Source organism: Hakea prostrata, chromosome 8 (assembly GCF_041222555.1).
Source record: "Hakea prostrata isolate BN-2017 chromosome 8, UWA_Hpros_2, whole genome shotgun sequence".
Classification (NCBI taxonomy): Eukaryota; Viridiplantae; Streptophyta; class Magnoliopsida; order Proteales; family Proteaceae; genus Hakea; species Hakea prostrata.
This window is the reverse complement of record NC_142607.1, coordinates 41,805,807-41,864,335: the sequence shown is the minus strand read 5'-3', so window position 1 is coordinate 41,864,335 and position 58,529 is coordinate 41,805,807. Positions and strand designations below refer to the sequence as shown.

Sequence of the window (58,529 nt, the reverse complement as noted above, 5' to 3'; positions counted from 1 at the left end):
TTTCCCCCCCCCCCTTTTTATGATGGGGGGGGATCCCCCGGTTTCCCCCCCTACCCATAAATCTCCAGATTCACATTTTTAGTGTAAAAATGTGAATCTCTAGATTTCATGAATCTAGAGATTCGCACAACCAAACAGGTAAAAATCTCCCATTTGTGAATCCAAAGATTTCAAATCTCTGGATTCGCGTAACCAAACAGGCCCTAAGTCAACTCTCGTGGTTTTAAAATGGAGTGGGTGAAAAACAATGAGATTTATATAATCTTAATAATTAATGACGTCATTAAAGTTTACTACAACTTGTTAATATAATTTAATTCTAGCTTCCCAATTTCCATCGAATGTGAACATTCGACTACGTAAAACAAAGAAAAAAACGTTTGACCAGAAAAACCAAAGAAAAAAGATGGTGAATTCAACTTTTTTTGGTGAATTTAATTAAGGAAAATTTTTCGAATATAGTAGTTTAAAATAATATGCACAATAGTTAGATTCATAAGAAAATATATTTAGTGAGTAAAACTAATCTTATTTATTTTATATTTATTTATTTATTTACGATCTTTTTAGATATGTTGATTGAAGTTTATAATGCTTAGTATCGATCATTTTAGATTCTTCCAACTCTCCCTCTGTGAAAGAATAGTTAATTCAATTAAGGACAATATTTTGAACCTAGTTATTAGATTAAAATAATATGTGTGAAAATTTAAATACAAAAATTAATAAGAAAATATAATATTTTTACCCAAAAAAAAATTAAGCTAGTCTTTTTTTGGTATGAAACTGAAGAGCTTCATTCATAAACTTGAAGGAAACTACAAACACAGCAAAGAAAAGAAAGAAATACAAAAGATAACTGCATGAAACTCAAGATTCGATCTGAACCAAAGGGTGGAAATTGACCAAATGTCATACATGCAATAGACATGGTCATCCTGGCTTAAGGAATGGGTCAAGCTCAAACCCTTAGAAAGGTGGTTGTAACAACCACAATAACATTTAAGCTCAAGGAATACGATATACGTATTCTCTATTACAATTGACACGCCATAAAGACGTACATAGACACGCCACAAGGATGGAGATAACACACCACAAGGGCGGAGAGATAACACGCCACAAGGGCGGAGAGATAACACGCCACAAGGGCGGAGCTAACAGCGACAGCGAAGATACACCGACGGCGACCAGTGATACGAGACTCTTGCAGAATGAAACTTTCAAATCCCTGAGAGACACATCCAGCTCCAGCATAAAATCTTCAGATCTGCAGAATGCATTACTAGACCTCGCATCTTCCTGGATTTTTTTTTTTCCCTCTCTCAAGAAACTGAAACTTTCCACCGATTGGGGAAAAAAAAAGTTAGCAGAGAGAGAACGACAGAGAGAAACAGAGACAATTTTTTTTTTTTTTTTTTTTCTTTCCCTCTCCAAAAAACAGAATCACCGATTGGAAGAAAAGAGATAGCAGAGAGACCGGCAGAGAGAAATAGATGTTTTTTTTTTTCTTTTTTCCTGAACCGGAACTTCACGGGAAGAAAGGGAGGCGAGGGAGCAGGTGGAGCCGTGGAGGTGGTGGGAAAAAAAAATGAACTGAGAGGCGGAGAGAAAGTTAAACTGAAAGGTAGACAGAGGGAGAGAGCAGACGGGGAGCAAAAACAGAGTGGAAAAAGAAAAGCTAAAGGGAGCAGAACAGGGTTGCAAAAGAAAAACCTCAAAGCAAGGTCAAAGGTGGAGAAGGAGGTGGAATGAATGCTCAATCCTATTACTTTTCCGTTCAAAAATAGAAAATTGATGATTTTAAAAAGACGATATTTGAATTCATGAATTTTTTAAATTTATTATTTCTATAAAAAAAAAATTGCTGTTGAATTAGAAACAGGTTCACTTTCACTATATGGTGAATTAAATTATTATTACTATTATTATTTTTAAGTACTCATAAATTAAAGAGGAGTGACGAACACGCGTACCAACTAGGAAAGTACATCAATATTTTTCTATGGTTAAAGGGCGGCAGAAAATCCATTTTTAATGGCTACTCTCTGAAGACTGAGCTTTGATTTCTTTTTCTATTTCTCAACCTCCATGCATAAAAAACTTCCATGCATATGTAAGCGGAACAAGCGAGCAGATCGAGCTGGAGGATTTGAAAATTAATGAACTCTTTAATGATAAATAAATTCTATCAAATTATTGAAGGTGATTTTCATCTAGATCCTCGAGGTTTGGTCCATGTTATTTTTAGTCCAAAAAAATGGGCACTTTGCAACTGCCTCCTCTGAGGTATTCAATAAGATCAATTAAGGATAATTTGGGATTTTTATGACCAAAATACCCTCACATCTATTCTACCGTAAGATTTGCATATTTTCTTTACAATTAAATCTAACGGTAAAAATCAAAAGATTATGATGTTTACTAGAGTTTATTGGATCCGCTCCTGTATTGACACCTTCCCATTACCTCCAGTTGGCCGTTAGATTTTAGACACGTGGATCATTCCAATTCTCGCTCATCTCCTTCATCGTCTCCATCTTCAATCCGTCGCCGACAGCTTTGCTTTTTTCCTCTTCAACTCCGGCGACGGTAATGATGACTCCTGTACAAAGTCCTACCATTAACTCACAGAAAACCTATTATGATCCAACAAACTATGTGAAACTGTAGCCAAAAAAGAAAAAAAGCAATGGTGTAGCAACTCACAATTATAAGTGTGGTAATCGACTCGTTCATCCATCGGTTCTCCTCCAGTAGATGCCCAATCATGATACAAGCACATAAGAGAGCCACAAATATATTCATCAAGCACTATGGAGGTATAATCAGAAGTAGAGACCATCCCAACTTCATCAAAACAAAGCCAACAGGGGAAAGCCATGTTGGCTACCTCAGTCGAGAAAACTAAACCAAGTAAAACCCAGAGGATAACACGTTACAACTCTCCTACACTACACGTAAAGCAATCACACACTGTCTCCGAACTACCCATTCAAAGATGCTTCCTCTTCAGACTCAAAATGTAACTTTGCAACAAAACAACGAACATCAATAATAAGTTCGCTGCTTGGACCAAGATATCAAATTTTCGAACTTGTAGAGATCACAGAATCCCAAATCAAATACACCTTCAGATTTCAACGAGAATGATTCCAAAACATGATCGATTTCTTCGAATTCCCACCCTGAGCTAGAAGGAGAAAACTCTGAATCAAATGCGTGTCTGAACCAATCCAACTCTGTAATTGTAAAAGAAGTAGGATCATATACTTGAAGACAATACTTCTAGTTTCTCCACTAACAGCTGAAGAGAAGAAATGAGGATTGGATCACTGGGAAGACAGAAGCAAAGAGACTCTTACAACTCTGCCTTTGTATTCGTTCACCATACACTCACGAGTATAGATTTGCTTGTTTGTTTACTTTATTAAGCTTATGTGAGGAAAAAAGCAGAGCTGGTGGCGGCAATAGACCGAAGATGGAGAAGATGAAGGAGATGAGAGAAAATTGGGGATTTTTTTTTTTTTTTTTTGGAAAAAAGGTAGTTTTGCATTAAAAATAGATGTGAGGGTATTTTGGTCATAAAAATCACAAATTATCCTTAATTAAACTTACTAATACCTTAAGGGAGGCAGATGCAAAATGTCTATTTTTTTGACTAAAAATGACATGACCAAACCTCAGGGGTCTGGATGAAAATTATCCAATTTTTAATTAATCTATTAGTGGAGAAGTCGTCATTTAAGAAGCGCACGTGAAGAAATCGTCATGTTTAAGAAGCGCACGTGACGATATGTGACGCAGGGCTCATTACGTAACACTGCATCGTCACGTTAGCAAGCCTCGCAGTCTCCGAGATTTTTCACTTGGAGAAAACGTACGGTGCGGATGCTGTTTAGTCTCTTGGTCCCACTATATTATATTGAAATCCTAGCCCTTGTCTTTAATGCAATGGTGGGTTGAACAGTGGAAGAAAGATAGATTTATGTAATCCTAATAATTAAGGGTGCCGTCGACAAACTGCAGCTTACTAATATTAATTATGTCACACAAATCGATAAGATTCGAGTTCACACTTAACTACCTAAAGAAAGACAAAATGGTGAATTCAATCAGGGACAATTTTATTTAAACCCCAAAAAAAATAATAATAAGGAACAATTCTCTAAATGACTATATTACAATAATATACTTATAATAATTAGATACATTGTATAAGAGAGAGTTTTCTCTTTCACAGAGTGGTGAACATGTACCCATATGCTCATGAATATATTCTTACTATAAAAAAATACATCTTGTCATATTGTTTATTTTGAAAGAAGAGATTTTGTGGAATCAAATTCAAATATAGGACAAAAAGTACTTAAGTATAGATATCTTGTTCAAGACCACTCAATTTAGTAAAATATCAAATTCAAGGACTAGAAATAAGAAGATTTGAATTAATCTTATCTAAAATGATCGAATAATTATGCATAGAATACAAATTCTAGTACTATAAATGAAAATATTTAGAGTCACAAACAATTGGAAGAAATTGTGGTAAGGGTTCAAACCAGCATTTCTTATATAGTTCAATGAGGTATTTTTGAGTTCAATAAATCATGAATTCTCCAATCAATTCAGTCACAAAGTTAATAATAGAGTTTTTTTATATGGTACCCACTATTAACTAGTAATCACACACTATTATCTTCCAAATTACATAGCATCCACGGTATAATTATAAATTACACACAGTTAAGATTTTTTGTTTAGTGATGAACAAAATAACCTAGATGCCCTTGCTCCATTTAATTCATTTAAAATGCAAATTATCCAAATACCCTTCCTTTACCCATAATGCCAAAAAGCAGATGAGGATTCTTCTTCAATGCGAGATCATCATCGACTCAAATTGGGGACTCCATGGCTCTTCTCCCCTGCTGTGGGGTTCTCTCTATTTAGTCTATACTCCATTTATAATCACAATTCTCAAAACCCACATATCTTTCCATTCCATTTTGAAGGACACTCAATGATTAATGCTTGACTCAAATTGGGGACTCCATGGCTCTTCTCCCCTGCTGTGGGGTTCTCTCTATTTAGTCTATACTCCATTTATAATCACAATTCTCAAAACCCACATATCTTTCCCTTCCATTTTGAAGGACACTCAATGATTAATGCTTGAGATTGGATTGTGCCAAAAAAACAAATTATGCCTGACAATGTTGTTTTATGACCATCAATTACTATGCTTTCGGTATAGCTAACACTTCAATCTTAATTCCTTTGATTAACTTTACTGCCTTAATTTTTTGTTGCTTTCTTGCTAAGATTATTAGTCGTATTGTTCACAATGCTACAACTAAGCAAGCATTTTCGATTTGAAATTCAATTTATCTTGTAAAAAATCTTCCACATATTGAATCTTTTGTAGCTAGTGCATCGTTGTTCTGAAAAAAATGATCATATATTCAAAGTTCTCCATAACAATCATCGGGGAATTCTCTCAATTATATTCAATCGAATTTCCCCTAAATCGGATTGAGTGATCGACTGTGAGCTTCTGAGTTACTAAGTGGTTTCACCAATATCAGAAACTCCAAATCTCCTAAAATGAGAAAAATATAACACAACACTGGATGAAAGACCCAAAGTTGGAGTGACCAAATCCAAGGAATTGAAACAGGTTCTTGAATGAATTGAACAGCAAAGATCTTACTTGGTAAGAATAGCAAAATCCCAAGAATCTTTATATATATATATATATATATATATATATATATATACGTTGCATCAAATTTGGATTAAAAATTCAATTGAATATGAACTTGCACCTTGTACATTTTCTTTTCTGAATAATTTTAGGATGAAAGTGATTGCATCCTGATCATGAGTGTATGTCATTGTGCCTTCCCTGTGACTCCTCTCTCTGAGCATGGCTTTGCTTCTGTTGTGAAATTGTAATCTATAAATATTTGTTGCTAATGTAAAGAATAAACCTCTGAATTCAAAAATCTTAAAATTCTCAGAAGAGATTGTAGTCTTTATTTTTTATGCGAGAAATTCTTGGTTCTAACTGATCCCAATTGGGAACCTTGATCTTTCCTTCATTTTAGTGGCTAAAAAGCTCGTCATCATAAAATACATCATCGAGATAAACAAAATCTAACAGATCGAAATCCATATCAAAGCTACCGGAAGAGCTGCTGCTATCCCCTGAAGATGGGATGTATTCTTGTTCTTCTTTTGAGTGAAAGGATTTCTCGTTTTCCGCTTCGCTTGAAGGGAAGGCTGAGAAGAGAAGAGGGTCTTGTGACTCTCGTCTGTTTTTGGTGTTTGATTGAAAGTTGATAAGAAAACCCTCTTTGTCTGCAGAATCCATGTCCATGGAGAGCTTGAGGATGTCTTGGCAAGTGTGATGACCTACATATTTAGTCCAGAACAATGGTGTCTCATCTTCAGTTCTCTGAACTTGTTTGGTTGCTTGACAACCTTGATCGAATCTGTTGGTGCACCTGTAGTAGCACCTGTACATCAGAAGAATTTGATTATCAGCTTATAGCAGTTTCATTCGCTTTTAATTATCACAAGTAGAACTCTTGAAACCCTTATTTAAGTACCTTAAATGTTTGGCATTGAGGATATGTTTCTGCCCATATTTTCGCCAACTATAACCGTCTGCAATTGGCTCAGATGTGATCCTGGTCCAGGTTTCTTCTAGTTTTCTACAAATCAAGAAACCATCACCAATCAATCAACAAATGGTATTATAACTCAAGCACAGCAAAAACTTGTGGAACAAAGCAAGATCACCTACCTTCTCTTAGATGGCTTCCCATGTTGATTTCGAGAAGAAGAAGAAGGCGGCGGCGCAGTCGGAGAAACTTTGCCGGAGTGGGTGTAATTCAGTAAAGAAAGAGCCTTACTGAAGGATCTTAATATCGTAGCAACCAGATCCTCAGCCTCCGCGGTGGCTGATGCATCAGGAGTTCCAGTGAGTTGATGATGGAGGACAAGCTTAAGCTGAGCAGCAAATTCTTGGCCCCGAACTAGTTCTTCTCGAGCAGAAGCAGAGATAGAGGATTCCATTTAATTCTTGACTATATGTATGAGGCTCCTCTGTTTTCTGAACCTCTCTGTGTGTTCTGTGTTCTCTCTACCGTTCTCTTCTTATAACTTTAGATAATTGAGCGAGAGATGAGCGAGAGAGAGAGTCAAAAGAAGAGATTAGACCCAGGAAAGCAGGTGGAAGCAGGCGGGGACTAATTTGAGTCGTGATGTTTGGTAAATGCACGTAACGTGATGATGGATAAGGATAAGCTACATGCATGACGTTAGGCCTATTGCGTCAGCCCAGTATTATAAAATTTCAGGTGGACGGTTGAGATATTGTTACTAGGAAAATATACGGTCTAGATACTGTTTGATTTTAGGTCCCAAATATACATAAAGAAGCACAGTATATGGGTGTGCACGTTTTAATAGTAAAAAGGTTGGATTAGTTAAATGATAATGATTAAGGATGCACTGACCGCGTATGGCAACTTGTAAATGTAATTATTACACTAATCGGAGTTTGTTTCACATGCTATGGCTGGCCTTGTATGGTTAATTATCTTGTTTGACTTTTGAGAAAATTAAGTGAGGACTGCGCTATTTCCTACATTAGGGCTGCGTTTGTTTGTTGGAATAAAGGTGGGGTGGGAAAAAAGGGGTGGGAAAATTCTTGAAAAAAGTGTAGATTTGTTACTTTTTCTTTAAATCCTAAAATGGTACATTGTTTGGTTGCTTGGGGTGGAAAAGTGGGAAACAAGTTTCCTTGATTCAAGGAAACTTGTTTGTTGATATGGCAGCCCAACTTTCCCACCTCCATGCTATTTTAAAACCCCACATATTTGGTGGGACTTTGTGGAAAAATTGGGAAAAGTAAAAAGTGAGACCCACCCTTATGCCTTATCACTTTTCCACAAAACTCTTTCCTTTCCTTTCTTTCTCCCTCACCCCACTACACATGGGACCCACATGTTTTTTTTTTTCCCACCCCACCTTTGCAAACAAACGCAGCCCTAGTTGTCACGGGTGGGAAACCCACGTGACGTCAGATTTACTATGTAGCACTTCATTGTCTTTACATGGTGGTGGTCTACCGTCCGTGACTCTGCCTCACTTCCACATCAAGGGAGAACCTTTACGTTTATCTAATTACATATTAAACTGTTTAATTCTACCAATGTGTGTTGTTCAAAATTTGGTACGATACGTACCAAATTTCTTGGGTACGATTCTGGTTTCAAGTACTCATACTGTCGATATATACCGAAACCGTATCAAATTGGTACCATGCTAAATTAAAGGGTATAAATAAAATTTTACAATTAAAACATTTTACCTTTACCATATCCCTAATTCCTTGTTTCAGTTTTTCGTTTTGTCCTTCACTTCTTTTTCTAGATTTACTTGTTTTATCTCTGTTAACATCATATTCTATCGATTCTTTGATTGCAATTTCATTAGTATCTTAATGAACTAATAATAAAAGTGGCATGGGTTCGTTCGTACCAAAATTGTACCGCACTAGATACCGTGTTTAAACCATTTTCTTGCACCGATTTATTAATGAAACCGTATCAAACCTTTTTTGCAAATACCAAAACCATACCATAATGTGTAAATTCGGTACGGACCGTGCGGTAATGATACAGGGAATAAATATTAATGATACAGGCTCCCAACTAATTATAACCTAATTATTTGCCCTTATTTGTTCACAAACAAAGAAGAAAAAAATGAGTTTTTCATCACAAGTTGCACGCTTTAGTGGGGCTTAAACTCTAGGTTGCACACTTTAGTGTTTCAAATTTCAGATTATACACTCTCAAAATTACAAGTTGCACACTCCTAACATTCTATCCAATATTTTACTAAGCCATGAGTAAATGACCATATTACCCTCATTAGAATCAAATGACATTATCCTCATTAAAGTCAAATGAGATAACTACCTCCATTTAAACCCTCTCATACTCACTTATTAGGTGAGTAAAGGGATTCTCCCTTAACACTGTTAGAAACTACCACATTCACTAGAAACTAGTACACCCTTGCCAGAAAATCTCTCCACCCACCGTACCCTCCAAAAAATCCCCCTCTCTCTCCCCCTAGTTTTCATAACGCATTCTATGTCGCTGTTGACAGAGTCTCTCCTTCGATTACCTTGATTTGCATCCGCACAAAGGAGTTGTCTTTGGTTGTCTTTGCAACAAAAAGTATTGTTGTGTAGACACTCTCTGCAAGGTGTGGCTTTAGGAAGGTGTCACTGAAGACGGAACCCTTTAGAGAAACCTATCCGAAAGATAGAAAATAAGATTGAGTTTCTTTCAAGAAGCTCATTGTCCAGATTAATAGTAGAATAAACCTGAAGTAGAAAAATGATTTTACAGAAAAAGCCCACTATGCCACTAGCCGTCGGGTAGCTCATCGTAGGAAAAAAATTTACTGATGCTCAGCAATCTAGAGCTCTCAAAGACTGGAAGAAAGAAAAAACCATAAAAAGGTGGAGAAAAACATCATTTGTCCAGACAAAATGCGACACTTCTACAATATCGATCATGTTCTAGTGAAGCATGTCATATATGTATTTTACACAACTGCTTTTCAAGATGTTTCAGGGAATTTCTTCTGATATATTTCACATTTTTTGTTCTCCCCTATAATTAGATCCAAAACCTCTACTTTGAGTGCAGATTATAAAAGTTCTTCATTTACAAGAGAGTACAATACAGTCAGGGAAGGATTGGGTTGATTATCACTCTATGGTTGTATCAGTTGGAAGGAAATTTGAAAGGAAGAGCATGGCCACAGGAGAGAATAACTGTAAAGGGCATCACAGTTGTTCTGCGTATGAATTCATGAAATTTCGGTCATGAACTTCTATTGTATTATTAGGGTAGTTGATGTCGTTCAGTCGTTGACTTCAACCCAATGTCGATCATTATCATCCTCAGAAAAAAAATTCAGCTAGGTTGTTGAGAGAGAGAGAGAGAAATTTTAGCAGGGGACAGCAGGTGGAGAGATTTTCTGGCAGAGTTGTAGTTGTTGAAGGTGGGCGCGCAGTTTCCTACGTTGAGTAGGTAGAAGATGGATTAAGAGAACATGAGGGTTGGGTATGGGAGGGGTTAAATGAGGTATTTATATTATTTAACTTTAATGAGGGTAAAATGGACATTTCACTCATGACTTAACATAATCGTAGATGGAATGTTAAGAGTGTGTAATTATAATTTTAAAAGTGTGCAATTTGTAAGTTAGGATACTAAAATATGTAACCGAAAGTTTAAAATCCCACTAAAGCTGTAAAAAATTAAAAATTAAATTAAATAAATAAATATTTACCCTCATTTTAAGTTTAAAAGAGAAACACATCATCATAGAGTACATTATTGAGATAAATAGAATCTATCAGATCCATACCGGATTCAAATCATATGCCTCCAACTTGCCCGTGTCCCCATGCTCCCACACTCATATGAGATAGTGGAACATACAATCACGAGTCTACATGTATCAGGTCAAATAGTGTGGGACCTATGTGTAGAAGCACTATTAGTGGCGGTACACTATTTACATGTTGCACGCATGGTACCGGAAACCATAACCATTAAATGGCTACGGTGGAATTGGTGGCGGATATGTGGCACCAATTAATTGGTGGTGGTTTTCAGCACTATTAGTGACAATTGATGATTAGAAAATACGGACTACTTCTTTGGTTGTGGTGTTTGATTCTAAGTTGAGTTGAAAACCCTCTTTGGAAACAGAACCCATATCCATGGAGAGCTTGAGAATATCTTAATCGGCAAATGTTCATGGTCATGACCATGGTCTGTTGCTTGACAACCCTGATGGAATTTATTGGTGCACCTGTAGACTGTAGTAACACCTGTACATCACAAGAAATTGATTAATCAGCATATAGCAGGTTATCTATATCTAATCCTAGTCCTTATTTTTTTTGAGTTTTTCTACAAATCAAATCAAGAAATCATCAATTAATGATCAACCAACGGAAAATCAGAGCAGCAGCGAAGTTACATGTCTGTGGTCCCCTAATTAGATGTTTCTGATTAACTAGTTGGGAGTCATGACTAATTAGCAGATTCTGTATGTTAAAAGAAAAGTAATATATATTGACCTACATTCTCTTAGATCCAGTGGTGGAGCCACATTACTCCAATAATCACTTTCCCACCTTTTTTTTTCCAACAATTTCTCTCACCTTTTCTTTTTTCATGATTTTTAAAAGTTATTTATTTATAATTGTGTTATCTGTATTTTAGTCATTCTATTAATTTATTTAAAATTTTAATGTAGACCTCACGTTTTAATATAATAAAATAATTTAGAAGTGGGATCCACAGTTTGTCCCACATTAACTCACATAATATGTATGATGAAAATATATTAGTACTCGTCCAATAGAGAAGTGATCCATACTCATTATTTGACCCCCAATGTATAATATTTAATTCTCTACAAGATCAAAAGAACTTAATAGTATGAAATGAAAAACTTGGCAAAGACAAATTAAGAAATCATACATATGGCCTTATACATCATTTATTCATGATTCATGAGTATCCTATCTTCTAGACTTGACCAATTAAAAGAAACGGATCCTGATGGCATCAGTAATTAATGTTGTAAATTTTACATTAAAGTTAAAATACTAGATTTTTCTTGGTGGAAATACAAACTACAGGGACTTCATTAATTTTCAGATCTAGTGTGGTTGGGTTGGGAAGTTGTAGAATTTTCTTCTGTACCATTTGGGATTCGATAGCCGAAAATTTAAGTTGTGGGTTCACTGGTTTATTGAATTTGACATAAGCTTAAGACTTAAGAGTACAATCATGGTGGGAAGTGGATGAATTCTTGAATTCTCTTGTATTAGTTAATATGTACTGAGGGTAGTTGGTGAGTTAATATGTAATCAGAGTTTGTTGTAGAGTAGTTGGTGTTAAACAGAGTTATAAATATCTTCTTCTTTTCTAAAGAGTTTGTTGTTGAGTAATTGATGAGTTAATATGTTGTGACAGTTTGTTGTAGGGTAGTTGGTAATAAATATCTTTTTTTTTTTTTTTTTTTTTTTTCCTTGGTAAGGTTCTTTCTTTTCGTAGAGTAAAGGTGGAGGAGGGATGGTAAAGAGCTTCAATGATGCTGTACAATTAATGCACAACATTGAGATGCCTACATCCATTTCAAATGAATGGTCTAGGTCAATCTCAACCACCCGATTCTATTTATTTTCCATCTTTCAGCCATAAAAGAAAATTAAGCTAGCTAGCTAGCTGAGAATAGAAAGAGAGATCAGAGCACTCACACCTCCCTCGAACAGATCTGGTCGATCTGGACCATCTCAATTCTCATGCATCGGATACTCCTGAAGAAAATATGAAGAAATGGCGCTCCCCCTTTGCCAATTCGCAGTTGCAAACATGTCAACAACAGGAATTTCGTGTGCCTACGTTCTCTCTCGGACGTTTTGGAAATCACTCTTTGGAGCGGCTGCCGCTTCAACAGACATGGGAGATCGTCCTCGGAAGAAGCGGACCTGATGCAATTAAGTCATTCACAGATTCGGTGGCAGCAGTAAAGGAACAAGCTCGAAAACATATATAAAGATTCGGTCCTCCCCGACGAACTGTTGATGATCCGCCTTGGCTGCTTCTACCTCCTCTCTGGGTTGTGCTTTAAAGGAGGAGCCTACGTCGAGTCGTACGGGTGGTTGGGAAACGTCTGATGGGCTTAAAATTTACAAGTCCGAATGTTTTGACCACGGTAAGCAGGTTCCCCTTATAGTCCTCAAGGAGTTGATGAAACAGAGCTGCTTCCAGGAGCTATTGAAGTCAAGAAAAAAGTGCAATCGGCCCAAAGACATGATTGGAATGATTTTCTATGATCAATTGGTGGAAACTCGGGTAGAAGGCTCAGGTCACAGAGTGAATTTCTTCACGAATTACCTTGTCAAAAGAAACATGGGCTCTTCAGATCACGAACCCCCTACCCTTCTCCATGCTCTTTGGCTTCATCAGATCGGTCCAGGAGGCCCCATTATCTGCAGCAGCATCGATATTAAAGATAAAGATAAAGATGAAGATGAAGATGTAGAGGATGGCACTCGGTACGTACAGGGTCCACAGTGCGACTGCGTTGCACTAGGTCGGGATTAACTTCAAAAGTAACAAGGGGAAGGGCATCAGGGGAATATTATTCAAAAAGAAAATGATCGATGCAAAGCTCTATCTTCCTCCCATCACATTTGAAAATCATACAAAAGACTTGTTCAGGTACTTGTTCTGGTACGAGACCTCCAATGATTTGAAGAGTCAGGGGCTGGTGTGTTCCTATATAAAGCTGATGCGTGAGCTCATCAGCACACCTGATGATGCCAGACTGCTTGCGATGCAAGAGATTGTGAATGCAGATCCCAAAGGAGTGGAAGATCTATGTGAAATGATACGGGAGCTGAGTACGCTTGTCGGTCCGGATCGGCGAGATAGCCAGCACATGATCCATGTCCGACGTAAGATTTGTACCTATGTGAAGCCAAGCATTTCGGGGAAGGTTTTGAATCTTATCGTCATATCGCTTCTTCTCACATTTGTCCAGACCTTCTACAGCGTGCTTGGCTACCATTATCCTAGAAAGTGATGGAAATTATTAACTCGTTGCAATACAATGGATGATAATTTGCAATTAGCTTCCAAGCAAGATGTCTAGTGAGATCTTCTTGGCTTGATTAGTATTTCAAAGTGTTCAACGAGTCAATATTTGATTGTTCTCAAAGGGTTTGTTAGAGTCAAGTTGTCCGTTACTATTTTTCACGAATTCACATCCTCTGTAATTCCTTTCTCTGCAATTTCCTACAATTCCCTCATAGGATTGTGCCATGTGGCATTTTTCACGGATTCACATCCTCTGTAATTCAAATTTAGTTTAAATTGGGTAACCGTTGGATCACTTAAATGCCACATGGCACAATCCTATGAGGGAATTGCATGGAAAGGAATTACAGAGGATGTGAATCCCTGTAATTCCTTTCCCTATAATTCCCTGTAATTCCCTCATAGGATTGTGCCATGTGGCATTTAAGTAATCCATCGGTTACCCAACAAACTAGAGTTTCAATAAAATTCAAATTTATGGGTGGGTTTAAATACAATTCAAAATTACTTTAAATTGGATAACCATTGGATTACTTAAATGCCACATGGCACAATCCTACGAGGGAATTACAGGGAATTATAGGGAAAGGAATTACAGGGATTCACATCCTCTGTAATTCCTTTCCATGCAATTCCCTACAATTCCCTCATAGGATTGTGCCATGTGGCGTTTAAGTGATCCAACGGTTACCCAATTTAAACTAAATTTGAATTTTATTTAAACTCTAGTTTGTTGGGTAACCGTTGGATTACTTAAATGGCACGTGGCACAGTCTTATGAGGGAATTGTAGGGAATTGCATGGAAATGAATTACAGAGGATGTGGATCCGTTCTAAGACTGCATGGTTTCTACTGAAGTGAAGATCTTATAGAAGGCTTTATGTTTTTAGATGTTGATTAACACTATTATAATGGTTTTGAGTGCTTATGAGAAGATTTAAGTATTTTGGGTGAAGTGAAAATTCCTTAGGATAGTGGATTTCACAGGTCACTACACAAGGATCATCTTGAATGAATTTTTTGGTAGCCATGCAATTGTTTTCTGGGTTCACCTTCAACTGAAAAAATGTATTTCATGAAGTCTTCTTTCCAATGCATTTTTTGGATTGTGATCCCAATATCAAACGGGGATGTTATGATGTTTCTTATGAGAGTGTGCAATATAGAAGAAAATATGGGCAGTGCAGACATCTGATGAAATTTGCTCTGATGTTATCTATATTAAGGGGTTCAAAAATAATTTTTAAATAGTTTGGGGGGTCTTTTTGGAAAAAAGTTTTATATCTCGCGAGGTGTTTGGTTGGCTAAGAGTATACATATATGGTACACTGCGAAGTATAGTAATTAAAATGATCAAGTGTGTTGCATGTTTAAGATAGAATAAAAAAGATTCTATTTGAAATAATCTTGTGAGACCTCATATAATTTAAGACATCTAACGGCTCAAATCCCACCCGTCATTTTAAAGTGGATATCTAACCGTTGTGTGATTAGATTGTCTTTGGGATTCATCCAAACAATAAAATCCAACGGTTCTTATATGTCAACGTTCATCCTCTTTAAAAGCCCAAATTTAAGCGAAACATTAGTGCATTTTTAAGGTTTTTTGACTTTTAGAGACTAAGAAAAACAAGAAGGAGAAGCCAAAAAGCAAGATTGGAGAACAAGCTCGGATGCGTATTTTGGAGAAAACATTGAAGAAGAAGGTGAGTAATCTATTATAATATCTTTCATTTGAAAAGTTTCGATCACCTTTCATGTAGTTGCTTGTAAGGATTGAGTATTTTGAGGTTGTAGCATTATACTTTTGTAGGTGCAAAAGTACATACTGGAGTAGGTGCTCCATGTTTTGAATGTATTGAGAACGGGTGCTCTTTGATCATTGTATTGATCAAGATTTTAGTTATAAAGTATTGAGTAAATACGGAGCTTAATTTATTTAGGGCATTACTCCGTTTGGCTGAACCATATAAATTTGGTGTCTTGTGTCTCTAGTTTATTTTTGCATTGCATATATTGGAGTAGTTTGATTGTAGAGTAGCGGTACACTGTCTGGTAAACCCACCAACATTGTAGTATGTAGTGGACGTGTCCTTATGTAATTGATAACTACAATATTATCTTGATCAACTTTGTCTTGAAATTTATCAAACGTCATATTGAAGAGAATTTTAGAAGACAGTAATCCACTCCTCCTCTTAGTGTCAACCTGGGAATAAAAGTGACCCCTTAACAGGGAGGACTAACTGGCCAAATTCCACTACTTGGTTGTTGGATCTTGTAACTCTGCCACCTTGTCCTTTCCCTGTTCTTTGCAATGAATGTTGGTTTACCAAAAAAAAAAAAAAAGAATTATTTGGCTGCCAGCCTAGATAGAAAGATATATATTTCCTAGAATATGCATGCTGTGACACCCACAACAAAGTGCATTTCTTTTTGTGGTCCACATTGTGCCCTTAAGGTCATTTTACAAAAACAGGATCCAAATTTGGAGGGAAGCTCATCAAACCTGCAATTTTTTTTTTTTGCCCACCACGAAGACACCCTCATATTTAAATACATTCAACTCTTTTTAATCAATGGAAACTAGTCAGATATGTATCCTTAATGGAGATAGCCATTACAAGATATATGCTTCTTTTTTTCTTTCTTTTAAAAGGCATGCGTTGGATTGCGCCGAAATGTATTGAGTAATATGAGACAATACTCGATACAAGATAATGTCTCTAAAATTACCTGATTGATACTCGATACCGATACTTTAAACATTGACCTTTTATTCATGTTGAGAATGTTTTGTGAAATCCATTGCACACTACATAGACAACCTAACCAGCATGCCAGACAGATGAAATTATGAATTAATTGATGACTCCAAGTGATGTTAATAAGAAAACCTTAATTATATAAATCACTACAGTTGCCAACAATTTGGAATCTTATTGTCACAATTGATCTACATTGAAATCCTTTACTACTCTAATTCCAAAGGCAACCAAACATGAGTACAGTTTCAATGCAACTATGTGTCCCTTTTGCTTCTATGGGTACCTTTCTTCATCTTGTAAAGGAATGTGAGTGGAACATGTGTAGGTACGTAACACTAGATAAACGTCTTGTATAACAAAAATGACCAGAATATATATGGTGAAACATCTTACTCATCGTAGAGTAAATGATTGAAGTAAAAAGATTCTATCAACTCCATATCAATGTCGAAGCTACTGGAAGAGCTGGTGAGAGAACTTGAACCGAAATTGCCATGCGAGGTTAACACTGGTGATGTTGCTGTTGTCATGGGTGAGGGGATGTTGATTGAATCTTGTGGTGGAAGATATTCTGAAGAGGATGATGGATTGTACTCTTGTTCTGCTGAGGTAGAGAATTGCTTGGGTTCTTCTCTTGTTGAGTAGAATGATGAAGAGAAAAGTGGTTCTTGTTTGGTTCTGGTGTTTGATGCAAAGTTCAACAGAAGACCCTCTTCATCTGTAGACTCCATGAATGAGGCCTTGAGAAGATCTTGGCATGTGTGGTGGCCTATGTATTTGGTCCAAAACATTGGGGGGTCATCTTTAATTCTTTCGACTCGTTTTGTTGCTTGACAACCTTGATCATCCTTGTTGGCACACTTAAAATAGCACCTACAACAAGAAAATTGATTAATGAAAATTTCCAAAAAGATCACGAAATCTCTCTATATATAGTAATGAGAAAAATTAAACCTTAGATGTTTGGCATTGAGGATCTTTTTTTGCCCATATTTTCGCCAAGCAAAACCATCATCAATGGGCATAGATGTAATTTCCGTCCATGTCTCTAGCACATTTCTACAAATCAATATTAAGTTATTAGTAAACAATCCCTGCTCACAAGTCACAAATGAAAACAATCAACTGAACTTATATATCGCTATCTTATATATATGTGCATTGAAAAATATATAAAACAAGGGTAATTGATGATATCGATTATAATAACAAAATGAAAAGTCATTTTAAAAACCACCTTCTCTCAGATGCTGGCGTTTTGCGGGATTCATTGTTGGTAGAATTTATTCTGTTATCTTCAGAACCCTCACAGGCCCTTGCAGGAACCTCACTAGAATCAATGGAACTAAGTTTTGAAAGAGCCTCAGTGAATGATCTCAGTATCTTTCTCAGCAGATCTTCAGCAGTGATTGACCTATCATGACCTAAACTGTTGAGCTTACGAAGGATAATCTGAAGTTCAGCAGTAGATTTACAACCCTGAATAAGTTTGTCCATCACCTTCTTCTGAACCCCAGCCAGAGGATGAAACTCCATTGCCTCTCACCCTCTGAAGAACCTCTACTATGCCTTGTGTTTCTTATATAACACAAACGATGGCAGAGATCTGTCTTAATACATAAACAGTAAAGAGGAAGATGCATGGACACAGCTTATGGTAGTTGAAGTCTTCCATCAACTCTGGGTCAAGCCCACCTTGACGTCAGACAATTTATTTTCTTATGCTTCAGAGTATTTCGGCGTCAACATTGTTTGGTCATGCATGGATTTCCACAGATAATTCAGGTAATAATGAATCTAATCCATGTCGCTTTGCTACAACTTGCTAAAATTTAATGTCGCCACTAGCTGAAGAGTCTTGTTTATTAGTCTCAATAGAATTCAAAAAACTACCGTGTCTGCCATGAAAGATTCAAAGTCTCCAACAATGGAATAGTGACATGGATAGGCCCAGTGATAGATTTCAAGCTTATCTAATTTGGTTCATTTATTCCAATTGGAGTGATTATTTAATTAAATCTTGAAACGTTCTTCTTAGTTGTAGTTATAATAATAATGATTTACCATTAAAGGTTATCACTAAGGTCGCACTGTTCTCACGTGTAAGTATGAACAGAAGATTTGAATTACTTTCCCCGGTAGTTAAGAAGAATTCCTTTTTGACTCTCGAGTCATCAACATCCTTTTTCCTTCCTTTGAAGATGAAGAAAATCCATCCTTTTTCAAATTTTATTCAATAAAAGAACTATTACATGCAATCAAGGTTTAAAGTATCCCATGATACCAAACAATACTAGTCGATACGCATCCATATTTGACCCCACCGATACGATACATCTTGATATGTGTCTCAATTGAATTACACTAAAGTCATTAGGGGGGGCTACACCTCCAGCACCTTTCTTTCCCCCCCCTTCCAAAAATCCCCCCCCCCCGACCCTCCCCAACGCCTCTTTTTTTTTTTTTCTTCTGCCTTCTCTTTTGCTTTTTTTTGGTCAAGGATTTGACATATTCGAAACTTTCGAAAGCTTCACCAAAAAATCAAACCTGGACAAGAGAATCAATGAAAGAGCTTAGAGTCCCTTAGAATAAAATTAAACACAAGTGATTCAAAAGCATTCTTGAGGTGAAAAATTTTCAAGAAAATTGGCTAAGATGTGAACTCAAAGCAAGTAAAGGAATTAATGAGCTAATGAATAACCTCATTTGAATCAAATTCAACAATAAGAATTTTGAACCGGTGTTCTTTTGGTTTCGAAAAAGAAAAACCCTATCACCAAGTTACAAGAAAGCTTCATTTACAATCATCCATGCCCATATACATGATACAAAAGTTTTTATTTTTGTTATATGTGACCTGGATTCTTGTACCTTCATTGATGATTGATTTGTGTCAACATATTTTATTACACGAGTCAAACGACTCATTTGTGAGATTTGTGATGGAAAAAAAGGGCATTGGGTGATAGTTTTTGTAACAATTTTCTTGCAATTGATTGAGAGATCTCCACATAATGAAAGATCTTCCTTAAGACTTTCTTACGTAATGAAAGTTCTTTTTCTCACTTGACCCAAAAAAAAATGAAAGTTCTTCTTCTCACTTGAGGGCGTAGAATACCACCTTGGTGTGTGAATCACATTAAACCTCTATCTTCTTCAATTTATTTATGTTTATATTCATGGTTTTTTGTGTTCTCTCCTACAATTTAATTATTTATTTCTTTTTGTGGAAGATGTGGAATAGCCTTTTTATTATTGGTTAGGAAAAGGTTTCTGCACAAGCTCCTATGGATCAATTTTCCTACATGGCTTAACTCTTTAGTAAGTTTTTGCTGAAAGATTGTCTTCATATCTTGGCCTTAGGCTGCAACTGTGATCCATCAACTATTTCACATATCTTAATCTTAGTTAATATTAAAGACGATTATTGAGAGAAAAAGATAGTTACATTGGGGAGTCTAACAATTATGGAGCATTTTGTATTTTACCTAAAACAGTTATCGAGCTTTTTGTATTATACATCAATAGGTCAAACAACGTGGAAAAAGGAGATTAAAAATGGTGTTGTAATCCCCAACAAGTAACTCGAAGAAATTTTTACCTTAAAACTAGAAATGTATAAATGCTTATAACCAAAACCGGTCTAGAAAAGATTATTTTTTCAACTAATGGTAGTATACCTCAGAAAATAGAACCATTTCAATTTGTCCAATTGGCTATTGTCTATTGATTGTTGTAATTATGTTTAAAACTTTATATAAATATTTTATTTATTTTAATTGTGTCTTTTATCCATGGTTTTGTTTAGTCTCACATCGGGTTGAGAGGATCTGATTATATGGTTTATATATAGTAAGAGCCCGTATAAGTTCTCAACCCCCTTATTTATGTCTTCATTAATAATTTAAGTTGTTTATGGAACTTAATTGTAAGTTGTAATACGGTCTATATTAGATTTTTTTTCTTTTCTTTTTTATATTATATTTCTTTTAGATTAATGAAGAGAAATTTTTTATTTTTTTGGATTTAAAGAGGGAGAACTTCCTCTTTCAAAGGGAGAACTTCCCCATACAAAATAACTATACCTTCAAAATTTTTTAAATTTAAACTAATACGGGCTCAATATAAACTCCATTATCAGTATGCAGAGGTTTCCTCCTCTTTTTCTCTCTCCCTGGGGGATTCTATTCACAGTGAACACAACTTTACCGATTGTTTCGCTTCAAAAGAAGTCCCTTATGATTACAACAACAATATTGACTAATAAGAAATATCGAGGTGAAATATCGAGGTATAACGTATAAACGCGAGGAATCAAAAAAAAAAAATTCTTTCAATTTTGATATATTTAATGATAAAAAAGCACAAAGAGGGAGAACTTCCTCTTACAAAGGAGAACTTCCCAGTACAAAATAACTATACCTTTAAAATTGTTAAAATTTAAACTAATATACTAGATAGCCCATAATCGAGTATGGAGAGTTTCTTTTTCTTTTTCTTTGAGGGGAGTGGGGGGAAGGGGGGGGCGGTGTGGTTTGAAGATTTGAAAAATATGGTTATGAGTACACCAAAGTCTATTTCATCCAATTCGTAATGAGTTTAGGTTTGGGGCAGCCCAACCAATTGACAAATACTTATAAATAAGGATGTAACAAGGTTGGGTTAGGTTAGACTTTTTCAAACTCTGACCCTAACCCTAAATATCCAAGGTCAGTCTTTGACCTTCTTAAACCTGAAGAGCTTGAATCCCTAACCCTACATGGCCAATATTGGCCTGATCATCCCCAATCAGGTAAAATAAGTTCCACAGGAATAGGACATGTGAGATTTGTTAACCTACCCTATCAAAGTGCAAATGCCTTTAATCTAAAATTGAGGAATTTGGGCATTTACTTGGTATTAATTCTAGTACAATTAAAATTTTCAACTAATTAAACAGATAAGTGTGGCATCCAAATGGAAATCAATCTCTACAGCTTTAGATGGAGTTCAAGTAGAAATAGAAGCTCATAAAAGAAAATATATATAGTTACACTTCAGCTATTATCTGAGAAAAGCGTTTTGCTGGAATGAGAACCCACTGTGGTACAGAATTCTTAATTGAACTGAAAGAGTGAGTAGGAAAAAAAGAGAGAATTTGAGACCATGAGAGACCACAAAGAGGTTGATCTAAAACCATTCTTCATCATAGAATGCATTATTGAAACATACAGAGTTCACCAAATCTATATCCGTGTCAAAGCTGCTGCTACTGCTACTGCTACTGCTACTCCATGAAACAAGATCTTCAGGTCCTGACTTCGAAGTTGAAGGTAACATCGATGGAGGACTCATTGAAGATTTGAATTTGGTATTAAGATTCTGTGTTGGTGGAAAACATTCAGGTGATAAGATTGGTTTGTATCCTTCTTCTCCTATTGAGGGAATAATGGATTTCTTGTAGTGCTCTACACTGGGTGAAGGCAAGGATGATGAGAAGGAAGGTGAAAAGATTGGTTTGTATCCTTCTTCTCCTATTGAGGGAAAAATGGAGTTCTTGTAGAGCTCTTCACTAGATGGTGGCAAGGATGATGAGAAGGAAGGTGAAAATATTGGTTTGTATCCTTCTTCTCCTTGTTTGGTTGTAGTGTTTAATTTAAAACTGAGCAGAACACCCTCTTCAGCAGTAGAATCCATCCCCAATGTGGCCTTGAGAATATCTTGGCAAGTGTGGTGACCAACGTATTTGGTACAAAACATCGGTGGCTCATCTTCTGTTCTTTGAACTTGTTTTCTTGCTAGACAACCATGATCAAATTTATAGCTACATCTGTAGTAACATCTGTACATCATCAGAACATTTCATTAGCTTATTGCCTTGGTGATCATATCAACCGGATTACCTAAATTTTCAAATATGGCCATGTCCACCTGAAAGGCTAATCTGGATTCTCTCCAATGACATTCAATAATCATAGCTCATCATTGTTTAGTGTTAAGTACCACCATTGATGGTGTTTGAATGTCATTAGAGTGGATCTGGATTTCTACCTTGGAAGTTGGAACTTTCCTACCACCAAATACATGAAGAGCAAAGGATACCTTGGAAAGTTCAAAATACCAGGGGGTGTGTGAATCCAAAATGAAAATGAACTATTTTACAGGGTGGAAAGAAAGATATTGGAATCTGCAATGAGACCCAAACAAAGTGTATTTCTTGGTGTGATTCATGATGTTCCCTTGATATCATTGACAAGGACTTTGGAAGTTTAACCTAATAGCATGTTCTTCTGGTTTCCCAGGGAGACATAAAATCACAAATATCAAGAAATTGAATACCTTAAATGTTTTGTATTGAGGATCTTCTTTTTGTCCATATTTTCGCCAAACATAACCATCTTCATTAGGAGCAGAAGTAATTCTTGTCGTTGTCTCTTGCATTTCTCTATAAATCAAAAAATTTTGCATAAACAAACCCATTCATATGTTACAAATTAGTAAATCAAAAGACCCTTGTTGAAACACAAGAAGCAACCAACAATTATGGTAACTCAAGAGGATAGCAGCAAAGATCAAAAACAGCAAAAATATCAGTCGTTAATTACTAATCATAGATTCAATAGCTTAAGGAAAGGAAAGAAAGAGTCACCTCCTCTTCGATTTCTTTCTTAGCTGTTTCCAAGAAGGAAGCGAAGTCGCAGCAGAAGCCTTGCTGGGTTCTGTGTAACCAAGGATTGAGAGAGACTCTGTGAAGGATCTCAGCATCTTAGTTACCAGATCCTTTGCCGTCGTTGTTGATTCATAAGCAGTTCCAGTAAGTTGATCATGGAAAACAAGTTCAAGCTGTGCTGCAGATTCACGACCTTGAACTAGTTCTTCTATCGCTTTCTCCCTAGCAGAAACTAGTTTTCCAGTAAAGGGTGGCGGAGAATTCATTTTAATGGCTACTCTCTGCAGACTGAACCCTAGATTTCTTTCTCTGTGTCTCAAACCTCTATACTTATTATATACGGATCCAACTGGGCGGATTAGAAAATTAATAACCTTTTAATTTTAATCAAATTCCATTAGTTTTTTTAGTGGAAAACTTGTCATCGTGACGCCAGTTGTTTACGTACCACTGCATCGTCACCTTACGAAGCTTCGCGGTCTCCAATTTTGACTTTGTTCAAGATTCTTCCACGTGGAGGAACGTACGGTTCAGATGTTGTTTAGTCTCTTGGTCCCACTATATTATCTAGAAACACACTTAGCTCACGTTTTCATAATCATAATTTTATGGAGGCTATTATCACTTAGTTGCAACTTGCTAACATTAATTATGTCTCACAACGATAAGATTGGAGTTTCACACTCAACTACCTAAACAAAGAAAAAGTGGCGAATTCAACCAAGGACAATTTTCTGTATGAACTTGATTAAAATATTATATTTGTAATAATTACACTTGCAAGAAAAAATAAGTTGTTATTAAAGCTAATCTTACTTGTTTTACACTTCTGGGTCCGAGCTGGCGGCCTTTCATGGTGGAATCCCTCCATATTGGAGCTTTTTCACTGTCTTCCACAAAGACTTTACTGTTATAGTCCTATGTTTCTTAAATCAAAGCATCAGGTCATCCCTCATAGAGCTCAATATAGTAATCTTAACTACCATGTCCTTCTTCTTCCAATCATTGTAAATCTCAAAATCACTGCAATGCTATATATGCAATGGTACCTTCTTCAAGTGAGAGACACGGTTTGGTTTATGGTTTCTAGCGATCGGGTTGGTCGAGTAACAACTCCAAAGATCAAGTTAGACAAGTTCTCCTTAATGGGAATTGCAAGAATGAAACAAGTAGAAAAACAGTAATAGTAATTGTTCTTCTAAACACACCTTCGATCTCCTTCCTTCTTGCTCGTCCTTTTATAAACTTTTTTTAGATCTATAAGTGTTTGAGTTCATCTATACAATTAGATTTTTTACCTGGACTTCTCTGGATTGAATTCATCTTAAACTTGGTAAGGTCAATCCAAGTTGCCTATTTGATCGGGTCCTATCTTTTAAGATTAGCATCATCTCATAGATATATCATCTACGATCTTACTCGTGGGTCAACCAAGGGTTTGGTCGACAACTCTCAACATGGTCGAACCAAATTGGTTTGGTTCGGTTTATAATTTCCTTATCATTATGTAATAAATCTAGACAACTTTTTGGGGTGAAAAGAATACATACAATTTTTTTATTCAAAAAAAGGAAATCGATGATATTTGGTGTTTGCTATCTAGAGTTGGATCCAAGATTTAACATTGGGGGAATTCAAAATTTTCTTTTGTTCTTCAAACTTGATAGTTGATAGTGGTGAATTGTGCATTTAATTTCTACAAAAGTGTCCAAATTCTAAAGTTAATTATTAATAATGATCTTTCTTCCCATTATCTTTATTGTTAAAAAAAATTCATCAATTCAGGACAACTATTGATATTTAACACAAGGAGGTATTTTTCTTGAGAATTTTCAAAAGTTTGGTTACATGAGTCTGGAGATTGGGAAAGGGTATCTAGCGATTATCACCATCATTGAGTTTTAGAAACAAATTTACTTCTACCACTGTTTTCCCCTTCCTTCCCCCACCTACCACCTTCTCACATACAAATAAATCCAAACTATTCAATAATATGAAAGCATTGTATTTGTATGAGAGAAAGTTCTCTCTTTTTGAGAGGGATGAACATGTACCCACATGCTCGTGAACATATTCTTGTTAATTATAAAAAAATTTAAAAAAAAAAAACATTTTTGATATATTGATTATTTTGGAGTAAGAGATTGTGCAAAGACAAAAAAGCACTATTACAGATACTTTCTTCAAAACCAATCACAATTAGTAAAACTTGAAATTCGAGAACTACAAATAAAAGATTTCAAATAATTTTATCTAAAAAGACCCAAGCTAGTTAAAATACAAATTCTGGAACTACAAATGAGAAAAAATTTCAGTCGTGAAAAATCCAAAGAAACTGTCGTAGGGGTTCAACCCTTCATCTCATATGTAGTTCAACGAGGTATTTTTCAATTCAAAAACGTGAATCTATAGATTCTATGGGTAAGATTTGAAATCCAGAGATTTCAAAAAGCTATACATTTGCACATTCAGCAAAAATCACGTCGATCAAATAATTTTTTAGGATGAATCCAAAGATTTCATTCCACAACCAAACATCTAATTTTATAAATTATAACTCCATAGAGTTGTTTGAAATCTATAAAATTTGAAATCTCCTGGACTCATAAATATACCAAATCACTTTTTTTGTGAAAAAATATAAATATCTAAATTTCATGAATCCATAAATTTTTCGCAACCAAATGGGTATAAATCTCGCATTCATGCAGAGATTTAAAATATCTAAATTCATGTAACCAAATAGGCCCTTAATCAATTCAGTCAAAAAACCCTAGTAATATCATCTCCATCTTCAAGGAATATAATAAAGAAAATCATCATTTGTTTTGGACATAAATTGTCAAAAACAGAACCACATTAAGTCGTTGTTCATCTTCTCTTCTCTCTAGTAGGTGGGGACAAACTTTATCCTTATTTGTTATATTATTTTGTATATAATAAAAGTTCTAACATCCATTGTGCTATGGTAGAACCATATGGTTAAATCTAACATGATTATTTCTAGATGAGATACACAGATGATAATGATGATATTACTCTCACGGTTATCCTCATTTCACAATATAATGGCAGAAAATTTTAGTACTTCTATTATTATTCTTAACATAATCAAATTAGAATCAAGCTTAATGCATTGTGTGTAAATCAGGATCCATCTTAGCCGATACACTTGATCTGTCTCAAATATTGAATCTCCAAATCATGGAATACTGTGGTGAATAAGACTGCAGTAAAGGTATTTCCTTATTACCAAACGAACTCTTTCATTCTAAATACTCTGGGTTCAAAATTCAAATGTAATGAAGAGCAAAGATCTGCAAACAACCTTTGGAGTTTTCTTGTATCTTGGGAGACTATTCGTTGTAACTGTCTTGAAAATGATTTTTGCATCACCGATGATGGTGCCTTCCCTAGATCTCCTCCCCCAGACAATGGCTTTTTATTAAATTGTTAAAATTGGTAGATATTCTTGGTTCTAACTGATCCCAACAGGGGGAACCTTGATTGTCGCCTCATTTAAGCTAAGAAAACTTGTCATCATCAAATACATCATTGAGATATACAAAATCCTTCAGATCGAAATCCATATCAAAGTTACCAGAAGAGCTGCTGCTATCCCCTGAAGATATGACGCATTCTTGTAGTCCTGTTGAGGTAAAGGATTTCTCGTTTTCCGCTTCGCTTGAAGGGAAGGCTGAGAAGAAAAGAGGGTCTTGTCTGTTTGTAGTGTTTGATTCAAAGTTGATTAAAAAACCCTCTTCATCTGCAGAATCCATGTCCATGGAGAGCTTGAGGATGTTTTGGCAAGTGTGTTGACTTACATATTTAGTCCAGAACGTTGGTAGCTTATCTTCTAGATCTGTTCTCTGAACCTGTTTGGTTGCTTGACAACCTTGATCGAATCTGTTGGAGCACCTGTAGTAGCACCTGTACATCAGAAGAATTTTGATTATCAGCTTATAGCAGTTTCATTTGCTTTTAATTATCACAAGTAGAACTCCATCTGTTTCTCTGAAACCCTTATTTAAGTACCTTAAATGTTTGGAATTGAGGATATGTTTCTGCCCATATTTTCGCCAACTATAACCGTCTTCAATTAGCTCAGATGTGATCCTAGTCCATGTTTCTTGCATTTTTCTATAAATCAAGAAATTATCACAAATTAATCACCAATAAAAACTCAAGCACCAAAAACATATATACCTTTCAATTACCGGTCACTAATCACTTCTGTAGATTAAAGCTAGATCACCTACCTTCTCTTAGATGGCTTCTCTTGTTGATCCCAAGAAGGCTGCTTCACAGTAGGAGAAACCTTGCCGGGCTGGGTGTAATTCAGTAGTGAAAGAGCCTCAGTGAAGGATCCCGATATCCTAGTTACCAGATCCTCCACTTCCATGGCTGATACAGCAGCAGTTCCAGTGAGCTGATTATGAATGAAAAGTTTAAGCTGAGCAGCAAATTCAAGTCCCTGAGCTAGATCTTCAATCATTTTCTCTTTAACAGAAGCTAGATTTTTGGCGGAGATAGAGAATTCCATTTGATTCTTGACTATATGGAAGAGCTCCAGATCAGTTTCTGAACCGCTCTCTGTTCTCTAGATCTGTTCTCCCTACACTTTTTATATATGTGAGTGAGGGAGGAAGTCAAGACTCAAAAGAAGGGGTTTATGAATTATTACTTGATGGACAAGGAGAGATCCAGGAAAGAACGCAGTTTTAAAGTTTTCTGAGAGAATGGTTTTGTTGATGACCGTTGATTTAATGTTCAACTGCCTTTTTTTTTTTTGGTAAGAATGTTCAACTGTATTTTAATAACATAGGGAAGAGCATATTTGGAATGGTGACGTTTCAGGCATTTGGAGGGTCGAGATGTTTTGGAATTAATTGCACACGAGGATGGATTAGCAACATGACGTCAGATATTCTTTCAAGGAAATCTAATACTGCTTGATGGGTCCCATACTGTATATAGAGGCATAGATTAATATGAATGAGCACGTTTTATCAGAAATTATTAGATTAATAAAATGATAATGATTAAAAGTGCTAAAAATAAATTCCCCTCCCCTCCATCCCCACCCCCATAAAAAGATAAATAAATAAAAAAAGAGGTGAAACACTCATTACTTATATTTAGTTGGATTTTGTTTCGGTGCTACGTAATTAATGCGTAGTACCTAAAGCGAATGGTTGAGATTGAGATCTCAACCGAGAATTTGATCTTGATAGTTTATTTTCAAAAAGTGTGTATTTACAAGATAATGAGGGAAAACATAGACCTTATTTGGTATTGAAGATCTCTTGCTATATAAATTTTCATGAAGTATATAACTTTCAATGGGCATGGAAAACTAATTCTTGTCCACGATTGTTGCATGTTTATACAACTCAAGAGATCATGTGTAAGAAAAAGAAAAACTAGGGTTGTGCCTCTTGAATTTGAGTTTGAATGGGATCTTGATAATATGTTTATGAGGATGAAGTTTAAGTAGGACTCGGATCATTATCCTTTATAGTAAACACACATGTATAAATGTTAGAAAAGAATGACAAATTACATATAGACTCCCTGTATTTATAATCAATTGTAATTACTATTCTTAAAAAAATTAATTACAAATATTCTCTTTTGTTTCAACAGAATTGTTTATTTATAGTTTTCAATTCTTAACCGTAAATATATTTATGACTATGAGTAATTCTTTTGAAAAAGAAAATTTTAATGGTGGGCTGGCCCACTGATTATTTGTTTATAAAAAGTTCATGGCAAAAAAAATTAGGTGGCGACAGATGTCATTTCAAGAATAGTCATCACTGAAAAACCCACGTGATAGCCAAAGCCACGTGACGTCAGAGTTATTACGTTATCACTTCAGCGGAATTGATGTGACGGTGGTCACTCATTTGGCTTTAGTAACGCTTGATGCATTCAATTGGAGGAAACGTACGGTCCAGATAGTGTTCTGCTCTCTTGGTCGGTTGGTCCAATTAATTATTATGTATAAGGTATTAAAATGTTCACGTGTTCTAATACAACATTGGGAATTGTGAATAATAAGAAATTATATGATGATGATAATAATTAACGATGCCATCACTACCAATGCAACTTGCACGTACTAATTAATTATGAGGGAGAGAATTGGAGTTCGTTTCACACCCATAGTGTATGTTGACCATATCATGCTCAACTACTTCGTGCTGAGCATTAATTTTCCTTAAAGGTTAAAATTGAAACCACATTAATGATTCAAATACTCAATAATGCCTCATTTTTTTTTCATTTTGGTAAGAATAATGCCTCATTTGGATGTAGAAGACAAAGGTGCAAGAATATTATTGAACCCATGCACGTTAATGTCGAACAAACTGACAAATTTTTGAGTGGTTGGAATTTAAATCCCGACCACATGGCGAACATCTAATGACCGTAAAACAGTCCTATACATCAATTATGCAGGACTGAAGCATTTCTAGCCCAGACCACGTGATGAACATCTAATAGTTATAAGACAATCCTGTGCATCAATTATGCAGGACTGAAGCAATTTTAGTTCACCTATGCATTGGAGACAAAATTTAGGGACAAAATTTTGGCCCATAAACTGATGCACCTTGGGAGCCTATTGGGTCTGGATTGGGTTTTTGAATCTATTGGTTGGGTTAGGTTGAGATATGCTAGCTTGAGACTGGGACTGGTTGTATATAGATGAAAGCCTAGGCCAATCAGACTCATTCCTATCCTTGATTGGGTTTCTTGTGTACAAAGACAAGGGTAAAGTTAGTATAAGATATTATTGGGAAATCTATCTAATGACCAAAGTGTCTAGCTCTAAGTGTTTTGACACGGTGCATTTCCATCGATTTCTTCATGATACATAACACATGTTGTTAAAACTAATACAAAATACAAAATACAAAATACAAAATACAAAATACAAAATACAAAAAAAAAAAAAAAAAAAAAACCTACTCTTCCTTTCCGCTGTTTTGTCTTCTTCCTTTCTCATTCTGTATCTCATGATGGCACCTGAAGATATTCCATTTTAAAATATCCCTGGGAAGTTTGTGTCAATCTCTTTTTTTTTTATTAGAGTAAATTACAGAGGCACCCCAAAATGGAGGCTTTAAAGCATTGACACCCCACTTTATGTTTGAAAAACATAAACACCCAATTCATTAAACATGGTAGTCCATTTTGTTATTGAAACCATTAGTCTACTATTTATTTTTCTTAAATTTCAAAAATACCCTTATGGACAAAAAAATGGCCAAATCTATTCTCTCTCTTCACTCGGCTCTCCACCTTCGGCTTTGGCGGCAATGCCGCCGCCATCATTACCGCCTCTGACATCCTCTTCACCCTATATTGTCCACGATATCACCCTAAACTAAGGAGTCACTAAACCTTCAACCAATTAATCGCTTTGAATTAAGACTAAAGCAATTGTTTATTTATTTTAATCTTTGAGATTAGATTTAGATTTAGATTAGTGCCTAACGCAGATTTAGATTTGCGATTAATTGCTAGAAGGTTCAGTGACTTCTCATTTCAGTGTGATATTGTGGACAATCTAGGGTGAAGAGGGTGTCGGAGGCGGTAATGATGGTGGCGGCCTTGCTGCCAAAGCCGAAGGTGAAGAACCGAGTAAAGAAAGAGAATAGATTTGGCTATTTTTTTGCCCATAAGGGTATTTTTGAAAATTTAAAAAAATAAACAGTGAACTAATGGTTTCAATAACAAAATGGACTACCATGTTTAATGAATTGGGTGTCTGTCTTTTTCAAATATAAAGTGGGGTGTCAAGCTTTAAAGCCTCCATTTTGGGTGCCTGTTCAATTTGCTCTTTTTATTAACCCCTCAAATGATATTCTCTTGAACAAGACCTACCCTTCTACCTAAGGAACCCATGCGGCTCACTCTGCTTTTACTCTGTTTGCTAACAATGAGAAGTGAAGAAGACGGGTAAAGAAAGAACTAAGGGTTAAAAATGTTTCTTTTAATATTTTATTTAATTTCAACAATTGAATTTTTACATGTACACATCTCATGCATCCATGAGAAAATAGATAGAAATATCCTGCAAAATAAATAAATATAAATATACCGTATCAAAATAAAATATGATAAATATCCCATCAACTATATAGATGTTCAATGAGGAAGAGTTGTATTTGGATTTGAGATCTCGACTTTGTCATACTCATCTTTTTTACCATATATTAGGAAGTCTACTTCTCATCTATTTTGTCGGCGTTCAGAGGTAAATTTTCTATTAAATGTACAATGAAAATGTACAAAAAAAGGCACAATTCTTGCGAGTAAAAGATCAAGACTCATGCATCTGAAAATATACTGAGAATCCTTAGCTCATGATGACAATTAGATTAAGAATTTTTTTGGGGGGAGGGGTGGGTGGAATGATATAATCGAATGACTCAGGCTTAACTGAAAAGTCTGAAATGGTTAAATAATTTATACGCATAAGAATCCCGTGAAATTGTGAGATAATTGAACAATATTTAATGGCCTGTTTGGTTATATGAATCATGAGATTTCACATCTGTTCATGAATCTGAGAATTATACCCATTTGGTTGTAAATGAAATCTAGAGATTCACTTTTTTACATTAAAAACGTGAATCTGTAGATTTATGGGTAAGGGGTTATACATTCGCACATTCACAAAAATAACGTCGATCAAATAGTTTTTTACGATAAATCCACAAATTTCATTTCACAACCAAACATCTAATTTTATAAATTATAACTCCATTGATTTGAAATCTCTAGACTCATGTAATCAAACAGGCCCTAAAGTATTGTGTCGATAAGGTGATATCTTCTTGTATTGAATATTATATTATATTCAGTAATAAACATATTAATATGAATCATATCGGCTGTGTGAGTGTATGTAACTTGTTACTTGTTAGTATCGTTACGTATCGTGCAACCAAATAATATAGAAAAAACTCTTGAGTCTGGGAGAGACGAACCAAAATGTAAATTAGTGTCTTTCCCCAATTTCCCCAAATCTGGAAAGCCAGTGAATCAGAGAAAATGGCAATAAGGGTTGAGAAATGGCGAAAATTCGCAGTTCCCATAGCCAACAACGCCATCAGATGCAACCCTGCAATTCATCGTCACCTTCTCCATCACGGTCCAGATACGTTAGAGGAACTTTTGGAGAGGCATGTGGTGAAGAAAGACAAGAAAAGCGGCGACGATGAAGCAGACGTTCTTTTAGCTCGTCGTCGTCTCACCAGTACACGAAGAGAGGCTCTTAGTCTCTACAGAGACGTTTTACGAACCACTCGATTCTTCATGTGGCCTGATTCTCGTGGTGTCTTATGGCGAGATGTTCTTAGAGAGAATGCTCGGAAGGAATTTGAACAAGCTCGATTCGAGACTGACCCTGAAGTCATCACGAGAATGATTATTACGGGTAGAGATTCCGTTCAGTCTGCCATTGATAAGCTTGTTGAGAAGCAGAAGCAACAGGTGGAGCAGGAGCGAAACAATAGAGATCGTGGCATGTGATACGTGTAACTAATCGTTTGTGTAAATCAATGTAAGGAACAAGTAACTAATGTTTATTGATTCGATGTGAAATTGTGTCTTTATTTTGGTTACGATTTTGTGATTCTTAAAAACCCTAATTTACTTTAAGAAACCCAACAAACGATTTCAAATAGAGGGAATTTGGTGGGTAATATCAAATATGAACCATTCGATTTTTTTGATGGCAGATTTAGTTGTTCCAGTCTGAATCTTTCGAAATGAAATGTCTGGAGCTTCAGCTTCTGTTGAGTTAGATTGAGAAATGGATTGGTCTTACGGGATTTGGATTTAGGAAAGGGTGGTCCTGAGAAGTTTGTATGGATTTCATTGCTTTACAATGTTATATACAGGCTGAAGAAATCCCAACTAAAATAAGAAAGGTGGATGCTGAGCAGAGTTGGGATAGCTTTTAAGTTTCAATTGTCATGTTTTTGAAGATTCAGCTGCTGTTTCTATTTGGTTGCTTTCAACAGCAAATAAAAATAGATTTTCCCCTCAGTTTTTGTCTAAACATATACTGTAGCTGACTTTGTTTTCTTTTATCCCGAGTATAGACTGTTAAGAGATCTGGTTGCAGTTTTGTGCATGGTAAAGCTTTCTCTTTAAAAGTTTCCCTGAAAATGCTCTCTCATTTTGTCTGGCAAGTTCTAAGAATCCTGCTTATGTTAGCTTGCTTTTTAGATCACTTACATTGGCAAGTTTGTTGAGAAACAAAAGCAACAGTGACACCACAGAAATAGGATTTTGGTGATTAAGCAACTAATTTTTTGCTTTAAAGCAATGTAAGAGATAATTTATCGTTTTTCAGTACAGAATTTAATTGTTTTTCAGTTCATCTTTCAGTTCCGGACAGCTTTGGACATCCCATAGGTGGTGCATGAAATCATTACATAATTGTCTTGTTTCTACACTTATTTAATACCACGGGTAGTTTGTTTTATTGATGTCAATGTATAGATATAATGCCACAACCATTATTTGAAGGGCTTTTTCTTTGGTTTGTTGGGAGGCATAAGAATTGTTGGTCAGCATTTCTGGTTAAAGAACCTCCACTATGATGGTTAGGATATCTGGGTTCAATTGATTTCCATGTTATATATTTCCGAAAGTTAGTGTGTGTGTGTGTGTGTATTATTATTTTTTTTTAAATCAGGAGAGCTACGGTGGAAACAATCTCAGAGCTGAAGTGATTCATAATTTCATGTTGAAGATGATTCTTCTTCTGCATGAATCTCTCCATTAGGTTAGCTTTCTAGCCTACTTTCTTTATCTTTATGAAAACTTAGTAGACTAAACCCTGAAACAGGCGAAACATTATTTGCTCAATATGACATTTAGCATATCATAGATCTTGCTGGTTTTGATTGTGGGACTGTGTGCTGTGTCCTCTGACAAAGGTTTATGTTTTATTCAACATAACAAAGTTGCATCATAGATCATATTTCATGCCGGTTTCATTTTACATCTTCCTACCTTCCAGTTTCAGGAAGTCTCATTTAACAAAAATGTAGAATCCAGTCTTCCTGAATTGTGCTTGGGTGAAAACTCGGGTTGGTGTAATGTTTCTTTTCTTTAAACATTTGTAATGGATGTTTACACTTTGTTGACAGGAAGTCAGTAGAGTTCCTCATATCCTCACTGTTAGTACTGATGGCATTCCCAGAATAAAATATTTCACTGCATTAGGATCTCTACTGCAACACAGATCTTGTATAATTATCACTCAAGCCCAGGGTCAAAATTTTAAGCCTATTCTGATGTATAGAAAGACTCCCATCCTTCATCAACTATGCCAGTAATGTGGCAAGATAATTATACGGAAGTAAAGTTACCATATTAGGATGGTGCCTTTTTCCTTACCAATCTGAGAAGAACTTGATTCCAAGTTTACCATGTATTGATTTCTAACTATGTCATTATTACACTTCAGGAAATTACATCCTGAGATGCCAAGCTGTCAAAAGACAACTTTCCTCCCAGAGCCCGCACATATGTCAAGTTTTACGTACATGTGTTATCCAACTTTCTTTTCTTTCTTTTTTTTTTTTTTTTGTGTGTGTGTGTGTGTGTGTGTGTGTGTGTGTGTGTGTGTTTCTTAAACCATGCCATGAATACACTCCAGGAAATTACATCTTGAGCTGCCAAGTTGTCAAAAGACAACTTTCCTCCTAGAGTCAACATATATGTCACGTTTTGCATACATGTGTTGCTATGATGGTGCCTCATAGAATTTTCCTTTCTCCCACTCACTGAACCTATTGCTATGATGGTGCCTGTAGCTAAGAGGGCTTTTTCTAGTTATCAATTTTAGAAGGGGGAAAAAGAAAAGGAGAAACGTTGATGTATTTAAGTTTTCTAAGATTTTGAAGCCTTTGTTACATCGTTCACTACTTGGATTGGAGTAGTTTGAAAGGTCCAAACCTTAAAATGTTATTTCAAATCTCAAGACAAGATACATCTTTCTCTTCTTCTGCTTCTTCTATAAAAGGATTCTCTGTGAACCCTACAGTTAATTATACATATCTTCATTAGAATTATGAAGAAAAGAAAAGAAAAAGGACTGAGATCCTTCTTCCTTATTTTACTTTGGGATTTAGTATTAGGCCAGTAGCCCTTTTTATCTTAAGATTGTAGTGAAAGTTTTAGGAACTGAAACTACAGTGCTTTTAAACTTGATTGGAAGCCCTCTTTTTACTCTTAACCCTTTCTGAATATCTGAGGATAATGTCTTTCAGTGATATGATTATTCTTTTCTTCTCTGTTTCAAGAAAGAGCTTGAGATCTCATTACTGTACCCATTGGATTGTAATGGCTTCATTGGAATTTTAGGCTGAGATGGTTTCAAGTTGGAGAGCACCTAATAAGAAGATCCTGCAGATCCTGACTCAACCAATAAAGTTCTTTTTTGTAAAAGAAATTTATTGCATATTGCTTAGGAATCTTAATAACGGAAATGTGTCCGTTAGCAGATACTGAATTACAAGAATTTGCAGAATAGACAAGGACTAAAAAGTCCCTCTAAAGTATCTCGAAGGTTATCTTTTTAACTTGGACATAATGGCTTGCTGTATTGATCTATGAGGATTTGGGCTCTTTGTAACTGGCTAGGTTGTTCTCTGAGTGCTCATCATGGCTAAAGGGCTTGCTTGAGATAAAATTGGTTGTATGTCTATGTTTGGATCTACATCACATTTTCTGCCCTATGATTTGCAGAACATTAACTCTATATTCAGGCTGTTGTAAAGGTGACTGTTTCAGCCAAGTGTCTCCCATGTTTCCAAAATTTGGAAACTATGGTTTAGTGTCATTTATGTTGAGCCTTATTTGTGTTTCTGGCTAGCCATCGAGAGGTATGCAGTTGGCTTTTGTTTTTGCTGCCTTTAGTAACAGTCTCCACATGAATTTATATTGAGTAATAGTTAAGCCGAGTGTAGATCTATCCAAGTCGAAAATGGTTCTTCTATGCTGAATGCATATTGGTTTGTGAGAATAAATCAAGGTCAAATTTTAGCAAAAATCTTGTAAGGAGCTAGTAGATTTAGAAGCATTTAACCCAGAATAATTTAAAAGTATTGTTTTTTACTGAATGGTTATCATGGCTTTAACATCCTCTGGTTGCTCTGAATATGATCTTTATGCTATATCATTTGAGAGGGAAAGGAAATCTATATTTATTTGTTAGGTGCTTGATCATATTGGAGAAACCTATGCCTTTGTGTGGTTGCTGATCAGAGTGGGGGAACCTTGTATGCTAATTTTAATAGATTTTAATTTAGTAGAAGTTCTACTTGTGTTGAAGGGAAAACCTTTAGTTTCCAATTTTGGTTGCTCCCATTTTAGTTCCGGCTAGGCTGGACCATATTGAAGGCAGCAAGTGTAGTCCCAACCTGTATTTATCAGTTTCACTCATATTCTTTTATTACATCTTTATACAATAAAGAGCTAATAGTTATTAGTTACAAGCACCAGCACCAAATTCTACCTTTCCTGCTGCCACATTATATATCACCTAAAATTTGAGCTGTTGGTGATTTTCAAGTATACCCAAGTCGGTCGGAGCACTATTGCCCGTAAAAGCCAAGTAAAATCGAGTTGAACTTTCTTGAATCAGAATCCCAGGATCATCAACATTCAAGTTAGTTCCTTCTTCAAATTGCAATACTGTAGTTGGAATCTCTACTGTATTATACCCAGACAGGTTATAGCATGTACCTCAAGCTTTGTTTTTTCATGCTTTATCAGTTTCACTTCTTATTCTTTTATTATCATCTTTATACAATAAAGAGCTAATAGTTATTAGTTACAAGCACCAGCACCAAATCCTAGCTTTCCTGCTGCCACATTATATATCACCTCAAATTTGAGCTGTTGGTGAATTCCAAGGATCCCCAAGTGAATAGGAGCACTATTTCCCCTAAAAGCCAAGCAAAATCGAGTTGAACTTCTTTGAATCAGAATCCCAGGATCATCAACATTCAAGTTAGTTCCTTCTTCAAAATGCAATACTATAGTTGGAACCTCTACTGTATTATACCCAGACAAGTTATAGCATGTATCTAATTCTGAAGGCGATGGCACCAGTTGGTACTTATGCATTGCTCGATGAAATGCTGACTGTAGAGCAGCATAGGCAGATGGTGCCAATTGAGTGATGACAGTTCCAGAATCTATAGTAGTTCCAGAAGTTGTAAAAACTGATTTTGCAATTGAAAGCTTCTTCCCTCCAACACTAATACCCGTCATATTAAGAAAATATGATGAGGGGTCTTTGGAATTTGTTAGCAGAGGGGTGTATTGAGCATTGGAAGAAGAGGTGGCCGCTTGGCTACCGAATGCAAGAAAACCAGTGAAGTTGGTTGAAGATAGAAGACAATAGGGGAAAAGCTTTTTATACTCTGGAGCAGTCTGTGATATCATTGAGATTTGATCACAGGCCAGACCTAGTAACCCATCTGCAGCACCAAAAAGTCCTTGGTTTTCATGTCCACACCCAAATACAAAATTGGAGGAGGCATCAGAGGAAGATAGTGTTAGTGTATCAGTTGCAAGGTAGCCTTGCGAGTAGGATCCATCAGCATAGGAGACCTCAAAGGGGCAGTTGGTGGTGCAGGATGATTTTGTCTTGACCACTGGGTTCAGTTGTGAGCATGCCTTGGAGTGACATGGGATGTTTGAATAGGTGGAGGAAGCAGAAGAATTGAAGTAGGGATCTTGTTGCAGATAGCAGTTCTTGGCCTTACATGGTAGGCATTGAATCCAAGTGAGATCACTACCTGTGTCGAATTCTACTATGACTCTCTGCTCAGGTTTTCCAAATCCAATTTTGACAGCAAAGTTTTCAGAAATTTTGATAGTTCTGACAGGAAGTTTTGCTATAGAATCCCCTATTTTTGAGTGTTGGTTGGAGATCCTGGAATTGATTGACTTAACTCGAGTTTGGTTGTCAATGAGAATCTGGTGAAGGTTAGGGATTTTTGATTTCCTTTCCTTCAATGGTGAGCAAGGTCCATATTCGTGAGTTACTTGTAAAAACTTGCTGCTGATGTTGGAACCTGAAAACATGAAGAAGGTAAAATAAACTTATTAATGTATACATATGTTAAATAATTGTTTTGAGTGTGTTTCCCTCATACCCTCCATCACACATTTTAGAGTGTGATCCATCTCTAAGCACTGACAAGGTGGCTAGAGATAGAGCCCCCTCTGACTGTTTGATGTATCGTATGATATGAACTATTAAGGTTTGTATTACCGATAGTATAATCCAAAGGAGATTCGAACTCTTGACTTCTTATTTATGAGGTATTGGTCTTGGCTTAACTTAGCCAACCCCGTAGGATTACATTGGTATTATTATTATTTCAAAAGCATCCAAAGAGAGTTGCTTGGTTTGATTCTAATCTTGTTACAAAAGTTCAAATAATCACATGTTCATTAAATTTATTTAGCATGAATAAATTTAAATTGATTTCTTCCAAAATAAGAGCACATTGTGCTCCATTGGGTTTTTTCACCACACATATTGCTTGAAGCCCATATTTGAATATAATAAATAATTTAGAGGTGGGACCTCTAGTGGGTCTTACATGAATCCCACACAATATGTGTGGTGGAAAATCATTAGGATGCTCCCTCAATGGGGAGGTGATACAGACTTAATAGTCGACAGCAATTTTAAGGTTTGAATTCAACTTAATCTAATGATACCAAACACCTTTTGAAATTAAAATCAGTCCTTGAAATATTTTTAAAATCTAATGTGGAGAACTCAAAATTGGTTTCTCCAAATTGAGTAAAGCTTGATACATAAGAATGGTTAAAAACAGATCTATCTTCACACATATAAACACAAATAAACTTGAAAGAAATTAGTTTTTCCTACCAAAAAAAAAAAATCAATTTGAAGCCAACTTGGTGAGAAACAGATCAAACGACGCCCTTTATATTTACCATCTAATCCACACATACAAACAGGTTGAAAGAAATTACCTTCAGCTGGAGTAGAGCAAACATTAACTGGCATAAGGGAACTAAGTGAAATGCTACGAGTTTGGAGTTCATGATTCGTGGTCATTTCTACAAATCTATAGGCCTCTACCTTCTCTAAAGAACAAGAAGCAAAGAAAAACAAATGAAGAACAACTGAAAAGAGAAGGAATGGGAAGGAGTAGCAGTTGATGGCCATGGATATGATGTGTATTGGCTTCTCTAAACAATTATTTTACTTTGCCTACCTACACCCAATAACTTAAGGTCCCCATATATAGAGATAGAAGAAGGATCCGTGATTGGTCTTAGTCTTCCTCTTCAGCAGTTGTTTTTTTTCAGCAGTTGTATGTGTGGATTAGAAGGTATTGGCTTCTCTAAGACAATTATTTCACTTTGCCTACACCCAATAACTTAAGGTCCCTATCTATAGAGATAGAAGAAGGATTCATAATTGGTCTTAGTCTTTCCCTTCAGCAGTTGTATGTGTGGATTAGAATTGGCTTCTCTAAGACAAATTTTCCACTTTGCCTACACCCACCAAACACATTTCAAAAAGCTATTATGTAAATCACAGGTTAAGTGACACCATACATGGAAGATCTGGTAGTCAACAGCACTTGAGACAGCAGAAACTTCTTAGAAATTAGCACTGGAAAAGAAGAAAAAGGAGAGGAAAAAAGCTATCTTGAAATGTCATTTGCAGTCATGGAGAAAAGGAGTCAAGAAAGAGGAAGTGGGAAATCATTTTCCAAAGAAAGTAGAATCCAACATTTGCACTTGACATATGCAGTCATACATAAGAAATACTAGTTGGTTTGATGCTACCCTTTTAATTTCTCAATTCATACAGTCAATTGAATGATACCTTGCTACTTGATTTACACACTAGTTTTACAGAAAAGGCTCTGCCATACATCCAGAAACATAAACGAGTACAGAACTAGATTTAGTTTTTTTTTTTTTTTTTTTTTTTTTTTTTTTTTTTTTTTTTTTTTTTTTTTTTTTTTTTTTTTTTTTTTTTGTGTGTTGGGGGGGGGTTTTTTTTTTTTTTTTTTTTTTTTTTTTTTTTTTTTTTTTTTTTTTTTTTTTCCCCTTTTTTTTTTTTTTTTTTTTTTTTTTTAGGGGGGGATCCAAACCAGTGTGGTGCAACAATGTATTTACATCCACAAAGCAATGCCTAAGTGGGTCTACCAGGTGCTTGTCACTTTTTACCAGGTACCATTGCAAGGAGCTACCTTTTCTGGTTTAAGCAACTACAATGATGAGAGAGCTACAGGGAGATTTTTAATGGTTTTCAATCTAGTAGAAGTTTTTGAAGGGAAAACTTTAAGTTTCCAACTTCGGTTGTTCTCATTTTAGTTCAGACTGGACCATATTGAAGGCTGCAAGTGTAGTTCCAACTATATTGATCAGGTTGAGCCATCTATTCATCTGAGACTGTCCTTAAAAAAGGGAAAAGAAAAACAAAAACTGTGACATTCCTCTGTTCCAAGGAGGAAGAAACACATTTTTCACTGTAATATAAATAATTAAAGAAAAATAAATAATATATATTCACTGAAGAACTATGTCATAGAAGAAAATAATAATTAAACTGATAGGCATTCATAAGGGCAACTCCTTTCTCACATCTGATGAGCATACTCTGATAGAAGGGGAAAACCTGGTGCTGGAGGCTTCCGAACAAGCAGAGCCCTGAGTGGCTATTTTTCCTATGCTGCCTTAACCCCAGTAATTTTTGCTGAGAGACTGTTTTGATGCCTTGACCTCAGATACTCTGATGGGCATTGAAAGTGTGATCCTGTGTGACCAGGATTGTGTCAGTTCAAGTTAATACTGTAGTCTTAATTAACTGACCAGAATTCCTGGAAGTGAACTCAGTCGGTTGAAAAGAATTTCCCAGCAAACCTCTCAACTAACCTTGCTTAGGCATTTTCTGGGCTTCTCCTCCTGGAGAGCGAATGAAGCTTAATGCAGTGGTTGTCTCCACCCAAAAAACAAGGCAATTTGGATTGCTAGATACATTGAAACAATGAAGTTTGTTTTTGCAAAACCTTGAACGGCCACCCAAATAATAGAAGCCGGGGCTTTCTCAAGCATCTCAGAGGCAAACAATCTTTAAGTTCATTCATATTGTGTGGCTAGTCTTGAGAACTTGTAAATTGGCTGCAGCAAACAGAGTTCCATGTCTGATCATTGGAACTGATTTCTGCATTTTTGATTGTAGGAAATTTTCATTTCAGTATCTCATCATATTTTATATCATAATACTCTACTAATGTTGATTTTCTTGTCAGACAGCTCGATGCAATAGAACATGCAGCCCTTATGGTCAATGTACTCCAAGCTGGACTCAGACAGTTCATTTTTATTTCCTATTCTATACACATTCATCAGAAATTTCTTGCAACAGCAGTCACCATCTTCATTGTATGTCTGCCTTATTTGATATGCCTTCTGATATTTGGTATTTGGCATGCTACTAATACTGAAATAAATGTATTCGCATTTCGCCAAATACTACTATCGTATCGAATTGATACCCTTATTGAAATTAAGTTTGATGCATATGTATAAGTTTTCCTATTTCAAGTCATTCTCTCGGAGTTTATTTTCTTTTAGTGTTTGAGAAATCAAAAGCCAAAACCAAATTGATAAAGGATTCACAATGTCCAAATCTGTTCAATTGATTTTTTTTTCGGGATTTGAGGTTCATCTGAGCTAGATTACATGCACTTTGCTCATCCTTAGTGAAATATGTATACATAATTTAAATATTTGTAGGGCTTCACTTTTTGACCAAAAAGAAATTCAAACTATTTAATCAAAAGAAGAGGTTATGAAAGTTGATAAAGTTATCCTTGGTAATTATCGATGCCTCTTAGTGAAGATGTTACGGGGTTTGATTCTCCTAGTATATTTAATAGTTTTTATCCCCTCATTTAAAACTATTAAATCCCTAAAAACAAGAAAAAAATTAATAAAATTGATGAATTTATTTGTGAATTTTTTTTTTGGTATTTGAAGATCATCTGGGCCGGCATGCACACACCTCGATGACTTCTCTACTGTGAAGTACGGATCTTACCCTTACATTGACCAATTTGGACAAGGGCTTATAATGGTGTAGAGGCTTCTTATTTGGTACCGGTCCAATTTTTTTTTAATAATTTTTAGGTAGTACCGGTCCAATATTCAAAAGCCTTGTTACAGCATTTCGCTCGCTCATCTTGTCGCCGAGCAGTGAGCGAGCAGACGGGAAGCGATTCTGTAAGTCGATTCTTAGAACCTGATGGACTGAACCTCTGTGAGTCATTCTGATAATCTTTCAACACTTCCATAATGTTTAGCTTCGGCAGCAAAAAGCTTCATGATCTGAAGTTGTCTGTTAAGTTATCAACATGTTTGCTTCCCATTCGAATCTCATATATTTGGTTTAGTTCAAATGCCACAGAATCACCGTCTCTCACGGTTGATTATCTCGTACACAGATGTGGGTTTACCCAAGAATCCGCTGTTAAAGCCTCCCAAAAGATGAATATCAAATCCACCGCAAACGCAGACTCGGTTCTCGCCTTCCTTAACAGTTATGAGTTAACCAAACCCTATATCTCGAAGATTATCAGGAAGTACCCTAGGATACTCTCTGCGGATCCTAAGAAAACCTTCGTTAGGATTGAAATTCTCTCTAGTATGGGGTTTTCAGGCGCCGACCTTGGAAAAATCTTGACGAAGGATCCGGCCCTACTATCATGTGTAGATTTGGAAAACGAGGTCGCTGCTTCCATGAAATTCCTTAAGAGATTCCTTCATGATGACAAGAGTGTTATTGCGGCCTTCACTCGATTGAGGTGGATTAAGGGGATGCTAGGAGTAATGGAACCTAATATTGAAATCTTGCGAAGTCAAGGGGTGACGGGTTCTGGAATTTCGAAACTAATTTTACGACGCCCTCAATTACTTACTTGGAAACCACATCATCTTAGTGAGATTGTCCTGCAAGCGAAGGAAATGGGGTTCGACCCCTCGAGGTTGATGTTTATAGTTGCCATCAGCACACTGTCGCAGATGAATAAGGCTACGCTAGAAGCAAAACGAGAGATTTTCAGAAGTTTTGGATGGTCCGAGGATGAGATTCTCTGTATGTTTAGAAAACAACCCGGTTGTTTGCTACGGTCAGAGGAAACACTTAGAAACAGATTGGATTTCTTCATGAACAAACTGGTTTTGACTGCAGCGGAAATTAATACTTTAAACCCAGTTATTTTGCTTTACAGCATGGAGAACAGAACTATGCCAAGGTGTTCTGTAATTCAAGTTCTTCTCTCCCGGGGTTTAATGAAGAAACAAAGTATTGGTAATGCACTGATATTAAATGAAGATAGGTTCTTGGAGAACTTTGTTTGGAAGTATCAACAAGAGCTACCTCAGCTGATTACAGAGTACAAGCACCATGTGGAACTTAGAAAATTGGATGGATAACCTGCAGAATTTGTTCTTACAAATTTTACAGGTATTTGCATTTTCTTCTTCTTTTATTTGATGGTATTTGACCCTGTAAACATTTGAGCTATCTACTTGCTTTCCTTGCATATATGTGACATCCGCTTTATTTGATATTTTTGGTTCCATTTATTTCCTTGTAAAATTTGGTGCATATGTGATCAGTAAATCTGATGTGGGGCATCCAATGCTCAATCATCCACCCATACACAGTCAGACCATCTACCCGGCCATTCATAATTGAGGCGTCCATCCACACATCTAGCAATGCATATGTTCGCTGCAAATGAGCTCGTAATCCAAGTCCACCTAATGCACAATCATTAATAAAAGGCCCAAAAATCCATGTGTTTACACGTCCCATTTAACTAATTCATTTCTCTTTGATTGCATATGCATTTGATATTTTCAATTTGAATAACATATCTGTCTCACCGCATCCGACGGCATCAGAACCTCCCCGACTACTCGTGGGTGTGATTCACAGCCACAAGATCACAATAACACTATCAATAATAAATAAGACACACAAACCCATAATCAAAAGCAAAAGAATATTCCAATAATTAATTGAAGAAATAAAGTTCCAAAATCAAGAATAAATATTGAATGAATTGGATGGAAAATGAATCAACAGAAGCAAAAATAATTCAAAATGTCTTATCATGTATTGTTATTGTCTTTCATTAGTTTAGGATATTCTATCTCATATCTTTATATGAAAGGAGTCATGAGACCCTCCATCGTTTTATCCAAGTGGCGGACCACCTAGTCCCTCTTCCCATCAATGGGTGCCATAAGAGCACTCTATGCACCCGCATAAAGCTTCGTGTTGATCATAACTATGTCCCATTGACGCCTCCAGTATCTCTTCAGAGGTGTTCTCCCACGCATAGGAAACCTATGCTATTTCGGTGAAGGCATCTGAAGAAAACAAAAATAATCTACAAAGAGGAGTTCTAAAGAACTTAGTGAGGTAACAATTCCATACATATACCACAATCACATAATCAACAAAAGATGAATAAATGAAATGCTATATTATGAATGCACCCTATGATCTAACTATTTGAGTCTTTAGTTAGGCAATATGCTTTAAGATAAACACTTGCCCTCCTCTAAGTAGATCTCGTCACTTTGATCCCTCACGGACTGGCTACCTCTGTTGGATCCTGGGTAAAGGGTACAATTGTCATTATCAACCATAGCTGGGGTACAGGTCCACACTCTCTCACCACAAGGCGCATGTCAGGGATGCTATTCCAATGCAAGTCATATAGTAACATACAACATGTGGTCTAGATATTTTTCCTCATGCCTAGTGCTCTTTTGGTCCAGTATCCTTCTCTACCTAGGAATGTAAATCCTCACTTCTTTTGGACCCATTCCTTAACCTTATAGTCATCCACATATTATTAGGGCGGATGCCTCTCATGTCTCCTCACGACACCCAAGTCGTCTTTTGGACGCTCATAAGCCCAACCCTAACATATGCAACCCTACCATTTGTATGATAAATAGTGGGTCACTGTGTCTCCTCATGGACTGATTATCTCTGTTGGACGCCCACAGGATCGCGTCATTGCTATCACGGATCACTCGGCTTCAATACCCTCGCCAAAATGGTAGTAGTATGTGAGGGTGCCCTAACCATGTATCTAGACTTTTTTGTCATGAAGGACAACAACTATGGTAGTGTTGGGGGCATTAGAGGACAATGTGTCATACCACAACCCTTAATATCCCAAGCAAGGAGTACCAACCCTAGTAATCCCCAACTCATAGTCACAACATTCAACCACATCATACCATGAAAGAAGTAAAACACAATACATATCATCCACAATTCATTATCAATAAGTAAGCACACATGACAACAATTACAATAGATTATAAGGATTATCACCATGCTTAGAATAATCATCAAGTCATCATATTAGGAAATTCAGTCATATATGCAATTGTCCCTTACCTGACTCAGCGGAAAAGTATTGAATAACATGCTAAATCCCTCAAGCTAACACCTTAGCAAATCCCAAAAAACCCCTAGATTAGGATTATGAAGTTACATTAGGGTCTAAGAGTCAAACTGGGCAAAGACAGCATCAATATAGCCTTTGGGACCTAAACGGTCAGCTAGTAGTTGGTTAGTTGATCAACCATCCTAAGCGACCGCCCCACTCTCGAGTGGAATTCCAAATATGAAATTCAGATTTTTGATCACTCATCCTCAATCTAATTTTGGTTTAATCTAAGTCTAAATCACGTCTTTAGAACATCAGAGAGGTTGGTTAGACTACAGATCACAGAAGGGAATAGTTTAGATCCACATCATCTTCTTCGATAAGATCCGCCATTAAATTGGATATAATATACATCCTCTTGGCATAATCCAATCAAGATCATCGATGGAAAAGGATTAAACTAATTCAGATCACTACCATAGAATTTAGAGGAAGAATAACTACTCTCTAACAAGATAAAATTCAGTAGAATAAGAGGGTGGTTAAACTTACCTCCATTTGGATTCGAAAGTCAAAGCAAACTCGCAAGATTCTCCACGAAAGGAGGTTCTCTTGCACAAATCATGTGCTGTAACTCTTCTCAGTCCATGACAGTCTCCAAGAATAAAATAATACAGGATTAGGTTGTGAAAGGCTTTAAATAGGGTGTCGGGGGCAAAATAGGGTTTTCTCGCACAATTTTCCAATCAACTACTAGGGTGACCGGTCGCTTGGTTAATCAATCGTCTTAAGCAACTGCCCACTAGTACTTCTCAGTACTTAGGCGTTTTGCACTCCCACTTGATCCCTAGCTCAGTTACAACCTTAACCAACATTTGGAGGGCTTTTACCTTGTTCACGGGCATCCACCAACTTGACCTTTCTCGCACTGGATATCTACCTACCCAACCCATCCGGGTTTCGACTAGATCTTCTTCCGGTTCCCAAAAAGGCAGGTTTTTCATCAATAATATCTAGATGCATGGGCTCTGGGGCCGAAACATTGGTTTCAATCTAAATGGCCCACAACTTCTTCTAGCTAGAGTTTCGGGTTCTCAAACCTACAATTCGGGTTTCAGGTTAGGATAACGGGGGTTATTATAGCATCTCTCTTTGATTGCATTTGCACTAAATATTTTTGGATTGTTCATCTCTTTCTGTATTAAATAATTCACCTTCGTTTGTCCCCTCTTTTGCATCTGTAAAGCAGCATTTGAATGTAGTGAGAAGGCTGATTTTGATTTAAGTGATATTCTCTTGTTGAATTCATTTGACTCAAGCTTCATTCTTTACTTCATTTAGCTTGGATGATATCAAGCGTCATCTCTTTTTCTGCCTAATGTTACACCAATTTTGAAGTTCTTGCATATACCAAAGACATCGTCGAAGAGACCAGTCTACCTCAGTTTCTATATGGACAAATGATGATGATATCACATAATTATGAGGTCCATCAAGCCACCGAGAATTCTAGTTTCATATTGGTTCAATTTATGGTCTTTGGCTCAATTGAACAGCTCAAATAATGGTCTATTTTTCAGTTCTTTTAATTGGCCATCAGTCGAGCTCACAGGAAGGAAATTCTGCCTTAAGTTGAGTTCTCATTGTTTTTGGTAGAAAATTGCAGCTGTACCTCCTAGAGTCACATCGATTCTAGGAAGTTGTTACTATTGATTTCCTTTTTTCTTTTCCTATTTTCTTTGTTGGACAGAAGTTGGACTTATTCTCTTGGGTATTATATTTGTTTCTTTAAGACTTCCTATATGGAAACAATGACTCATTTTTGTATGTAAAAGAACAATGAATGATCAATGAAAATTTACTGGTTCTTCACTTTCATTGGGATCTTCTCCACTCTTGTTTTATCTCTATTTTTCCTTGGTGCTGAGTTGAGCTCAAAACTCTTCGACAACCCCCCCCCCCCACCAGAAAAAAATAAAAATGAAGAAGAAGAAGAAGAAGAAGAAAGCTCAGTTGTCCTCTTAATTTTTTTCTTTTCTTATATATTGTTTCCTTATCCCATTGAATTCAAATTTATAGCCCCTTAACCTTGTTTTGTGGTTTTATTTGCTTATTACCCTGTTGTATGATTTACTTACATTGAATCACTTTTGTTTCTTCTCCATTTATTGGCTGCATAATTAAAACTTAGATGAGCACGTATCATTTTCAGAATTGTGAAAAGACATGCAATCATTTAGGTAAAATGCTGCCCATGTTCCCCATGGTATATTCCCAGCGATGCTTCATTAAATTGTTGCTTTTGGTGATGCTAATGTTATGTTTTAGTTCTGACTGCTCCCCAAGATTTATGCGTGTTAGCATGGCGTACCTAATATGTCCTTGGAGGAACCATGGTTTCTAGGTTTTTCCCTACATCAGTATAACTTTCCTGAAAAACTTAACATGGGATTATGTAGTAGAAATAAAGCTGCCACTTTTACTTTTATTAGATCTCTGTTGAGAATGGTGAATCAACTATATAAAAGTTGACCTTAAAAAATTTTACAAACTAAAATGACGAACAGTAATTTTTTGATGTTATAGTAAACTTTTCTTTTCTGGCAAGGTTATGATGAAACAGAGTTCTAACAGTTATCTTCTGTAATCCTTGGGTAGTGTTGATCATGGAACATGGTTCACTGGAAATGGAGTAATACTCAATTTATATGCATATTAACATTTTAGAGTACCCTAAATGAACAGAGCAACGCTGGAGTTGGCGAGTAGGTTCTTCATTTGACTCCCATAGTGAGAGTAAGTTCTTGGTTGACATTCAAACTGAGTATGTCTTACCAGTGGTGGGGAAAAGGAGTGACTATAAAAGTTGCTACATTCTCAGTTGAGTTGGGAATGCTAATATCAGGTAATGAAGAAGCTGTATCATGTGTTCGGTTCAATTATTTTTTGATTGACTATCATATCATGCAAGTCAATGATTTTTATTGAGACCTGGTGGCGTTGGTTGTTATTTTCTTCCAACCTGGAGGATGGGTTTCTCTGCATGGTTCAGGAAACAACCCCTGTGTTTGACTGGCTCAGAAAATTCTCAGGATGTGATTGGATTTTCTTCATGAACAAATTTGAGTTTAGCTGAAACAGAAATTGCCTAGATAACTTGCTGCACCTCCAGTGGAACAGGTGAAGGGTTCTCATTATCAAGCATATCCACCAGGCTGGTATAGCAAGCTTCCACTGTGAATGTACCTCCCACCCTTTGGCCAAACAGCATAACAGGCCTTCCCTAATGCTCCTTAATGGTAGTCCTTTTGATTCTTTCAACCCTCAAGAGGGGTTTGTGACAAGGCAATTCTTTGTCTTCGTATATATGTTTTGTGTGCAGAAAGTACTTGTACTTCATCTTGAAAATGCTTGTATACAGTGGCGGAGCCACGTTGGGATTTTTTTGAAATTGTGAATATTCTTGTTTTTTTCCCTTATTTCTCTATCTTTAAATGTGAAATACCACTCTTTGGCCCCTCTCCAAAAATTGAAAATAAAAATTTAAGATAAAGATGATGGGTACAAATGTCATTCATAATCTTAATCTAATGGTTGTCATTAAATCCTTAGTTTTAAGGAATAAAAGGTTAAATTTTAATTAAAAACTAACTCACGATCCATGAATTTCTCCTTATATATTCTTTCCTATTTTCATTTTTATTTATTCTCTCATGAATCTCCTCTTTTATTCCTATTTTTTCTCCTTTTTTTTTCTTCTTCACACGTCTCACAAAATATTGAAGCAGTTAGCAAACTTTGGAATTTTCCTAAATCTTCTCCACATCAGGTATTCACTCTCTCTTTCTCAAATTATTCCTTTCTCTCTCACACTCACGAATTTTCTATTAATTTACCTAATTTTTAATGTAGAATCAACATTAAAATATAATAATATATTCTGAGATGGGACCTACAGTGGGTCCCACATTGGCCCACATACATTCGGCCCCCCCCAATGTTCAATCCTGGCTCCGCCCCTGCTTGTATAAGCAAGAAGTTGTAGGGAATCCAGTTATCAAGGAGTGGTGGAAGTTTAACGCATTTAGCTTTTGCAGAAGATTTGATACTCTTTGGTCAATCAACACAGGAAGAAGCTGCACCATTTCAGGAAGGGATTGAATCCTATTGTCGGAAATCTAGACAACAACTGAAGATGAACAAAACAAGAGCACATTATAGCCCATGTACTCCAGGTCCTCGCAAAAAGTATGTTTTCTACACAGTTTCACATCACCCCCACCTCAGAGCTTCATATCTATTTGGGAAGCAACACCGTGATACTTTGGTGCAAAGGGTGCACAACTTATTGCTAGGCTAGAAAGCCAAATTATTATGTGCAGCAGGAAAATAGTCTTCATACAAGCCACTACATTGGGCATGCAAGAATATTTTATGTCATGCTTCAAACTAAGGCAACAGTCATGGAGTTGCATCTAGCAAATAGAAATTTTTTTGATCCAATGGTGAGAGTTCACTAGTGCACTGTCAGTTGGAATTCTGTCTGGCAATCTAAAAAGATTTGGAGGTCTTAGCTTTTGGAAATGGAAAAAATGAACTTAGTTGTTCTGTCTTTGAAAGCTTGGGAGCTCCTCAATCCCTAGCAATCCATTTGGGGAAGGTTAATGGAAGAAAAATATTTTAAACATACTCATTTCTTGCTGGTAGAGACAACTACTTCTTCATCTTGGGGTTGTTAGTCAATCATTCTAACAAGAGATTTCATAAAGCAAGGTTTACTGCATCTACTGGGTTTCTGTTCCACTACAAGATCATGCATGGTGCACTAACAATAGGATCTTTCTTCTGTCAATCAAAATAACCATACTTGGAATAGAAAACCTTCAAGAAATGGTGGTCACCAGACATGGAAGAGGCTATATTGAAGATAGCTTTACTTTGTTTGAAGTGTTAGCAGTCTATCATTTAGTCACCCATGGCAGTGGGGATTTTCTCAATAGCATTCTATTCATCTAGAAGGTTCTTCACGAGTTCATGGTAAGTTACAGAATCGAGAATCGATATATAATGGTACTGTAGGGTTAGATATGCAAATGGTATAGAAATGGCATATAAACAGTACCGTACATCTTTTTAAAATATGAAAATGATATTATTTGGTATGGTTCGGTATATACTTTTTTTTTTTTTGGTGGTAGAAATGGTTCGGTATATAGTGTTGATATGGAACTCGAAATTGGTGCAATAGCGTATTGGAATTCCATGCTTGGAGTGTAGTGTTGTGCCAACTTTTACTAGTCCCCATCTTGCGAACAAAGGGCTGCAAGGCCAAGTTGGGTCGGACTTTTGCAATCTCAAACCTAGCCCTATATATTCTAATCTCAGTCCATTCCCACCATGATCCTAATTCAGAGCCAATGATTATTATTTTTGACCTTAAACCCTACAGGGCCAAGCTAAACCTTGATTGGCCCTAGCCCTAGCCTTGATTGACCATATACTTGGCCTTGTCCCTAGCCTTTGCCCTTATTGGCCATATTTTTGCCCTTGTTTCTAATTAATTGAGATCAAGCATTAGGGACAAAATCAAGGCAAAAAATCAGGACAGGATAGGTCCGGCGGACCAAAGAGTAATCCGAGGCCCGCCTTTTTCCCTAGTAACAGCTAGAATTTTTTGCCCTAACCCGCCCTCAGGCCAAAATCTTGAGTCGAAGCCTAGTGGGCTTAGGGCAGGTCAGGGCCATCAAGGCCAAACTTACACCCCTATCGAGAATGAACCAGTTGAACCAGCTTGGCCCGTGTGGACAAACTTGAACTGGGCCCAAAGCCCCGATGAATAAAGTCAAGTGGAATACCTCATGTTTGAGACACACAAGGCTCCCTCCACGAGAAGCTAGTCGACTGATGAAGTCCCCGGAGAATCCACTTCTTGTCTTACTTGATCTCACGTGCCTTCGCATTAAATTCAGCATTTAATGCTCCATACGTATCAGGAAATATGTTGACCTCAAGAATATCTGCTTGGAGCTTGTTTCCCACCGTCTTGTCGGGAGTTCAGGTGAAGAGAGGTAACATCAATAGTCAACTTTTCCAGTGTCAGATGTGGACTCCGTTGTCGACAAGTCCTGCTAACGAGTCAACCTCATGAAAAGCCAAGTCAGCGCACATACATCCCAATGCTCTACAAAGGTCAAGCTTAGCTATAAATAATCCCAACCACCAAGGAATTTGGTGATGTTTATTAACTCTCAAACCTACCTGCAAGTTCTCTGCTCAGAATAATTAATTATCCCATTCTGGGGACCTGTTTGTTCTAACTAACTTAGCCTCTGGAGGTAGTTGACAAAAATGGGTCCACACTCACTTGTTTCCTTTGAGCAAGCTATAGCTGAACCATCACTAACCTAGAGGACTTCTTGGTGTATTTGATGGGGTCAAATCTTGGAGCAACATGGAGTAAATCATTCTACGCTTAACGCTTCAAGAATGTATAGCTTCTGTAACAAAAAGCTTCATATTTTATCAGCATTTCTCCTTCCTATTCGAAACCCTTATTATCATTATTTAGTATCCCTTTTATCATTTGGTACCTTAATAATATTGAATAGATGTACTCAGCATTGTGCCAAATACCACAATCGTATTGAATTGACACCCTTCCTTAAAAATAAAAATAAAAATAAAAATAAAAAAAAAAAAAAAGAAAAAAAGAAAAGAAAAAGAAAAAGGTTTGATATATACATATTTTAATAAATAAGTTTATTTATTTTAATTCAGGTTTACTGAGACCAGCTTACATAAAAGGCTAGCTTTCGCCTTGGCCTTGAGAAAATTCAGATATATATATATATAAGTTAATATAAGTTTTCTATTCCAAATCATTCTAGTTTGAGTTGATTAGTGTTAGGGCCAAGGGATGTGGCGCCCACCCCTCCCCCATGATTTTGAGAAATTTGCATGGGAAACCCCTCAGATATTTTTTCCATATACAAATAACTCACACCTGGCCCCTCATTTGTCCCTGTTATTTTTAAAATTTCTCTGTAGCCCTTTTATCTGTCAAATATTGAAATATTAGCGCTTAGACCATCTTTCCATGTGATTTCATGATTCACTTTTCCCCCGGGTCCGGTAGTGGAAAGCCTTAAACGGAAAAGAGAAGTTATGGGCGTGTTTGGTAACGCTCTTAAAATACAGTTTTGGCATTCTTGTAAGAGGTGTTTGTTAAAACGGTTCGTTTTGTAATTTAAGAACGGACTAGTTTGTAAAGTGGTCTGAAAAACCTCATATGCGGAACATCAAAAAGATTTTTTTATCAAAAAAAAAAAAGAGAAAATGTGATAAAATTGTATTAATTTTGATACGTCCAAAATCTGCTCAGCCTTGAGATCCCTAGTGAATAATCACAAAACAGTGTTAGACGTGGCCTGATTGTGGGGGTAAAACAGTGTTAGATGTGGCATGATCATGGGGGTCGGGAAACCACCTCCGAAGCTTAAAGCAATTAAGGAACTGATCACAAAGCTTTGACTAGTTGCATAGCAAAGATTGAACATGATAGTAAGGGAAACGATTCAGACACCTCTGCTATGTGTAGGCTATTTGTTATATAGGTTTTATCTCTTGTTCTTGGTCATTGGATTCATTCAGGATCCTTCTTGGTGGCCATCCGATTGTAGGGTTTTGTCCCATTATCTCGGGGTAGAAGTAGTTTTCATATTTAATACGATTACCCACTCCTCAAAGTAGTAGTAACCGTTTATAACTCAATCACGTATCCCGAATTTTTTGGGGTCGTGCTTATCTTTGGAATGACAGGGTTCCTTTCTCGTCACGTTATAATGATTTGACCGGATAGCCGAACCGGACCGTGGGGTCGAACTGTCTTCGACCGGGGTCAAAGATTGAACCTAAGGTAAATCCGATTCAATAATATTTTATCCACAACATATTCAAAGCTTGGAACGACTTTATCAAATACCAACTACTTCTAATAGTGTTCTAGAAATATTGTTAAAATGGATTTATCAAACGCCCCATTTCCAAGTAAAAACGTTATTTTAGTATAGAAATATTTAAAAAAAAAACTAGTTTTGCATAACAACTAAGTCTCTCTAAACGGATAATGTACGGAAACATTATCAAGAGCATGTGAAATTTTGACCAGCACGATTAGATGTTCCATATGGGCATTTTATTTGGTTCCGGTGGAAATTTCAAAAGCCTGGTTTTCAGCTTTACCCTCATTCATTTTGTCGCCCATCAGCAACCGGGAAATGATTCTGAAGTCGATCCTCGCAGCCTGTTGGATTCTGAACCTCTGTGAATCATCTTATTAATCTTTTAACATTTCCAGAATGTTTAGCTTCGGCAGCAAAAAGCTTCGTGATCTGAAGTTGTCTGGTAAGTTATCAACATGTTTGCTTCCCATTCGAATCTCATATATTTGGTTTAGTTCAAATGCCACAGAATCACCGTCTCTCACGGTTGATTATCTCATACACAGATGTGGGTTTACTCAAGAATCTGCTGTTAAAGCCTCTCAAAAGATGAATATCAAATCCACCACAAACGCAGATTCGGTTCTCGCCTTCCTTAACAGTCATGGGTTAACCGAACCCTGTATTTCAAAGATGATCAGGAAGTACCCTATCGTACTCTCTGCGGATCCTGAGAAAACCTTCGCTAGGATTGAAATTCTCTCTAGTATGGGGTTTTTAGGGGCCGACCTTGGAAAAATCTTGATGAAGGATCCAGCCCTACTATCATGTGCTGATTTGGAAAACGAGATAGTTACTTCCATGGAATTTTTTAAGAGATTCCTTCATGACGATAAGAGTGTTATTGCGGCCTTCACTCGATTGAGGTGGATCAAGGGGATGCTTGGAGTAATGGGACCTAATATTGAAATCTTGCGAAGTCAGGGAGTGACAGGACCTGGAATTTCGAGACTTATCTTTCGACGCCCTCAATTACTAACTTGGAAACCATCTCATTTTAATGACATTGTCATGCAAGCAAAGGAAATGGGGTTTGACCCCTCGAGGTTGATGTTTATAGTTGCCATCTGCACACTGTCACAGATGAGTAAGACTACGTTTGAAGCAAAACGGGAGATTTTCAGGAGTTTTGGATGGTCCGAGGATGAGATTCTCATTATGTTTAGAAAGCAACCATGTTGTTTGAATCGCTCTGCAGAAGTACTTAGAATCAGATTGGATTTCTTCATGAACAAACTGAGTTTGACTGCTGCAGAAATTGTCCAAAACCCAGTTATCTTGCTTCTCAGCATGGAGAACAGAACTATACCAAGGTATTCTGTAATTAAAGTTCTTCTCTCCCAGGATTTAATGAAGAAACAAAGTATTGGTTCTGCACTGACAATGACTGAAGATAGGTTCTTGGAAAACTTTGTTTGGAAGCATCAACAGCAGCTACCTCAGCTGATTACAGAGTACAGTCGCAATGTGAAACGACTTGAAAATTTTGATCAGTGACCTGCAGATTTTGATTACAGAGTACAATCGCAATGTGGAACGATTTGGAAAATTGGATCAGTGACCTGCAGATTTTGTTCTTACATTTTTTACAGGTATTTGAATTTTTTTTATTTGATGATATTTGACCTTGTAAACATTTATGTACTTGCTTTCTTGACATTAATGTAACATCTGCTTCATTTGATATATTGGTTTTGTTAAAATTTGGCACATATGTGATCAGCAAATCTGATGTGGGGCATCCAATGGTCAATCATCTACCCATACTTAGTCTGACCATCTACCCATCCATCCATAATCAGGGCATCCATTCATACATCTTGCAAAACCACTGTGTTCAGCAATGCATATTTCCTCAGTAAATAAGCTGGTAATCCAGGTCCACCTAACACACAATCATTAATAGAAGGCCCAAAAAAATCCATGCATTTGTGTCCCATTTAACTAATTCGTTTCTCTTTGATTGCATATGCATTCAATCTTTCCAATTTGAACAATGCATCTCTCATTGGTTGCTTTTGCACTAAATATTTTTTACTTGTTTGTCTCTTTGTATTCAATAATTCACAGTCCTTTCTTTTCTCTTTTGCATATGTAAAGCAACACTTGAATGTAATCAGAAGGCTAATTTTGAATGAAGAAATATTCTCTTGTTGAATTCATTCAACTCAAGCTTCATTCTTTACTTTGTTTAGCTTGGATGATCAATTGTTGAAGTTTTAGCATATACTTGAGATATCGTTGAAGAGATCAATCTACCTCAGTTTCTATATGGCCAAATGATGATGATATCACATAATTATAAGGTCCATCGAGTTACCAAAAAGTCTGGTTCCACATTGATTTATTTTATGGTCTTTGGTTTAATAGACCAGCCTAGATAATTGGCTAGCTTATAGTTCTTTTAAGTGGCCATTAATCCAGCTCATAGCAAGGAAATTCTGCCAAGAGTTGAGTTCCCATTATTTTGTTACTAGTGATTTTTTCTTCTTTTTCTGTTTGTTTGTTGGACAGGAGCTGGTCTTATTTTCTTTGATTTTATATTTGTTTCCTTGAGATTTTCTATATGATACTTGTTTCCTAGATGACTCTCTTTTGTGTGTTCGATTTTCAGCCTTCAAAGGCCTAATTTCCAAATGTAAAAATAACAGTGAATGATCAACAAAAATTTGCTGGTTCTTCCCTATCGTGGGGATCATCTTCTCCACTCTTTTTGTTGGTGCTAAGTTGAGCTCAACACTCTTCCATCCCCTTCCCGCCAACCCCCCCAAAAAAAAAAAAAACCATTTTATTTCTTTTCTTATATATTGTTTCCCTGTCCCATTGAATTCAAATTTATTCCCCCTTAACCCTTTTTCGTGGTTTTATCCGCTTATTACCCTGTTTGATGATTTACTTGTATTGAATCACTTGGTTTCTTCTTCATTTATTGGCTGTGTCATTAATACTTAGATGAGCACTAATCATTTCCAGAATAGTCAAAAGACATGCAATCATTGTAGTACAATGCTGCCCATGTTCCCTGTGGTATATTCCCATTGGTGCTTGATTAAGTTGTTGCTTTTGGTGATGCTACTTTCATGTTTTTGTTCTAGCCCTTCCCCAAGGTTTATATGTGTTAGCATAGCCCACCTAACATGTCTTTGTAGGAAGCACGGCCTCTAGGTATTCCCCCTACATCAGTATAGTTTTCATGGAAAACACTAAATGGGATTATGTTTTAAAAATAAATCTGCCACAGTTACTTTTATTAGATCTCTGTTGAGGATGATGAATCGACCATATAAAAGTTGTAATTATAAATTTTCAAACTAAAATGGAAAATGGTAAGTTTTTTGATGTTACAGTAAACTTTTCTTTTCTGGCAATGTTATGATGAAACAGAGTTCTAACAGTTTTCTTCTGTAATCCTTGGGTAATGTAGATCATGGAATATGGTTCACTGAAACTGGAGTAATTCAATTTGTATACATATTAATATTTTGAATGCCCTAAATGAACACAGCGTCGTCGGAGTTGGCAAGTAGATTCTTCATTTGACTCCTATACTGCCAGTAAGTTCTTGGTTGACATTCAAACTGCGTATGGCTTCCCAAAGGTTGGAAAAAGGAGTTGCTATAAAAGTTGCTGCATTCCCAGTTGTGTTAGATCTTTGTTGTGAATGTTAATATCAGGTAGTGTAGAAGTTGATCTATGGGTTTGGTTCAATTATTTTATGATTGACTATCATATCATGCAAGTCAATGATTTCTATCAAGACCCAGTGCCTTTGGTTCTTATATTCTTTCAACCTGGAAGATGGGATTCTTGGCATGGTTTGGGAAACAACCCCACATTGTTTGACTGCTCAGAAAATTCTTAGGATGTGATGGATTTCTTCATTGAACAGAATGAGTTTAGCTAAAACAGAAGTTACCTAGATAACTTGCTGAATATCATGGATAACTTGCTGTACCTCCAGTGGAACAGGTGAAGGGTTCTCATTATCAAGCATGTCCACCAGGCTGGTACAGACAGCTTTCACTGTGAATGTAGTCCTACAGTGAAGAGGCCTTCCCTAATGGCCATTGCTTCTCCTTGCAGAGCTGTGCCAAATGAAGAAGGAAACAGACACTGCCAGCAGGAGATCCATTCTACTCTTCTGGATTATACTTCTTGAAGGAGTCCTTGAGAGCTGCATCAGGGTTCACCTTTCAAGAAACCGGTGCAAGGAGGGCCCCAAGGGGTTAGTATATTGTTATGTGAAGAGGGAAGGAGCCGGGAAAAAATTAATATTTATAGCGTATTATTAGGTTATAATCGATGTAATTTATGTTAGAAATACTAGATGGTTTTTATATTGCAAACTTACATTCCACAGTTCTCATCCCTAACACCTAGATTTGAAAACACAGCATGTCACCACGAAATTATGCAACAAAACACTTTCTTACATTGTCAAAGAAAAGATGAGTGTTTTTTTTGGTAAATAATTAGGGGATGCAATAGTGATGCCTTTGCCAATCCCCCTGCGTGCACGCCCGCGGCAATGTTCAGACTTTTGAGTTTGACCTATGCAAGCATTAACCCTTAGAACTATAAGTGCAAGCATTGGCTTTGTCAATGTAGCTCTACCCGGAGGCCTAGTATAATCCACAGAAGCCGATAGGGACCCTATACCCAAGCCAAAGAGCACACAACTGCCCAACGTGAGAAAGAGTAGATGAGATTCGAACTTGGAACATTGGGGCTACCAAACCACTTGGGAGTCAAAGAAAAGATTTGAGTTTAGGGAATACAAAGTTACGAACAATGTCATTGCCTTGTGCATATTTGAGACACTCAATGACACTGTGACTTCCATCTGAATTAAGGGTGTAAAATGAAA

The 58,529-nt window shown here is 36.5% G+C and overlaps 6 protein-coding genes across 9 annotated transcripts; 3 read left to right on the top strand and 3 right to left on the bottom strand.

The window, feature by feature from the left end:
- Positions 1–6,008: 6,008 nt before the first annotated feature.
- Positions 6,009–7,165, bottom strand: LOC149007961 (WRKY DNA-binding transcription factor 70-like). Its single transcript, XM_089166881.1, has 3 exons — positions 6,812–7,165; positions 6,615–6,719; positions 6,009–6,521 (listed from the first exon to the last, which is right to left on the bottom strand). Exons 1-3 carry the CDS (start codon positions 7,081–7,083, stop codon positions 6,107–6,109), a joined length of 792 nt encoding a protein of 263 aa, XP_089023007.1. The 5' UTR covers positions 7,084–7,165; the 3' UTR covers positions 6,009–6,106.
- A 19,352-nt stretch (positions 7,166–26,517) lies between these two features.
- LOC149007960 (WRKY DNA-binding transcription factor 70-like) lies at positions 26,518–27,812 on the bottom strand. Its single transcript, XM_089166548.1, has 3 exons — positions 27,396–27,812; positions 27,172–27,276; positions 26,518–27,066 (listed from the first exon to the last, which is right to left on the bottom strand). The coding sequence occupies exons 1-3, from the start codon at positions 27,677–27,679 to the stop codon at positions 26,661–26,663; spliced, it is 795 nt and encodes a 264-aa protein (XP_089022674.1). The 5' UTR covers positions 27,680–27,812; the 3' UTR covers positions 26,518–26,660.
- A 4,328-nt stretch (positions 27,813–32,140) lies between these two features.
- Positions 32,141–41,752, top strand: EMB1793 (LYR family of Fe/S cluster biogenesis protein). Of its 4 annotated transcripts, none has more exons than XM_089164998.1 (2): positions 32,141–32,716; positions 41,497–41,752. In XM_089164998.1, exon 1 carries the CDS (start codon positions 32,206–32,208, stop codon positions 32,683–32,685), a length of 480 nt encoding a protein of 159 aa, XP_089021124.1. In that variant the 5' UTR covers positions 32,141–32,205; the 3' UTR covers positions 32,686–32,716; positions 41,497–41,752. The 4 variants fall into 4 exon arrangements, with proteins under 4 accessions (XP_089021124.1, XP_089021123.1, XP_089021121.1 ...); XM_089164997.1 differs by having other exon boundaries at positions 41,493–41,752; XM_089164995.1 differs by lacking the exon at positions 41,497–41,752 and adding an exon at positions 33,860–34,750.
- Positions 37,003–39,728, bottom strand: LOC149007959 (aspartyl protease family protein At5g10770-like). Its single transcript, XM_089164993.1, has 2 exons — positions 39,196–39,728; positions 37,003–38,258 (listed from the first exon to the last, which is right to left on the bottom strand). Exons 1-2 carry the CDS (start codon positions 39,389–39,391, stop codon positions 37,003–37,005), a joined length of 1,452 nt encoding a protein of 483 aa, XP_089021119.1. The 5' UTR covers positions 39,392–39,728.
- A 658-nt stretch (positions 41,753–42,410) lies between the features above and the next one.
- LOC149007957 (uncharacterized) lies at positions 42,411–49,122 on the top strand. The gene is made up of 2 exons (XM_089164994.1): positions 42,411–43,708; positions 47,004–49,122. The coding sequence occupies exon 1, from the start codon at positions 42,538–42,540 to the stop codon at positions 43,675–43,677; it is 1,140 nt and encodes a 379-aa protein (XP_089021120.1). The 5' UTR covers positions 42,411–42,537; the 3' UTR covers positions 43,678–43,708; positions 47,004–49,122.
- Positions 49,123–53,834: 4,712 nt separating this feature from the next.
- Positions 53,835–57,806, top strand: LOC149007956 (transcription termination factor MTERF8, chloroplastic-like). The gene is made up of 2 exons (XM_089166619.1): positions 53,835–55,254; positions 57,168–57,806. The coding sequence occupies exon 1, from the start codon at positions 54,020–54,022 to the stop codon at positions 55,157–55,159; it is 1,140 nt and encodes a 379-aa protein (XP_089022745.1). The 5' UTR covers positions 53,835–54,019; the 3' UTR covers positions 55,160–55,254; positions 57,168–57,806.
- The last annotated feature ends 723 nt before the right edge of the window (positions 57,807–58,529 follow it).

Excerpts from the sequence above, each read along its gene's own strand:
- LOC149007957 (XM_089164994.1), top strand. The coding sequence starts at position 42,538 with ATGTTTAGCTTCGGCAGCAAAAAGCTTCATGATCTGAAGTTGTCTGTT.
- LOC149007961 (XM_089166881.1), bottom strand. The coding sequence starts at position 7,083 with ATGGAATCCTCTATCTCTGCTTCTGCTCGAGAAGAACTAGTTCGGGGC. Across the intron at positions 6,720-6,811 it reads GGGAAGCCATCTAAGAGAAG|AAAACTAGAAGAAACCTGGA; the intron begins GTAGGTGATCTT and ends CTTGATTTGTAG. Across the intron at positions 6,522-6,614 it reads CTCAATGCCAAACATTTAAG|GTGCTACTACAGGTGCACCA; the intron begins GTACTTAAATAA and ends TCTGATGTACAG.
- LOC149007960 (XM_089166548.1), bottom strand. The coding sequence starts at position 27,679 with ATGGAATTCTCTATCTCCGCCAAAAATCTAGCTTCTGTTAAAGAGAAA. Across the intron at positions 27,277-27,395 it reads GAGAAGCCATCTAAGAGAAG|AAAAATGCAAGAAACATGGA; the intron begins GTAGGTGATCTA and ends CTTGATTTATAG. Across the intron at positions 27,067-27,171 it reads CTCAATTCCAAACATTTAAG|GTGCTACTACAGGTGCTCCA; the intron begins GTACTTAAATAA and ends TCTGATGTACAG.
- LOC149007959 (XM_089164993.1), bottom strand. The coding sequence starts at position 39,391 with ATGGCCATCAACTGCTACTCCTTCCCATTCCTTCTCTTTTCAGTTGTT. Across the intron at positions 38,259-39,195 it reads TTGCTCTACTCCAGCTGAAG|GTTCCAACATCAGCAGCAAG; the intron begins GTAATTTCTTTC and ends TCATGTTTTCAG.
- LOC149007956 (XM_089166619.1), top strand. The coding sequence starts at position 54,020 with ATGTTTAGCTTCGGCAGCAAAAAGCTTCGTGATCTGAAGTTGTCTGGT.
- EMB1793 (XM_089164998.1), top strand. The coding sequence starts at position 32,206 with ATGGCAATAAGGGTTGAGAAATGGCGAAAATTCGCAGTTCCCATAGCC.